Here is a 72,089-nt window from a genome sequence, read left to right as displayed (position 1 = left end):
GCTTTCATAAGGACAGTCACTTTTGATAACCTATTGAGGCAGCTTTAACGTCGCCATTATAATTGTATTTTCAATTACTGTTCTTGAGGGGTTCCATGAACTCAAAAGATTTTGACTCAGATTGAGAGTATGAAATAGAAAAATAAATCTGAAAGCTATTTTGTGACTTGTTTAATGCACTAAATTGTAGTTCAAAAAATCCCAAAAGTTTCCAACTGCTAGTAAATAACTATTTACTAATCAACTTTTTAAATTGGATTTGTAGCTAATTTGATCTTAAAGCACCTGACTAAATCCTGGGCAAAGGGTGTTGGGGAGAAATGTCAAAGACCAGTTTGTTCTAACCTTTACTTTGAGATATCCATATTTCCCCAAGAAATCCAAAGAATTGTGACAAAACAAATTCTACATTGCAGGAAGTAAAGTCTTGTGGTACTAGAGTGATGAACAGCACTTTTACCAGATGAGTAACAAAGCCAGAACCACTAACAGAGCATCTCACCTTTTGAAAATAAATTGTGCAATGCACTCAATTGCATAAGATTCTAAAGTCCTTACTTTGTTTCCATTAACTCTTATGTAAAAGTAACTCACGTATTAAAGTGTTTTCAGGCAGAAAATGCTATTTTTGTAATTTTTTCATTCCCACCGCTTTGTTCACGCATTCCCATCGCTTTCTGGATCCAACACACTCTATCATTTAACAAGGAGGTCCTTTCCCAAACTGTGGTGTTGGACAGAAAACTAACTCTCACTCTGCTTGTCTCTCTGCAGATAAGGATCTTCAGGTTCTTTTAGTTCACAATCATTTATTCAGCAATAGGGAGGAATGGGAGTAACAATCATTCAGATTCTCTCCCTATTTCTGGCCTTCCTGGGACTAGTCCTTACCTCTGTTTCTGTGACATCCGGTGAGTGGAGGATCTCCAGCACATCTACCACACTAATTACGGCCTCCTGGATCAATGATCGACTCTGGAAGACATGCACTGCCAATGCTATGGGCATAGTACAGTGTACCTACTACAATCCTATGCTTTACTTACACTGTAAGTGGCAATTTCTCCTGAATTATTGGTCATGGGTACTATTACAAAAAAAGGTCGAGGGGAGTTTATATCCATTTCTGAAACAAGCTCTTTCTGAATCTTAGCAGACCTCCAATGACATTGCTCTTGCCAAGGACACACTGGCTGGAAATTTCTTTGGAGCTGCTCACACTACACTGTCATAGCTCCACTGGACATGTGCACAAAAATACCATTCCCAGATGTAAAGGGTGTTCCTGCTGCAGTTCTGTACAAGTTATGGCAGCGGAGCAGGAGCTGTCCCCAGGAAATTCTTCCGCCATTGTTTCAATGGCGGCGGGGGGGGGGGCGGTGATTATTGATTTATATTGACTAAATAAGTCAACTTCTTAAATGATTAGATGGTTCACTGAGGATTTTCACCAGCACTTGCAGGATTGAACTCTATAGCTCTGTCCAATATTCCGTGAAAATCGTATATGTGTGGCAAGGTGCTCCAGTTAGAGGCAAACAACAAAGCCGAGATTGTAGTGATTAAGGCAACGCCATGGTTGAAATAAAGCCTTGGCTCTGATGGCTTCTGCCTCACCAGTGTACCACAGTAAATTCCAATGAAGTTGTGGAGGGTGTGGGCAGCAAGATACTTTTATCATTATATGCACTCTCTTTCGTGGTTGCCCTCTTTTACCATAACTAGTGTGCGCACTTGCTTCAATTATGGCAGGGTACTTCATTGCTAGGGTTTTGGAACAGCATCATTTTTGATAAAAGGTGGGTGGAAATTCTGCTCCCAACACACTTCTGGTAGCAAATGGCAAGAACCTCTAGCCTCTGGTATGTATTAGTCTTGTGTGTATTTTATTGACATTAGAAATGGTTCCTCATTTTGGTAGCATCTGGAAATGGTCTTGAACTTTACGCAGAGCTGAAGACTGGAGGTTGGCAGGGCAGTGGGGCTATTAGGGCCTGGTAGCATTGGAAGATGATACTTTGATCTGCAATCATGGCAGAAATGAGAACCTGAAGTTGAACGAAGCTAGAGATGGAATGCAGGGATTGGCCCGCTGAGATCCCAGTGTTTGTCTGTCATGAGGGAAAAGAGAAGACAAGAGGCAGGATTTTCCAGTCCTGCCAGTGGCAGGTGTTGTAGCAGGCAGAACCGGAAAGTTCAGAATGCTGCCAAAAGTTAGTTTTCTGCTGGCAGGAAAACAGGGTGCAATTTATACCCCCCCCCCCCCCAACACCCCCCCACACCCCACCCAACTTTTCTGGCAGGTCGTGACTGCGCCATGTTGGGAAGTACATTTGCATGTCTTTGCATCTCATAAATGCTCATTAAAAGCCCAACTCATCAGAAGAGAGCAAGGATGTTGAGGCCCCACAGGAAGAGACAATAGCATGGGTCAGACGTGGCAGACGTGTCCATAAGACCTTTAGAGCAACAAGGTTCCAGGGTGATGAAGATCACTAGCTCTTAGAAACAGATTTCACGTGCCCTTCAATGCAGAGTAGACAGTAATACCTTCTTTGCTATCCTCAATTTCTCAATGAGGCACATCCATCTCAGAATGGATAGCCACAATCTTGTGTGATAATGGCCTCATCCTTGGAAGGCTACACAGCCTCTGGAGCATGTGGCCATTGTGTGAAGGGGATAAGGACTCCACCAGAGTGCAATGTGAAGCAAGTAAACATGGTGAAGTCCTTTCAAGCATCACGCCAACATTTCACTGCCTATGGTAGCCTTCAAGAGGCAGGAGCAGCACGGCAAACCTCAGTGCACTCATGGCAGTATACCTGTTGCAAGGCGCCTCAAGGAGGATAATCATCAATCACTGGCTCTTGCTTGACCGTCTGAGAACCCTGGCGGTCTGTGATGACCTTTGCTGGCATCCTCTGGAGGGCTGAAGCCTGGAGAACCCCAGCCTGTTTTGGGTACCCTGCTGTGGGGCAAGTGCACCCTCCTCGACCTGCACATCTGGAGATGCTGGGGTCACAGGCAAAGGGGGGTTGCAGCTGCTGGACAGCCCAGGAAGGTCCTGGGTGGATTTTTCTCCACTGTGAGTGCCTGAGGGCACCACCCGCGCCTCCCACAAACCCCCCCCCCCCCGACCCCTTGAGGAGAAGGGGCTCCTGGAGGTAAATCGAGGTGCCCCATGCCCCTCTTCCATAGCCACTGATGGATCCCACTCATGGCTGGAACAATAGTGTGCAGGTCGATGTGAATATCCAACACAAACTGCTGGACCAGGGTTTCTATGGCGGTTACCACCCTTCCACTGGTGACCTCACTGCGCTGCCACGACATCAGACTGAATGTGGACGGGTTCCTCCATCCTTCGTTCTAATCTGGTGATGGCCTCTGACAACCCTGCCTGATGTTCCCCTGCCTGCTGTTCCCCTGCCTGCTGTTCCCCTGTCTGATGTTCCCCTGCCTGCTGTTCCCCTGTCTGCTGTTCCCCTGCCTGATGTTCCCCTGCCTGCTGTTCCCCTGCCTGCTGTTCCCCTGCCTGATGTTCCCCTGCCTGCTGTTCCCCTGCCTGCTGTTCCCCTGCCTGATGTTCCCCTGCCTGATGTTCCCCTGCCTGCTGTTCCCCTGCCTGATGTTCCCCTGCCTGCTGTTCCCCTGCCTGATGTTCCCCTGCCTGCTGTTCCCCTGCCTGATGTTCCCCTGCCTGCTGTTCCCCTGCCTGCTGTTCCCCTGCCTGATGTTCCCCTGCCTGCTGTTCCCCTGCCTGCTGTTCCCCTGCCTGCTGTTCCCCTGTCTGCTGTTCCCCTGCCTGCTGTTCCCCTGCCTGCTGTTCCCCTGCCTGCTGTTCCCCTGCCTGCTGTTCCCCTGTCTGCTGTTCCCCTGCCTGCTGTTCCCCTGTCTGCTGTTCCCCTGCCTGCTGTTCCCCTGCCTGCTGTTCCCCTGCCTGCTGTTCCCCTGCCTGCTGTTCCCCTGTCTGGCTTTGGAGCTCCAACATCTCTCTGAGGGCCGATTCCAGAGACTCCAGCAGTCCAGGTTGTCGGTGACCTTGGCTGTCTGCCTCCATCTGCTGTGGATCCAAATCTGTGCTGTGCTCACCAGATGGTGACCCCAAGCCTGCTCTAAAACTAGGTCCCACCCAAGGTGTGTGTCCCTGCATTGGTGGAGGGTGCAGGTGAATGCAGTGATGGGTCTTCTTCAGTTAATTCCTCTGGATCCTTGTCTGAGTTGGTCTGGGGCTTGTGTCTGATGAGCTGGCTGGCAGTATGTCTCCTCCTTTTTCTTACTGGTGGTTGTAATAGAGAGAAGAGATAATTAGTGATTGACTGGATAGTCACCTACTTTAAATAGCACCCAGTGTCAGGCAATGGGCAAAGATAACTGGATTGACCCTCACTTGCTTGTTGGGAGATGCAGAACTTGTATTTGGCACAGAAACAGTCCCTGTCCTGGCCAGCCAACCCCTTCACTTACTCCTCAAAGTGGGCGTGGCTCCAGCTCCAGCATCCCCCCTCCAGTCTGAGATCTCTCCCACTTGTTGTGGGTGATCTTGTCCTGTGTAAAGACAGGCAGACAGACTGTGAGCAGGACGGATGCCAAAGCAGATGATAAGCTTGCCTGCCTGCTGTATGTGCTGAATTTTTTTTTATTCATTCATGAGATGTGGGTTTCACTGGCCATTTACTGCCCAGCCCTGGTTTCCCTTGTGAAGGGGGTGGTGAACCACCTTCTTGAATTGCTGCAGTCCATGTGGTGTAGGTACATCCACAGTACTGTTAGGAAGGGAATTTCAGGATTTTCACCAGAGACAGTGAAGGAATGGTGATATATTCCCACGTCAGGATGGTGAGTGACTTGGAGGGGAACTTCCAGGTGGTGGTGTTCCCATCTATCTGCTGCCCTTGTCCTTCTAGATGGCAGTGGTCATGGGTTTGGAAGACGCTGTCGAAGGAACCTTGGTGAATTCCTGTAGCGCATCTGCTGCTACAATGCGTCAGTGGTGCAGGGAGTGAGTGTTTGTGGATGGGGTGCCAATCAAGCGGGCTGCTTTGCCCTGGATGGTGTCAAGCTTCTTGGGTGTTGTGGGAGTTGCACTCAACCAGGTAAGTGGAGAGTATTTCATCACGCTCCTGACTTGTGCCTTGTAGATGGTAGACAGGCTTTTGGGAGTCAGGAGGTGAGTTACTCGTCACAGGATTCCTCCCTCTGACCTGCTCTTGTAGCCCCAGTATTTATATGGCCAGTCCAGTTCAGTTCCTGGTCAATGGTAACCCTCAGGATGTTGATAGTGGGGGATTCAGCGATGGACCAATGTAAGGGCTAAAGATGCAACTTTTCAGGATGTCACAAGAGATGAGGATGTTAAAGTGTGTGAGAGAATCAGTGGTGATGTCCCTTGTTCTGGCTGTGTGTGAGATCCCTGTGGACTGTAATCCTGCGAATGCCTGATGGTCTTGCGAGAGTGTGAGTTGAGACTGAGGAGTAGGTTGACTTACCCGGCAAAGCAGATGAGATCATTCATCCTCTTCCTGCATTGGATAGTGATCCTCTTCTGTGTTCCGCAGGCGCTGACCTCCCTGACAACCTCCTTCCAAGTCATTGTCGTGTGGCTGATGGACCTCGGCCAGTCTTCGGCTGCCTAGAAAAGTCTCTCCAGCTACCTGTCGCTGAACTTTGGAGCAGATGGTTTGATCCTTCTCGGGGACTTTCTGGTGTTTGCCACGACAAGTCCTGGGCTGAAGAGAGGGATTGTTTATGTCCGTGTTCCAGTTAAATATGGCGCTCAATGAGGTAACGGCGGGGAGGATGAATCCCAGCCTGAATCATCTCAAGCTACGTCGAACTACTCATTTATGCATAAATAATGAGCTGAAGAGTGAGTGATCTGGCGCAGCAACCCACCCCGCCAGCCAGCGGGAGCTATTCGCACCCACCACTGCACTTAGTGTTCAGAGCAGAAAATACAGCCCATGTCTCAGCAGTCTGAGGAATGCCGCTGAGTTAGGATTTCTATAAAGCAGTTGTTAAAGAAATGAAACACTGGATTACCCCCGCAGAGCAATCTTTTTAAGGGAAGTATGAGGACACTCCTTCTAAACATCATTAATCCAAATGCAATTTAACCCAATGCTATTCAGTTTGGAAGCCAACTTCACCTAATTCTGCTTAATGTTGGATTGTTTATTCCTAATTTTTCCACAAATAATAAATGGATTAATTCTTACTGAATTATTTCTCAGTGTAATGGTTCATCAAAGATCTTCAAACAAAAAAAATGGACAAAAAACTTCAGCAGAGGCTGAAGGACTCCATGCATTTGCCAAAATGGTGCCAGAGCCCTAATTCTGCAAGTCCTGCCCCCGAACCCAGCACCTGCCATGTCTGTCGGGGTGTAGGGTTGGGCGGGGTCTGGTGGGGTGCAGTACTCTGCAGGGGGACGCTTGTACTTTGCACATCCGTGATTCATTGAGGCAGTTGCACATGTACAATGCAGCCGTCAGAACCAATTTTCATTACTGGGATTTCCAAAGTATGACTTGTGGGCCTTAGACATTTAAGGAAAAGTTAAACTATAAAGTTATTTGAAGAGGTAAAGTGCCTTTCAGGAGAGCTAAGATACCCTTTTAGAGAGGTATGGTACCGCTTTTAGAGAGGTATGGTCCCCCTTTTGGAGAGATAAGATACCCTTTTGGAGAGGTATCGTATGGTACCCCTTTGGCACATCCAGCCTGCAGTTGAAAATTGGGTGGGGATGGGGGAGGGTCTTGATTGGCATGAGTTGGCATTAAGCTGGCTTAGGGACCAAAAAGAGCCATGAGGCCCATAAGTGGGCAGCATGGGTTGGTATGGAGGGCATAAGGTGCCAGGGAGATGGGTGGGGGTCATGAGGTGGAATGAATTGGCATGGATGGGGAGTGTTTGGGGGGTTTCGGGGTCTGAGGGGTGAGGCCTAGATGGCTGTTGTGTTGTTGATTTTATTGTAACTGGGACAAAGTCACAAAGCACTAAGGCAAGCCTTTTAATCAGACTGCCTCAGCACCAGGCAGTCCTTCTGGCTGCCTCTGAACTCTTTCTGGGGTTGGCAGGCCCAACCCCTGTTAGCACCCAACCCTCCGGAACTAAAATCTGAAAATTCAGGGCTCTTTCTCCCGAGTCAGGTTTGCAGAGTGGGGAACTTTCCTAACTCCACGTTCCTGACTCGGGATCAAAAATTCGGCCCTAACAGAACCTAAGTTGAGTAGTGTTAGCAGCTGGAGAGGGGTGGAGTTGGGGGCAATTGAGTATGAAACTGTGACATGATTATATGGTTTAAAGGATGCTGTGTGTTGCTAAAGGAGACAATACTCCTCCAAGGAGTGGGACTTGCTTTCGAGGGAAATCAGAAGGTTCAGATGAAAGACAAATCATTGTTGGTCCTCAGTAATGAACAATTCTTTAATTGTTATTCCCCTTTCACATTAAAACATCAAAATAGCCCTTCTCTCAATTCCACTGTAATATAAATGATCTTCAAACGACTACAGGCAATTGTTGATGTTGCCCATTCACACACACCCAAGGCCTGTTAGTTAAAAACACCTCCCACCTTTGCCCTTCTGACTGGCTATTGGATGTTTGTTCTGTGCCAGGTAGTTTGCAATGCCCTATTTCACAATCTGAGGCAAAACGATGAATAACTACAATGGTAAGCAATTAACATGTTCTCTAGTCAGGTATCAAAGACACTACTTGACTGAATAAGGCCGTTGAATTCTTCAACTAGTCACATTACCAGGTTAAACTCTGTCTTGTTTGGCATAAATTGAAGCCCTAGTTTTAGCACCTGATGGGAACAATTGGCATGATTTTCCCTACGGGATTCTGAACCCTGCTGTCAGACTGAAATGAAAGTCAGAAACCCACACTGTGTGGGAAACAGTCACTCATTTTTCCCAGAACAGATGGAGTCATTCTCTGATTCTAGCTTGACACCGACAGCAGGCTGGTGACAACAGGTTAGCAAGGGAAAGGACGCTTCAAAATCCAAGCGCCCAATTTCCAACATTTCTAAAGTTTAAATTTTAAAATGCTCTGTGCAGCCAGGGCACTACTGTGGTGTTGTTGGAGGGAATTGTGGGGGTGGGACCTGGGGGAAACCTGTCCGGTCACCTCCAGGCACCTAAACTGGTCCTCGCCACATGCGGGTCCTGGAGGCTGACTGGAAAATCCAAGGCAGCCTCCCTAAATTAGCCTTAAAAGTTCCTTAATGAGTCATGACCCCTGTGCCTTCTTTGGCCCTCCACTAAAATGGTCCATGGGTTGAACAGGCTGAAACTGGGAAACAGGAATGCTGGCCAGCAAGGTTACTTATAACTCCTGACCGCCTCCAATCCTGGCCCTGACAGGGTCTAAAAATCAAACCCAGTGCACAGGCTGAGAGGAGGATAGAAAACCATCTAGTCCTTGAGGCCCTGGAGATTTTAACACCTGGGATTCAACAGCACAGGCCCTGCCAATCTACCACGCAAGCCTGGCATGCACTGTTGGGCAAGAGATTGATTTTGGGCAGCAGGAGGCCACCAGTGAGAACCAAAATGATGGTGCCCAACAGTCAGAGAGTGGTCAGGAGAGAAGTCGCAGGGCCTCAAGGTTGGGGGTTGTGGTTAGGAAGCCTGGGGTAGGGGAGGCTCGCAGGTTTCTTATAGGCTAAGGTGAGCATTTCTGTTCCTCCTGGCCCACGGAAAACAAAAAAAAAATTTTAAAATAACTTATCAGCTCTTCTGGCCCCAGAACCACTTTCTGACGGTTGGGCCTCATCCTCAAGCAGATTCTTTTGCTTTCCCAGGATTTACCCCGATTCCTGACAGCTTCCCTGCTTTAAACATGCTCAATGACTGAGCTTCCACAGCCCTCTGGGATAGAGAATTCCAAAGATTCACAACCCCCTGAGTAAAAAAAATATATCTTCATCCCTCTCCTAAGTGGCTTCCCCCAATTTTGAAATTGTGTCTCCTGGTTCTAGACCCACCCAAACTAGGAGAAACATTTTACCTGCATCTACCCTGTCTATCCCTTTAAGTATTTTATAGGTTTCAATGAGATCACCTCTCATTCTTCAAAACTCTAGAGAATATAGGCCCAGTTTCCCCAATCTCTCTTCGTAGGACAGTCCCGCCATTCCGTGAACAAGTCTGGTGAATCTTTGTTGCACTCCTTCTATGGCAATAATATCCTTCTTAAGGTAAGGGGATGAATTGTCAGTAAATTGTCAGTAAATGATGGACCCACGTATTAATCCAAGCATTGTTTCATAATTGAGACACCAAGTTCTTAACCTCAGCACACTTTTATAAATGACAGAGTATTTACACTGCCAAGAACTCCATGTTGCATGCAAAATGTAATAATGGGAAAATGTTTCCATTTTAGCTTTCATGATAGGAGTAGGCATCAGAAATTCATGGGCTGAGATCACAGCCTGTCCCATTTTCCACCTTCATTTCACATTCTATTCTCTATGCCTTTATTAGAGATTGGACTGCAATAATTTAGTGTGAGGAGCAATATATGTGACATCATCAACCACATGTTTAGCGATATGTATTGTATATGCATTATCCTGGAATTAGCGGGTTGTCTTATGAGGAAAGGTTGGACAGGCTGGGCTTGTCTCCACTGGAGTTTAAAAGAGTGAGGGGTGGCTTGACTGATGTGTTTAAGATCCTGAAAGGTATTAACAAGGTGGACTTGGGTGATTTCATTATAAGGAGCTTGTTTTAAAATTAGGGGTCGCCCTTTTAGGACAGAGGTGAGGAGAATATTTTTCTCTCACAGGTATGTGCAACTTTGGAATGCTCTGTCTCAGGAGGCGGTGGAGGCTGAGTCATTAATTATTTTTAAAGGAGAGGTAGATAGATTCTTGCTAGGAATCAAATGTTACCAGGGGTAGATAGGAATGTGGAATTTGAAACACAAAGAGATCAGCCTTGATCTTATTGAATGGCAGAGCAGCCGACTTTTATTCCTATTTCTTGTGTGTGTGTCAACAACATTGCTATGTGTTTGCTGTGGAGAGAGGAATTTGTTGCTAGCCTGTAAAGCATTTGTTTAGTAGCAGCACTTAATGTAACTTCCACTTTAGGGCATGTAAATACTATAGGATCATTGTCACATTGCATCACACTGAATAATGGAAGAAGTGAAAACTCCGTTCTCTTGCACCATTTGAAGGAAACATGCTGGAAGATAATGGTTTGTTGCTAAATTAATCCACCCGCTGATGATGTAATTTGAAGTGCACAGTTTAGTGTGATCCTGAGGCAAAGAGAGCAGAAAGATCTGACAAGTGTGAGATCTGGGGGGAAGAATTTCCACGGGGATTCACCCATTCTCTGCACTAACTTCAATGGGAGATCAGCCTCAATATCCGTTCACACCATTTCCCCAGGTTTTCCGTCAAGCTTCCATTAAATTAAGACAGGAGATCGGAAGAATCCCAGGAAAGATTCCATCCCTTGATCTGTAAAATAATAGGCCCTTTTACCAAATCTCTCTCTCTCACTCATTTTGGTTTGGTAGATAGCACACTCCACTTGCCGCAATGATGTTTCTTTCCTTTGCCTATATATGAGATTAAACATATTGCAGTTGACACATTAATATATTATTTTAAATTGAAACATTTAATCATGCATTGTTATTTGGTTAGGCAGGTTGGTTAAGAAGTGCTCGCTGGAGAAAGGTTTTGTGTAGGACTGGAAAACAGCTTGACTTTTCAGAAAGTTGAAGCCTCAATTCAGAATTTTCAACTATACCTTGTGTCCTGATGTGCATGTAATTCTGTTCTGCTGGCCTGTGGGCCCCTGCGGTCTCAAGAGCATGACAGCTATCTTGAGGCAGATTCGCAACAGTAGACTGGGAGGCCATTGCTCCAGGATGCCTATAAAGCCCTGCCGACTTGGCCATGGTTGTGGTTGTAGACTGCCCTGAATGGATAATCCATCCACAAGGGTGGCCTTGCAGCTGTGGTGATTTTTTATTTTAAATTTGTTAAAGTTGCTGAAAGAGTGCCTCAAGGTGGAGGTCCCCCTGTCTCCCTTACCTGCAATAACATGCTGCAGCCTCCTACTCGCTTCAAGAGCCTGCTCTTTACCTTTAATTGGATGGTGAGAACTGGGTCAAAATCCTGGAACTCCCTTCTTAACAGCACCACAGGTGTACCTACACCAGATGGACGCCAGTGATTCAAGAAGGCAGTTGACCATCACCTTCTTGAGGGCAATTAGGGATAAGCAACAAATGTAGGCCTTGCCAGTGATGCTGACATCCAATAAAAGAGTAAATAAGGAGAAAATGTTTCCAGGTGCAGGGATGTCGGTAACCAAAGAATAGAAAGTTAACATAATTGGCAAAAGAATCAGAAGTGAAATTAGGCAGAAAAAAGTGTGAGCAACCAATTGTTGTGAGCTGACATGCACTGCCTGAAAGGGCAGTGGAAGTAGATTCAAAATGGAATTGGATAAATTCTGGAAGAGGAAAATTTCACCAGGTAATGGGAAAGGGCAGGGAATGGGACTAATTGGAAAGTGCTTTCAAAGAGCCAGCACAGAGATGATGGGCTCTATGGCCTCTTCCATGCTGTATCATTTGATGATTCTATGATATGATTCACTGGCTCACATCCTCTGAATCTTCTGACCATAAAATTCTAGTCAGCCTCTGATCATTGTCCTTAATTTGTCTTTAAATTATCCTAACAAGCTATCCCCCTGATTGTGGTAGCCTTTCTGTCCCTGAACCAGCCTGCGGTAAAATAGCTCAAGGCCAGTGGCACCGAATTATGCGCTCACCTGCCTCCGCTTTTCCCCCCATATCGAGGCAAAAATTCTGGCCAACATTTCTGATTGTCGTCCTCCCTACAGTTTCACGTGATTCCTTCGAGGGTATTCTGCTATATCTAGCTGCATTCAGTTCTGCATTCTATTTGTTGGTTGTTGCTCTGCAGTGGTTGCCAAATTTGAAGGTTGAACCTACTATCTCAATCTCCTTCAACTTCATCCTTGGCTATTTTAACATTAGTCATCGAGTGCATCTGTCCACTCCTCCTCCTTTGTGCATTAGCTTATACTTCTTCAAACTACATTTCCTCTGCCATTGGTCTGTTCACATAGATTTAACATCTGTTGTAATTTGTGAGCTGACTGCTCATATTCAATGGTCCCCTCTTAGTTTGGTTTCACTTTCTCATTGAGCTTCTGATACCTTCCCTCTCCCAAAATCAGTTTACTTAAGTGGTTCCCTCAACTTTTCCAATGGCCCTTTTAGAATTATATATAGCTGGCTTCTAGTCTTCAGCACTTCAGATGTCCAGGGTACGTTGAATGAAATCACTTTTTGTTTGTTAAATTGAAAAGGTGGCATGAGTTCCATTTCGTATGTGCTGTCTAGCTCACTGGCTTTTACCAAGCCAGGAGAGTCACTGCTTCTGGTAGCTTCCCTAACACACTGGGCCTTGAAACAGCCGTGCATTACCCATTAGCAACTTAAATTCCTGACTAAGATCCAGATTTTTGCTACAACAGAGAGCCTCTTTGTCATAGGAAAAATAGGGCAACTACCCGAAAATCCTGAGTCCCACCCCAAACACCGCAGCCATGATTTTCCATTCATCAGGCGGGCTTGGCGGGAGTGGGCGGGGGCGGTGGTGGAGCCGACTGCTGCCCGCGATCTGCTCCCCGCTGCGATTTCAATTAAGGCCCACCCTGCGTGGACCGCAAGCAGTAGCGCTGAGCGCTGCCTGTGTGGGCGGGGGGGGGGGAGGGAGAGCAGGGCCTAGTGTGCAGTTCACACATGTGCGCAAAAGAGCGCTTCATCTCCCTGAGGAACGGAGCTGCCTCAGGGAGACTGAAGCGATTTTTAAAAAAATATATAAGGACAGTAGAAATTTAATGAGACATTCCTCTCATGTGACTGTCACATGAGATGGGACAAGTTTTTATTTTATCAGTATTAGCTTCAGGAAACCTCATCCCGCTCATGGATGAGGTTTCCTAAAAAATGTAAAGGCTGCTTGGCCTTTTCACCATAAGGTTGGACAGGCAGCGTAAATTTGAAGTTAATTAGTTCGTTAATGGCCTTAATAGGCCTTTCAATTCGGCACACTCCGGCGTGTGCCTGCCAAACACAATACCGCGAGACAGTGCGATGATGTAGGGATGTACACCCGATATCATCGCGCATCATTTTACGTTCTGCTGTGTTAGGCACACACCGCATGCCAAATGTCAAATTCTGCCCCGCATTTCCCATTTTCGCAGGGGTGCGAATGCGGGCAAGGCATGTTTCGCACATACACATTTTACGGAGGCAGCTACCCATTTAAATCATCAGCTGCCTCCATTTTAGTCTGATTTTGGTAACCTAAGCTTGTGGACCCCAAAGTGTGCAAAGTAGACCTGGTAAGAGCAGTTCTGAACTTGACATATTTCTTTGGCTAGCCAGGGAACAGTACTGTACTGTACAGACAATATTGGTCTCCTTACTAAAGGAAAGATGTAAACGCATTGGAAACAGTTCAGAGAAGGTTTAATAAACTAATGCCTGGATTAAGCGGATTGTCTGATGAGGAAAGGTTACAGGCTAAGCTTGTATCTGCCAAAGTTTAGAAGAGTAAGAGGCAACTTGATTGAAACATATAAGATCCTGAGGGGTCTTGACAGGGTCGATGTGGAGAGTGCATTGTTTCTCCTTATATTGGTAATCATGCAAAGTGTCCTGATGAGTGCAAGACGAAAAGTTTTGACATGTCTCTTCTTTCAGCAACACTCAAGCTCTGAACTACCAAACGACTAAATGTATTAATTGCAATATGTTTAATCGCACATGTAGATAGTCAAAGGAAAGAAACATTATTGCTGCATGTGAAAAGTGCTATCTACCAAACCAAAATACATACAAACATAGGAATTAGGAACAGGAATAGGCCACCTGGCCACCGAGCCTGCTCCGCCATTCAATAAAATCATGGCTGATCTGAATGTAACCTCAACTCCACATTGCCACTCTCTGCATCAACCATTCTAAAGCCTTTTGTGAGAGAGATGCCTAATTTGTGAAATTTTCACTCTGTTGGGACTGAATTAAGTCTATCTGAACTCTTCAGCCAGATGAGATTGGTGGCCAGTTTCGGAAAGAAAATTTTTACTCTCCCTGTTAGGAACTGGATTCAAACTCAGATCCTATCTGTAATAAAATCTTATGCTTGAATTATTGCTCCACCTAGTCTCCATAGCAATAGGGTTCTCAGTAGCTAAACCTTGTCTTTCTCAACATTACTCTGCTATTTTTGAAATGCATTTATCATATTTATCATTCATTGCAACATAGGTTCAAATTTGGTTCAGCCTTCCTGCATTTTGGTAATAGATCCTTTCCCAAAATGAATCATCTCCTCACCCTGTAGTATCAATTTCGATGTTGAGTTTCACTGAAAGTCCTGTGTGGTATTGATACTGCAGATCAATATCTTGTCAAACATTAACTGAACTTAACTGTCTGACTCAAGAGTTCCAACATAGTGAAATGAAGAAAAGCAGATTTTTGAGAGGATTTCTTTGAAGGTTCAATCAATGCTCAACATTCAGTGCAAAACATTTATGAAGAATAGCAAAGCTCTCACTTAAAAGTCAAGGCATTGTTTCAACCAGAATAATTAAACTGTGCTAGTCCATAACTCACCACTTTACCTGAAAGACAATTCAATATTTTCTTTCTGCAGACAGTTAACTGCACTACAATGCAGTCAATAACTGTCTGTGTAACATTAATAAGTATGTATAAAAATGTCATTGCATCATTCTTTTCTGGAAATTTTTTAAAAATGGTAGAATTGATACCATTCTGACCAGGAAATATCATCCCTTAGTAATTAACACATTTACCCAAGGTCACACCCAGTTATGGCCGTTTATGTGCCACCTTATCATTTTATGGTCTTTGAGCAAGAGATCGAAGGTTGGATCGCCTTTATGAAGGACACAGAGTGACAGAGAGGGAAAGAGTGTCTGTACTTGAAGTGAGAGGCTCCCCAGTGCTCAAGCTCGTAACACGAGGAGAACTTTTTCTTGTGAATTTCACTTTGGGACAAGACTGTGTTACAAAGACTGACTATGGCAGCAGCTCTTGAGATTGTTGGTTTCCTGATGGGGCTGGCTGGGTGGATGCTTACTGGATCCACATTGGCGAACAATTACTGGAAGATTTCAACTGTTTACGGGAGTGTGATCACAAGCTCCAGGCTGTATGAGAATTTGTGGAAAAGCTGTGCTCAGGATAGTACTGGCGTCTTCAACTGCCGAGCGTTTCAGACCATGCTCGGCCTATCTTGTAGGTGCTTTATTCTCAATAATAACAATGGAATTGTTTTTCTTTAACCCTTGGATATTTAATGGTTGAATATAGAAGGGCAATTAGATATATAAATAAATGGCTGACACTCAAAGTGATCACATTTACAATTTTTTTTTAAAAATTGTTTTATCTTTGGCTGTAACTTGGTCTCAACGAGTAAGTCCATGTTGGTTAGCAATTTTATCTAACCAGTTATAGCCAAAAAGCCAGCCAAGGACAGAGAAGTGTTTTAAAAAGTAATAGATTAATAATTGGACAAGAATGTTCTTTAATCCAATTGACTTTATTTCAAGTTAAGATTGTAGCCTTGGAGAATCGTCGTTTAAAATTCCATTCTTTTAAGACTCTTTTAGAAAATGATCTGCCCATTTTAACACTGACTAGTGACATTGATGAAAGTTTATTCAAAGAAATTATGCTGCTCTTTGTTTAACAATGAAATAATGCCTATTACCTAAACTTAAAGCTAAAAGAATAGTGTTAAGAAAGTTTTTAATTTATACCATCACTCAAAAACTGTTCCAAAAAATGAAAATGCTGACTTTCGTATTGTCCCCAAGGAAATATTTTCCAGTGTTTTTCATTAAAACTACCTATCTAAGCTAGGTTTGAATATCTTTAGATTTATATTGTTATATAGTGTTGCTGTTTTAGTTGAAAATAGTATGCAAATCAACAAGCTACGGGAAATGCTAATATATGTAAGTACAACACACTCTGTGATCTGCTACGATTATTGTAGTGGAGTGGGGGTCAATTGGTTATATCTTATGCTGGATTTAACAACCTCAGTCAAACACTTTGCCAATAGCAGGAATATGTTCTGAAAGTTGTAGCTTGATGTTAGAGAAACAGCTATCGACAATTGAGACAAAGTTTAGTTTTATTGGATTAAATTCTCATGCAGATCAACAATGATGGCAACATTTTGCTCCTGCAAAACTTGGTCTGTAGAACAAAGTTATCTCATGAAAAAAATGCTAAAATGCAGATAGATGTTCACCGAGGACCGCCAGGGGTGTGTGTAGGCCACCACAGCCTCAACAATTATAACCAACTGTTGACAGAAACCAGTTGTAATCTTTGAAGCAACGAAGGTATCAACGAAAATATCATTCTTGTTTCAGAATGAATTATTTAAATCTTTACTGAAGCTTCAGTTGGTTTATAAGATGGTCAAATTATTACTAGGTATTTCTTAGCCTCCATTTTGGTTATGAGAAATGCCGCGCAGGAGTTCTGAAAGTGTATTATCAAAATGGAGGAATCCCAGACCAGCATTGTAGATGTGAATTGCAAACCTTGTGGAAGAAACTAAACATATCATGCACATTCTCATGAGTGAGAAATGTGAGGGTTTTCATGGGATCGAGTGCATTTCAGCACAATTCCTTTAAATTAGGTCCACCTATATACATTAACCAAGATTAATTAACTCAGATTTCTATTACACAGATTTAATCTTTATTAAATTAACCTTTAAGAATCACTCTACTCAGTTGATTTATATATCTGGGATGAGACCTGTTTAGAAAGACAATTTTAGTAGTTATTTCCAAGCAGCTTTCTGTCTTACTACAATCTAGCAAATTGTTGAGTTTTAAAGAAACAACTTCCAATCCACCAAATTGACACACCTTTAAACATCGCTGCGCATACGATTTTTACACAGGGATTCATGATTGAATCATACAGCTCAGTGAGAACCCATTGTTCCTGTGCTGCTTCTCTGAAAAATAGTCCCAATCCCCCTGCTCTTTCCCAGTTGCCCTGCAATTTGTTGTTTTCTAACTAAAAACCCAACTTACTTTTGAAAGCTACTATTGAATGTGCTTTAATTCACCAGTCTTTTAGGTAGTACATTTCCGATCACAACAGCTCTTGCATAAGAAGATTTCTTCTCATCTTCCCTCGAGGGTCTTTTGACAATTAACTTAAATTTCTGCCTCTGGTGATCAACCTTGACACCAGTGGAAACAGTTTCTATTTTTTTATTCTATCAAAACTCTACAAAATATTGAAGACCTCTATGAATTCTCTTTTTAAACCTTTTCTGCTCTAATCCACTTGAAATAAAAATAACTTGCACATTAAATGTTCATCTGTGATCGGCACTGATCAAAAGTCCAAGGGTCTGATTTAGCCAGGACTGCCCACCTTTGCCTTACTTTTGACTAATTTTATCTGTTAAATTGAGATGGTGAATTCATTAAAATAGCAAGTTGAATGTGAGAATATGTTGAGGAAGGTGGGGTAAAAATCCAATGAATTTATAACCATGGTCTTCCAATGCAGTGGTCAGATCGCACTTGAAGTGTACAATTGTGCTGCATAAAGGATGTAGATGCATTGGGCAGGGTGCAGAGAGGAGCAGCAAGAATCATCCTCAGTTTAAGTGAGATGAAGGAAGTTGAGAGATCAGACATTGAGAGAGAAGGTCACGAAGAGACTTTATCAAAGTATCTAATTGGTGCAGAAAAGATAAATCCAGAATGTTACTTTAAAATCAATTAGGTTTGTGGGACTAGAGGGAATAAATTTAAATGACGGGCAATTTTAGTAGGTTTGGGAAAGAATCTTCTTCACAGAGTAATAAATATTTGTAATAATCTCCCTGGTGAAGTTGTGAGTGCAAAACATTGCAGCATTCAAAATGCAGTTGGATAGATGGCCAATGGTCCATTGGGGCTTTTCTCTGACCTTCTTTGACTGTTCTTATGTTCCTTTGTGGATTGTTTGGCATCTGCCAGATAAGCTACTTTGTACTTTGCAGTTGCAACAATATGGCAGAACTTTAAGGTTACAAATTGCAGCCCAGAGACTCATGGAGCAGCAAAACAACCAAGTGCCATGGGTGTTTCCCTCAAATGAGCTTTTAGACCTTGACACATCCTTTCTGTGAGCAGGAATCCAGCAGTGAGTTTTCATGACAAACAAGGAGGGAGACTTTCTTCTAGTTGGCTTCTTTCCTTTATCAACCCCACATTCTACCTGGATTAGATGTCCATTGCCCACAAATAGAAGAAACAGAGTCAAGCATTATTATCATTAGTTTATCATGATTAGACAATATTAATGTTCATGCAGTTGCCTTGACTCTGGTGGTAATTAAAGGGAAAATTTAGCAATCCCATTCTTCCAGCGTTGAACCTCATTCAAAGGTAACATGAGTCAGGGGAGTAGGGCTACAGCAGCCTGTCACTGACCACAGCTTCCTTCGAGGATCATTGAATTTACCTACACATTTCACCCTATAAACCATCCACTATTGACAGAAAACTTCTTCTCCGATAAAATATTTACAGATTTGATGTGCATTTACCAGTAAGCCAAATTGCAGGAGGAATCATGTATATGGTTGAAATGGAAAAATTGGAGGGCACCAGAAAGGAGTTGAGTGAGATATGGAATTAATTGGATATCTTTTCCAAGGAGTTGGCACAAGCATAATGAGCCAACCTTCTTTGGTGTAAGTCTATGATTTTATGACTTCTTTAATCACAAACATGTGCAAAGCTCCAATGTATTACAAATAAAGTGTTAAAACTCACTGGAACACCCAAGCTGTACATCCAGCTGTATTGTTGGTTTATCTATTTTTTTTTTGGAATATTACTAATGAGAACTTTTTCCAGTTGGCCCTGAAGTTGCCCAACCAGGAGCTTCCCACTAATGAATCTTAGCTTTTAAGGGAAAGTCAGTTGTAGACTCAAATGTCTTTTGGAGACCACTATTTGGTCAGAATTTGTGGGCAGAATTATGAGATTTTATTCTTTTATATCCTTATTTTTGTCCATATTAGTTGAAATATTGGACAAAAGCTTGTAGAATAGCTCAACGATTAGCAAAAAATGACTAGCATGTAGGTGACATTCTATGTCCTCACCATATATTTGCTGTTGTGTGCTCAAAATCTGTCAAGGAGGCTCAAATCTGAGTTTGCGAGACATTGAAGAATACAGATTGAAGACTTTGGTGCAGATTTTAAACTTGTTACAAAATTGACATTACCGATCAGCTGCCCATTGTCATTGACTTCTTTGGAAATTAAAATTGGAAGCGAGTGGGGTGGGGTTGGGGCTATCTTTTTGTAGCAGACAGTTGATCCTGTATTATACTAGATGAAAATCCATGCCACAAAGTCAAAACTTGGGAAAATTGAGGCTTGATGACGGAGAAGGGTGAAAGGCCCGGTGTCATTATTTATATGACCTAAGATATCAGGAAAATGACCAAAAAAGGAAAAAGAGAGCTCACTAAGTTAAAGGTTGCTGATAAAAGTTAGTCATGCTTTAGGTGCAGTCTTGATTGGATCTAATGCCCTCCCACAAGACTAGATGAAAGGCCATTGCTTTAGTCAGAAGGATGTGGTTTAATGCCATTTATGACTGAAAAGTAGGAACAAAATTCCCTTCCTTGTTAATTCTGATCAAATGAATTATTTACTTTTCATGAATTATGGTTTATGGTTCTGGATAAAGAAACATAATTCTTTAAGTCAACTCCTGTTTCAGTGTCTTCCATAATGATCTAGTTGAAAACATTATTGGCTACAAAAACATTTTGCATAATTGATGAGAATATTTGTAAAATAGTTTGTATGTATAGCACGCTTTCATATATATGTGTGTATTTCATGTGTTTACATATGCATATGTGGAAGTTTTGTGGCATAGTGGGTAGCGTCCCTCCTCTGAGCCAGAAGCTCTGGGTTTGAGTCCCACTCCAGGACTTGATGGTCAAGGAAGGTGTGTTCATAATGCGGTCAAACAGGCTGAGTATCAATCTGCAAATCCTTCCAACACATGCCAATGGCAGGCAATAAGAGCAGGAGAGATTTTTGGTCAGCCAAGTGTTGGAAAGAAATTGGAGCCTCTACCATCACTTTCCATAGCCCCAGACTACAACATGCATGTAAAAGTGTATGTTGCCACAGCAACTCAAGCTATAACACACCACCAGCATCATGCATGTGTGTGTGTTCATGTGTGTATGCACTTGTTGAGATGAGACTTAAGCAAAAAGCCATTGCTATTGTAATTATAAATACAAAAATATACTGAGGACAACAAGGACAGTGAGTGAAATCGAGCAGAGTGTAAAACAGGTTGCAGATTCACTATCACCATTTTTACAATACTGTCCAAGGCGAATTTCACCTCCAATCATTTTGGAGTTTGTTTTACACTTGTTTTGTAACTATTGAAACTTCTGTTTTTCAGTCTTACACAGGAATGGGAGGCTGTGGAATGCAGTGCCATAGTTAGTGGTTGAGGCAGAGATTATTTCAATTTTTAAGAACAGGTCAGATAGATCGTTGAAGGAAATGGGATAAATGAATATGGGAAGAGGGCAAGTGCATGGAATTAGGACTGCTGCTCATGTGGAGGAAAAGCACCAATGCATATTGGCTGAGCTGCATTGCGGATGTCTATGGCCTGGTTTACCATTCAGTAATATTCTGGTTTTATCTTATTTATGCCATTATGTATTTTATACATTTTGGCAAGTTCAGCTCATTGGATTCACAGTGAGGATAGAGGAGAAGGAGAAAGAGACAGACAGAAACAGACAAAGAAGGAGAGACATACACATAAAAACAAAAACATAATACTATACAAAGTATATAGCTTAGAAACAGGCCATTCAATCCAACTAGTTCATGCTGGTATTTATGTTTCACTTGAGCCTACCCCCATCCTTATTCACCTAACGACCTCAGCATAACTTCTAATCCTTCTTCCTCATGGGCTTATCTAGCCTCCCCTTAAATCCATCAATACTATTCACCTCAAACACTTGCTGTGATAGTGAGTTCCCCATTCACCATTCCTAATAAAGAGGTTAATACTGTTTTCCCTATTTGGAGACTAGGAGGAACAAAATTTAAAGGAACAAAGCCCATTTCAACATTGATTAAAAAAAGATTACAGGGGACCATTCCACCATGGAGCACTCCCAGTTGGAAGGTGGTTACATTCAGTATGAGCAGGAGTGGTGAATGTGAGCTACACCATGGTCTGGCCTCCAGATGATGTTTCCATTGTGTGTAGTTTCCCTCATTAGATCATCGAGTGACCCGTTAGGTGAGCAGCTCAGCTTTGAGACATTGAAGTGAAGTGTAAGGACCTGAATGAGATTGTTCCCAATCACTGCTGGATCCCGTGTCCAGATTAGTTTGAGGTTTCGTAAAATGTAAGCCTTCGAACACCCTGCTTTCCTAATTTCCACCCTACATTCAACAGCTTTCATTCTTGTACTCTGACGTTTTGAAAATGTTACTGCCTCATAGCCAGTAAATGGGTAAATAATTTTATTTTGATCTTTTAGGGGATTATTTTGGTGTCCCTCAAGAGTTGGGGCAAAATCAGCTGCGGACCTGCTGACCTGTCAATAGCCAATCGAAGCCATTGACAGGATCATTTAAACAATTAAAGGACCTGCCTGTCCAACCTTAAGGTTGGCAAGCAGGCCAGGAGCCCCAGCGGCAACTAGAAGAAACATGAAACCTCATCCACCAGCGGGATGGGGTTTCATACAGAGTTTTAAAAATTTTACTAAAGTTATTCAGTAAATTATGAACATGTCCCAACTCATGTGGCGTTGTCACATGAGGGGTACATGTAAGGATTTTTTTTCTCTATTTTTAATATTTTTCAAAGTCCAGGCGATCTCCCTGAGGTAGCGCTTAGCTTCAGCGAGATGTGCGCTCTTTTGTGGGCATGCACGAAAGAGCGCACTCTCACTTTTGGGGAATCCCCCCCACCTGCACAGGGAGCGCATAGCGCTTCCTGCCGGACGTCACGCTGGGCCGGCCATGTAAAATGGCAGCGCAGCCCCCTTCTCTGGCGGGGATCGGCTCCCCACCCACCGGAGATTGGGTCAGGCCCACACGCCTGGCAGGCAGACAGAAAATTCTGCCCTTGAAGATTGGAACATTTGCCCATCTTTGACATTTGCGTCAGGTTCCATGAATCGATTGAGATGGATGTGGCGATTCTTTTACCACCAGTTTTATAGTGGCTGATCAGGAGACTCGCCCTCATCCCCTCCCAGGGGAAATTCTGGTTATCGTTTTGGTGAGAAGCAAGCCAGGACAAGCAGAACAGGATCAGAATCAAAGTAGAAAGCTCTGTATATAAAGCCCGACAAGGTGTTTCTCTACCAGCCTCAGAGTAGTAGCCCCATCACAGCAATGTGGCAATTCCACCTCACACATCTATCATCCTTGTGGTGTCTCTGAGACAGGTTTCCCTGTCAAGTGCCAAACTAGTGCTGTGGCCTCTTGAAAATGGGTTGAGATCATCGAAACATTTTTCACATAGGATTCCTGCAGTCAGCAGGGATTAATATGTCTGAATTAGCTAGCTGGGAAGGGAAGAAGGAAGCTCTCTTCACGCACTGTTAAAAAATTGTTGTTTGTACTAAAGAAATGCATGCACACTAAGGCGGCTCATACTGAGGAACTCTCCTGGTGGCTGTTTCTGCACCAGTCCTGCTTCAGTCTTACACCTACACTAAAATGTTTCCTTTCTCTGCAGCATATATCCAAGCATGTCGTGCTCTGATGATCATCGCCATCATTCTGGGAGTTATTGCTTCACTGATATCTCTATTTGGCCTGAAATGCACCAATATTGGAAGCATGGATGAGAAAGCAAAAGGAAAGATTTCCCTTTCTGGTGGACTTCTCTTCATTCTATCAGGTCAGTACATTTACAAAAACTTTCAAAGTAATGGTTTAACCAGGTGAATGGTGAGTTGCGTACTGAACAAATGGAACAACTAGCCCAAGGCACATTTTGAATGGAGCTAAAGGTTGATTTGGTATAGATCCTGAGAACACAAGGAAATTATAGATAAGATTTCCTATACTCCTCAGGTACTGAAGCAATCTGTGTCAGTATGCAGCAAGACCTGGACAATGTTCAGGCTTGGGCTGATAAGTAACGAGTAACAATCATGCCACACAAGTGCCAGGCAATGGCCATCTCCAACAAGAGAGAATCTCACCATCACCCTTTGACATTCAATGGTATTATCATCGCTGAATCCCCCACTATCAACATCCTGGGGGTTATCATTGAACAGAAACTGAACTAGACCAGCCATATAAATACTGTGGCTATAAGAACATATCAGAGACTGGGAATTCTGCAGAAAGTAACTCACCTCCTGACTCCCCAAAATCTGTTCACCTTCTACAAGGCACAAGTCAGGAGTGTGATGGAATGCTCTCCACTTGCCTGGATGAGTGACTTTTCAACAACATTCAAGAAGCTTGACACTATCCAGGACAAGGCAGGCCACTTGATTAGCATCCCATCCACCACCTTAAACATTCACTCACTCCACCAGTGTGTACCAACCACAAGATGCAGTGCAGCAACTAACCAAGGCTCCTTCAACAGCACCTTCCAAACCCAAAACCTTTACCACCTTGAAGGACAAAGGCAGCAGATGCATGGGAATACCACCAACTGCAAGTTCTCCTCCAAGCTGCAAACCATCCTGGCTTGGAATTATATCGCCAGTCCTTCACTGTCGTTGGGTGAAAATCCCTTCCTAACAGCTCTGTGGGTGTACCCGAATGGCCTGCAACGGTTCAAGAAGGTGGCTCACCACCACCTTCTCAAAGACAATTAAGGATGGGCAATACATTCTGGTCTCACCAGCGATGCCCAGACGCCATGAAAGAATTTTTAAAAGTGGAGGTTGTTGACCCGAGGTTTCCCCTGTTTTCTGCAGGCTGTTGATACAAGTACACACTTTTGTAAAATAATTTATGTAGTGCCTTTTATGTTGGTTGAGTGTTAAATATTGGCCGGGAACTCGCCTGCCTTTCTTTGAATTAATACCACGGAATACGGTGTGGCCCCCTGAGAAGGCAAGCTTGCTTTAATGTGATGTTCAAAAGATGCTGCGCACCCTCAGCACTGCAAAGGAGTAACAGGAAGACTATTTCTTTGGGTCTGTAGAGTGAGATTGTCCCTCAATTTCAAAATATATAACTTGAGCGCTTTTCTGACAGCTGACTGTAGGGGCAGTCAACAAATTGCATGAAAAGATACACGAGTCACATTAGGTACTGGAGATAACTACTAGTTATAATTGAAATAACAGCTTGGTAATAAAATACTGATAACATGAGTAAGCTTTACTGAATGTTTCAACTTGAAAACTAGTTAGTAATCTTAGAATCATAAAATCATTTGGCACAATAGGTGGGAATTCAGCCCATCACATCTGTGCCGACTTTTTGAAACAGGTATGCCATTAATCCCTTTCCTCCCTCTTTCCCTATAGCCCTTCCAACTTATCCTTTTCAAGTAGTTGTCCAACTCCCTTTTGAAAGTTCCTATTGAATCTGCTTCCACCACCATTTCAGGCAACACATTCCAGATTGTAAAAGCAGCCACAAATAACAGTATCCCAAATGCTAATCAATCATGGAATACAAATGTTGGCTCTTTGCAATGTGAGCTCAGTTTGAACTGTTCGCCACTCCATGTGAGAGACAAATGATACAGGGGTTCTAATGAAAGAGGGTCTCAGAAAGAAGCTTCTCAGGGCATACATTGATATCTGCATTGGATGTTTCACTTAAAATTAAAATCAACTCCTGTACAAAGGTAACTCGAACTGATTATTCTTTGCCAGGAGTAAATTTAACTATTCAACATATGCTTCATGGTGCATATTTATTATTAGTGATGTATTGCTTTGGGTACAAAGTTGACTCAGTGACAGGGAATAAAGCATGGAGGTGAACGGTTGTTTTTTTGAACTGAAGTGAGTTATACAGTGGGATTCTCCAGCAGTCAGTACTGGAACCCTTGCTTTCCTTGAAATGTATTCATGAATTAGACATGGATACACAGGGCACAATTCCAAAATTTTCAGATGGCACCAAACTTGAAAGTGAGGAGGATAGTAATAGACTTCAAGAGGACACAGACAGGTTGGTGGAATGGGCAGACACATGGCAGATGAAATTTAATGCAGAGAAGTGTGAAGTGATTCATTCTGGTAGGAAGAATGCAATTAGGCAATATAAAATAAAGGGTACACTCTTAAAAGGGTTGCAGGAATAGTTATATGGGCATATGAGCATATACCTTTGAAGGTGGCAGGGCAGGTTGAGAACATGATTTAAAAAGCCTCAGTTAGAGTTCTGTGCCCAGTTCTGGGCTCCAATATAGGAAAATGCGAAGGCATTAGAGAATGTGCAGAAAAGGTTTGCAAGAGTGGTTCCAGGGTTGAAGAACTTGGGCAGGTTGGATAATCTGGGGTTGTTCTCAGAGAAGGAAAGGTTGAGAGGAGATTTGAAAGAAGTGTTCAAAATCATGAGGAACCTAGACAGAGTAGATAGAGAGTAACTTCCCATGGGCAGAAGGGTCAAGAACCAGAGAACATCACTTAATGTGATTGGCAAAAGAAGCAAAGGCAACATGAAGAAAAACCTTATTACACAGCGAGTGGATAGGATCTGGAGTGTACTATCTGACAGTGTGGTGGAGGCAGATACAATAATGGCTTTCAAAAGAGAATTTGACAGGCACCTACAAAGAAAAGAATTTGCAGGATTATGGGGAAAGGGTGATAGAGTGGGACTAACTGAATTGCTTTTGCGAAGAGCTGATTCAGAGACAATGGACTGAATGGCCTCTTTCTGTGCTGTAACCATTCTAGGATTCTATGATTCACTTTTTAAGTAGAACTCAGGTAAATTAGTAGATACGTTTCTATCCATTATTTGCTTTTTCTGAAGCTTGATGTATTTTTTTCATTTGATTGGCAGGTATATGTGGGATAGTTCCTGTTTCTTGGTATGCCTACAACATCACAATGGATTTCTACAATCCTGTCTATGGTGGAACAAAGTATGTATAATTGCATTTCATTAAAGAGTAGGATTGTCAGTTGTATCTCTTTCAGAATCCAAACAAGTTAAAGGAGAACTAAGGGCAGATTTTTTGAGTGCTCCTTCTCAGACCTATCATGAGTGTCAACTTGGCAAAATGTATTTACAATTATGTACCTCACAATCAATTAAAACAAAAAAATGCTTGAAACACTCAGCAGGTCACATAGCAAGTATGGAGAGAGAAATGGAGTTAGCATTTCAGGTCAATGACCTTTCTTCAGAACTGGAAATAGTGAGAGGTGTAACAGTTTATAAGCCAATGCAGAGCAAGGGAAAAGGTCAGGGAAAGAACATAAGGGAGAGAGTCTGTATCAGGGTGGAAAGCCGAAGTGATTAAATGAAAGAAAGGGATGAAAGTGCAAGGCAAAAGCAGATGGTAATGGAATGAGCAAGGAAATAAAAGATGGCCCTGGTGGAGATGCAAATTGCAGCAGCAGTGTCATTACCTACAGCTTGGTTATGATCTGAAGTTGTTGACCACAATGTCGAGATTGGAAGATAAATATCCTGGGGTAGTAAAGGGCTCTATATAAAAGCACATTGTTGCTGGTTGACCCCCTTACGCTGCTAAAAGATGTGGCTTCCAAAGCAGATGTGAGAATGGTAAACACACTATCAACAAGTCTATCAGCTTTACATCCGCAGGTGCTGACTGTCCAAATAGGCTTTGTTATTACATCCATTTACTGCCTGGTAATTTAGTCTTATCTTGTAAAAATCCAGACAGAAACAAGGAGCAGATTGTGCCCTTGTGAGTTTAAGCCTACTAAAGATATTCTGACAGTAAAGACCAATGATAATATATATAAAACCCACTCACTATTCAACACAAGTCACTTTAATTGCTCTCCTCACCTAAAGGGCACTGCCCCATTGGTGGAAAATGCCTCCACCATCACTGACACCTTGTCCAAGCAACCATTCACCATTTATGAGCTGAGGCAGCGCATGTTGGTGGGAGTCACAGCCATACTTACTAACACACTGGCTCCCAGTCCAGCAATGCCTCGAATTAAAATTCTCATCCTCATATTCATATTCTCCATGGTCTCATCCCCTTCTCTAACTCTGTAACCTTGGCCAGCCCTACAATCCTCCTGGAATTCTGAGTTCCTCCAATACTGACCTCTTGAGCATCCCTGATTCTCATTGCCTCACCATTACGATTGTGTCTTCAGCAGTCTAGGTCCGGCCTGAGCTCTGGAATTCCAACCTTAAACCTTTCTAACTCTTTATCTTTCTCCCTTCCTTTAAGATGCTCCTAAAAACCTACATCTTTGGCCAAGATTTTGTTAGTATAATATATTGTTAATTTGTTAATATATTAGTTGGTGCTAATTTTTGTCTGATTACTTTCCTGGGATGCAACTTTTACTTAAGTAAATGGGAGTTGCTATGTTTGATGATCCTGTATTCACCCAACATTCCTACATTGGATAACGATTAGAAATAACTGTTCTTTCTATCCCCCTTGCCTATCACCAACTGTAGCACCCCAAATCATAACATCCAGAAGCTGGCAATCAAACCTGAGACCCACCTGGTCTATGCAATTTGGTAACATACACCAAATGGTGCCCTCACTATTTGGGGCATCACCGACTTATGGGCAGTTGGTTGTAATTGGTTAGTGAATGGTTACCTTTAAAAGTGCATGAGCCTAACGATTTCTTTGTTTGCAGATATGAGCTGGGGTCTGCCCTGTACATTGGATGGGCTGGGTCAGCTCTCCTCATCTTGGGAGGTGCGTTCTTGTGTTGTTCCTGTAAAAGAAATGCACAACAAAGGTAAGTGTTTTTCTGTTGCCCATTTTATCTTGTACCTAAACACTGCCCTCATGCAAATGGCTCCCCCATAGGTACCTGACTCAAAGTTCTTGAGCAGACATTGGTTGATTGAGATTTCCATTTCTCCGCAGCAAGTCTCCAACTAAGTGATAAAAGTAAAAATGCAAAATTTAAAGAAATAAAAACACTCAGTAGAGTACTGGGAAGGGGGAGGTGGATGGTGGAAGCAGTGGCATAGTGGTATTTTCACTGGACTAGCAATCCAGAGACCCAGGGTAATGCTCTGGGGACCCAGGTTTCAATCCCACCATGGAAGATGGTGCAATTTGAATTCAATAAATATCTGGAATTATGAGTCTAATGATGACCATGAAACCACTGTCAATTGTGGTAAAAAATAAAACCATCTGGTTCACAAATGCCCTTTAGGGAAAGAAATCTGCCGTCCTTACCTGGTCTGGCTTAGATGTGACTCCAGGTCCACAACAGTGTGGTTGACTCTTAACTGCCCTCTGAAATGGTCTAGCAAGCCATTCAGTTCTCCAGGGCAATTAGGAGTGGGCCAGTAACACCCCCACCCCATGAACGAATAATAAAAAATAAAGTCAACATACAGTCTCTAGATTGGGTAAGACTTTCAAATCTCTGAACTCCAAACATCTTTTCGGATACTCTTATGATTCTTACAGCACTACTGCCAAACCAAATTCAAAAAAGGGATTGCCATGATCGGGTGACCTTAGCAAAATAGAATGCCCAGACAGGACATCATCAACATAGCAATAATGATGATGATATTGCAAAATATTGCCCCATTATGAGTAGGCCCTTAGTATAAGTAAGGATAATATCAGCCTCTATATTTTAGGAACTATATTTTAAGTAGGTTCCATATAGGCCTTGTTATACATGTACTGCCTACATTCTCCTCACTAAAAGTAAAGTGCAAAGAAACCTCACCATCTCAGTGTAGGCCTCAAGATGAATTGGCTCCACATAGGCCTTGCACTAAAGTTGCTTTATATATGATCCACTATAATAGATTCTATAAAGGCCACATTATGAGTAGACTCTATATAGGCCTATTGATGAGTTGGCCCTGTACAGTCCTACTATGTGTTGGATCCACATAGGCCTAAAGATGAGTAGGCTCTATATAGGCTCCAATATGAGCAGATTCCATAGAGACCTCTTACCTTTCCATTAGCAAGGAAGACAACATAATTGTACATTGTTGTCCAAGATAGTATCTGGCAGATGAAGTAACTCCCAAAGCTTTTCTGGCTCCAGCTGTTTCATCCATTACAAGACAGGGAAGGTTTGCCATGATATGTCAAAAGATATGTTTGGATCGATTTTTTTTCTTTCTGCTTTGATTTTGTTGTTACTTAGGGAGCCATTTGCCCGTTGTGTTCTCATAGAAAATTGAGGGAGAGCAATAAAAAAAAAATCAATATATGTGAAAAGAAAGGAGTGAAATAGACATGGGCAAAGCTTTAATACTGAACTAGTGATAACTGAAAGGAAGACTGGATGTGTCCCTGTGCAAGAAATGGTGACTCTATGTTCTCTTTTGCAGTGGCTACAAGTATTCTTCTGCCCAAAGTGGGCAACGAATCTACACAAAGGCAGAATCAAGTCAGTCAAAAGCTTACGTCTAAATCAAAGACTGACAAAAAAAATGCTTCTTTTGTTACTCAGGTCTGCAAAGTCTTGAAGAAAAAATCATGTGTATTTAATAAAATCATTGTGCTACTCTGTGGAGCATTTAAATAAGTATAGTAGGTATTTACACTGCAGTACTAAATGTCATGAATGTTCTATCATCATAATGCCAGAGTTATTTTTTTAATCTACACAAAAGATGTAACAACTCATGACTCCAGTTGTAGGGGTTCAAGTCCATGCTCAGGCTTCAATCTCATTTACTTTTTAGATCATTTTTGTCAGGGGTTGCTGGACTAAGTCTGAGCACTGTCCCTGGAAGTGGGGAAGAGAAGGAAAAGATTATCAAGGCCTGCCATCATCCAGCAGAAATGGATTGCTTTGCAAACTTGGCTATCTCGTGCTTTGCAGAGAAGAGGATGTTTGACAGGATTTAGCAATGGGGCGAGCCATGTGGAAGCCAAAATACCATGAGGGTGTAGTAAAAGTCATCCAGACAGCAAAATATTAAATGCAGCATCAGTCACTCATGGTCCTGAGCTATCACATGGGTCCATAGTAATAGGCTTCACTGGGGCTGGTTACCCACTTGAGCATTTCTAGTGAGGACAGATGATCACATGAAACACTGGCTAAGAAATCAAGGCCTCCCAGCTCCTGCTTTGCTATCCATTAATTTAAACAAGTGAAAAATGAAGGTTAGAGGACTCATGGTCTCTTTGCAAATTTCACTCACACCTCCACTGGAAAAGCTCCATCAGTTAAATACTCCTTGCATTTCTTTACTAAAACCAGTTGAGACAAATAGATTGACAACATTACAATGTAAGGACTTTGTGGGACCTCTCACTATTTTTGCCCTACCCAGGGTCTCTCTGTGGTTAGGTATTACATGACATGAGTCTTTCTGTGATTGGGATTCGCTGTAATCTTTCTGTGATTAGAATTCACACAGGTGTCAGGGATTAAGAGCTACACAAGCTTCACCATGGGCAGAATTCTCCCCCCGTCAGGGTGGAAGTTTAAGAGCTGGTACTCGCAGGCACGCCTCCAATTGGTGCCTGCCATTTTATGTGGGCAGGCCAATTAAGGCTCGCCCAGCGTGACATCCACAAGGAAGCGCTATGCGCTTCCTGTGCGGGCAGGGGGAGGGGGAATTCCCTGAGCCAAGAGCGCGCTCTTTCATGCATGATACGAAGGAGCACACTCATCTCCCTGAGGCTAAGTGCAGCCTCAGGGAGATCGGCTCTACAGTAAAAAATCTGAAAAATAGAAAAAAATATTTCCTTGACATGTTTCCTCATGTGACACTTAACATGAGTTGGGACATTTCCATCACTTTTAAATATACTATAATTACATTTTTTAAAACCTACATGAAAACTCATCCCGCCCGTGGATGAGGTTTCATGCTTTTTCTAATGCTCCCAGCCTACCCACCAACCTTAAGGTTGGACGGGCAGGTCCACTAATTAGTTTAACGACTTTGTCAATGGCCTCAATTGCTGCCCCACCCCCCCCCCCCCACACCCCACCGACTGAGAAATCCTGGCCCATGGTTATATCCTGCACTGGCCTCAGCATGACAAGGCTCTGTACAAACCTCACTGTGGTTAAATTCTCCACAGACTAGCGGTAATTAGATTTGCTACAGGACTCATTGTGAATAAGCTTAGAACAAAATATCACCAAAGTTCAGAATAGTGTCACTGGAATTATAATGGAGGTGACATCCTTTGGATGAATCAGTAACCTCTTGCATGGTATGATGGCTGTGGGGGGACTGGGTGTTGGAGGGGTGGTGGATTTTTGTTTTTGGATGGGCAAGCTTAGAGAGAATAAATGGCCTTTCTCAACTGTATATTACTGTACAATTTCAAGACAGCTCTGTAATGCGCCCCCAGACCTCTGTTATTGTATCTTATAAAGAGACCATGAGTGAATTCTTGCAGGGAGTTCCCCTGTTTTCCCTCCATGACTTTGGCTGAAAAATGGCGCAAATGCATTTTTTTCAGTTTGCTCCTGCCATCACGTCCATGAAGGCAGGGGTTACCTGCATTACAGCCTCAGGCATGCATTATATAAGGAAAGTGTTTCGCTGAGGACTAGTTCATAGCCAGAGTAATTTTATGCAATCACAGTCCCATTGGTAAAACGCCCCCACTCTGTTCCTCAAGTGGTACTCTTCACATGGTGCAACACTATCACAGGTCACTGCAATGGAAAGTCAGGATTCAATTCTGTCAATGTGTTTTGTGTTAGCACCACTCCACGAACATGAAAAACATTTCTCTGGTTAACTTTTGGAAACCAAAATCCTCTCATGTCCCGATGAGGCACTTTTAATAGAGGCTGCAAGCTGAATTGTTATTTTCTCATCTTCTGCACTATAAATGTTTGTGCTCAAGGATGTAGCAACTCTAGTACAATAAACAGAATCCTGAAACAGTGCATTTTTATGGCACACAGCCCTCAAAGAATTCACAGTAAAAAAAAACTCTGGCTTTATGATGACTCACCTCTCAACCACCAAACTTTAAAATTGGGACACAGGCCTCAAGAAATTAGTATACAGGAGCAAAGATCAGGGATAAAATCAGGCCCAAAAACATTGAAGAGGAATAGACAAAATCAAGGACACAATCTTAAAAATTGAGAATGAATAATAAAATCAGGACATTGGATCTAAAAACCAGAGCCAAGTGACCAGGATAGGGAGACTTCATTTTATAAAGTGAATTTCCATGAATAATTAAATAGCCTGATATTTTCACTGTTTTATGGCTACTTATGTGCCTCTAATCAATTAATGTGTTGTTATAGTTTGTGAAAATTCAAGTACAAAAAGAAAACTAATCCATAAAGATCAGAGGGCAGAGTTATCCCTGTTAATATTTTTCATATTTTTTGTAGTGCAATCACTTTTGTAATGTAGGTAACCCAGCAACCAATATGCAAATAGTAAGCTACCACAAACCAGCAATGTGATAGTGACTGGATAATCTGTGTGTTGTGATGTTGACTGAGGGATAAATTTTATCCAGGACATCAGGGATAAATACCCTGATGTCCTGGACAAACGTGAGATTCTGCGATTGGACAATATTTACTAAATAATCCTCAGGGTGCTCAGAATTATGCTGACAATGCATTTAAGATTGTCATTTGGGCTCGCAGTGTCGTGCATTTGTGTGTACTGGAAGCAATGTATATTAATAAACAGGGCCCTGTTCTTTGCAGACAGAAAGAGCATATACACACATTGTGCATGTTTCAGCTAAACAAAATAAGTGACAGCCATTCATTGACTCATTCCTCTGGTCAATGCCATGACCAATCAGGGTCAAGCTGCCTGGTTTAAATTTCAAACAATGCTTGGCAGTTAACTGTCAGTCACCATCACTGGTGCATTCTCCATGGCAAAATCTCTACCAATTAGAGTCCACTTGCCAACCAATCAGGAGTCTCTTCTCATGCAGTGTAAGTTGCTGTTGTTCCCCTTATATTGGTACTCTTGCGAAGTGTCCTGAAGAGTACAAGATGAAAAGCTTTGAGATGTCTCTTTCTTCAGCAATACCCTGCTGTTCTTCAAAGTAGTGCCATAGAATCTTTTATATCCACCCAAAAGAATGGAGTCTTAGTTTAATGTCTCATCTGAAAAATAGCTCTCCAACACCACTGAACTCCCTCAAAACTGCACTTGCATGTTAGCCTAGATTTTTGTGCTCAAGTCTCTGGAATGGGATTTGAACCTACAACCTTCCAACTCAGAGGTGATAGTATCACCCACTGGGACATGGCTGACATGCAAAGTTAAATTGAACCGCATTTTGAAAGCAGGGAGGGAGCATAGGTAAAGAAAAACTTGAGTCCCCTAGAAGAGATTGTCCCAAAAAACAAACATATAACTCCCCAAATAAAATAAAATAACACAGATTGGAGGACAGAATTACAACATTTTAAAACCCTTCCAAAATTGAGGGGGAAAGTAACAGTGGGATAGGATTGAAATTGATGTGTCTAATCAGGATGTTCCAATGAAATGGAGATGGCTGAGAGGAAAGTGTGTACTACTCCAGTGCTTTGAATCTATTTAATTTGATTAGCTTTCATTTTTATATGCATGTATAACAGAATTTGTGTGGTTCACAGTGCTGAACTTTTATAGTTGCTCTTTGTTTTGTATTAGGGTAATTGTATTTTTTCTGGCTTTTTGGTAGTTTTTAAGAATAAAATTGACCAAAAAAATGTTTTGAATTGTTTGTGTAAATGCTTCAGCAGAGTGTAAAGTTTGTTCTTGTTCAAATTGTAACATACCCGTGAAATAAAAATTGAAAATGTGGGCCCGTGTTCCTGTGTGTGTGGGCAGAATTTTAACTGGCGAGGGGGTTGGGTTCAGGTGCAGATGGGAGGTTAAATCCCCCAAAAATGATGGCAGTGTTGGAACCCAGCCTGATCCCACTCGTTTCTGGTCTTTAACGGGATGCACCATAGATGTGCAGGAAACCTCCATGGAACTGCCAGGTTGGTAATTTAATTATGTTAAAGAGCCAATTAATGCAGACTTTAATGCATCATTTTGGCTTTAACAGTCAACATATGACTTTCTCGAGCTGCATGTGAAACTTGAAAGGGTCAACAAGGTGAGTGCACAGTGAGGATTCATTGTTCAGTGAAACTGACAGGCTAGAAAGCCTTTAAAGAATGAAACTATAGAGCTGCTTTCCTGCCTAGGAGAAAGGCTTTAGCTCCCAGGACTTCTTCCTGAGAATATGTTTTTCCTATTTTACAGGTAATTTCCAACTTTTTGGAAGTCATTTCACCTGCCTTTGCCTTTACTCACCTTGATTTGTGCTTCCCTACTGTCAACATTCACTGCAGCATGGGAACAGCTTATGTAGCTCTAACTTGAACTTCCAATAAGGAACAAGAAAAGCAGCAATGCCAACACAAGGAGCACCCAGAGCAACACCAGCAGAGGCACCAATTGCCTTCTCCTCAGCCACATGTTGCTCCAAAGGACAGAGGGGATGGACATGGAGTTCCAGCTGGCAGGAGGTTATCCCTTCAACACAGGGTATAAAGGGAGAGGCTCAGGATTTCATGGCAAGTCATTGCTTATATTTACAGCCTCCTGAAACAACACCACCTTTAAAATGGGCCAGTGGGGCATGCACTACCAGTGGCATCTTAGTGACTACAGCCCTGAATTTCTTCATTCTTGGCTCCTTCCAGGGATCTACTAGTGATATCTGCAGGATTTCATAATCTGCTGCCCACATGGGTATCCATGTTTGCCAGGGCAGCAACATATGTCCACTTTGCTGCTGTTGGAGGCAGTCAGAAGCAGAGGACCCTGGCATTTGCTGCAGTACTGGCTTCCCACAGATTCAGGGAATCATAGACTGTATACAGGTGACAATCAAGGTACCCTCAGGTCAACCAGCAACCTTTGAAATCAGAAAGGATTCCACTGGAACATTGTTCCGTTAGTATGTGCACACATACAAACAAACAAACAAACAAATTGGGTGCAGGAGTAGGCCCTTTGAGCCTGCTCTGCCATTTGATAAGATCATGGCTGATCTGATTATAGCCCCTACTCTACTTTCCTATCTACCCCCTATGCCCTTTGGCTTCCTTGTCAATCAGGAATCTATCTAACTCAGATTTTAAAATATTCAATGACACTGCCTCCACTGATCTCTGGGGAAGAGAATTTCACAGACTCATGACTCCCTGAGAGAAAAAAAAAAACTAATCTCTGTCTTAAATAGGAGTCCCTTACTTTTAAACTGTATTCCCTAGGTCTAGTCTCTCTCATAAGGGGAAACATCCTTTCAACATCCACCCTGTCAAGTCCCCTCAGGATCTCATATGTTTTCAAAAAGATCACTCTCATTCTTCTGAACTCTAATGGATACAGGCCCAGCATGTCCAACCTTTCCTCATAAGATAACCCCTTCATCCCAGAAATCAGTCGAGTGAACCCTCTCTGCAGTGTTTCTAATTCAAAATTATACACGGTATTCCAGATGTGATTTCACCAACTGTACAACTAACTGTACAACTGTAACAAAACTTCCTTACTTTTATATTCCATTTCCCTTGCAATAAACTACAACATTGTATTTGCTTTCCTAATCACTTGCTGTACCTGCATACCAGCTTTTTGTGATTCACGTACCAGGACACCCAGATCCCCCTGTACCGCAGATCTCTGCAATCTCTCTCCATATAAATAATATACTGCCTTTCTATTCTTCCTACCAAAATGGGCAACTTCTCAATTTCCCCACATTATACTCCATCTGCCAAATTTTTTCCCATTCAGTTAAACTATCTATATCCCTTTGCAGACTCCTTATGTCCTTTTCAGAATTTACTGTCCTACCTACCTTTGTGTCATCAGCAAATTTAGCAAACATACATACCATCTCTTCATCCAAGTCATTTATATAGATTGTAAATAGTTGGGGCCACTGCACTGATCCCTGTGGCACTCCAATAATAACTTGCCAACCCCAAAATGATCCATTTATCCCTACTCTCTGCTTCCTGTCAGCTAACCAATCCTCTATCCATGCTAATATGTTAACCCCTATACTGTGAGCTCTTAATTTGTGCAGCAACCTGTGATGTAACCTCAAGAAGATTTTCATGCATGTTAGCCATATGTTCTGGAACCATAAAGGGCCTCATAGTGCCCAAGAAGCTACTGAACTCAATTTTTCCCTTACTGTGTCTCCAGCTGCTTTAAAAGCACCTTTTAACATGGTGGTCTATGCCACCAGATGCCAAAATAGCAATCTGAGGGTTTCTCAGTTCCCAAAGGTATATAGAGATTTCAAAATGGTCACTCAAGTCATGTGACCTTCTTCTCCACAATGATGTCAAAAGGAATGTTGATCTATTGTCTGGAACTGGCTTTTTGTTTCAGGACTGATAATGTCCCAGCTATTGACTTTTGAAAGAGTTACCATCCATACTGAGGGTCTTATGCTGAGAAGCCATTGTCTTGGCAGACCCTCTGACTCTGTTACAGGGGTAAGCTTATCAAAATGCAAATGATATCCATTGTCCCCTCAATGTTCTCCTTTTGAAATGGATCTGGACAATCCCTGATGGAAATGGGTCTGTTAATAGCTCTGCAGACACAACAAGTTTTGATCTACAAGTCCCCTGGTTTTGTGATTATAATGTCCTTACAATTGGGTGTGAGGTTCCATGATGATGAGAGGAGGATTCTTTTGTTCTTGTAATTCCTACTGGTAGCTTCCAGAACAAGGGGCCAATCCTGTGGTCATGTGACTTGTAGCAGCCATCTTTTTGGTTCAGCTGAAAGTCCATTTTTAAATTAGCAAAAAATAATAAAGTTTTGATATATACTGCTTTGGGTTTCTTTTCAATCCTAACAATCCCCATTTCCCTTAATTCCTTTAGTACCCAAGAATCTTTTGACATCTGTTTTGAATATACTTAATGACTGAGCATTTACCTCCCTTTGCAGTAGAGAGTTCCAAAAATTCACAACCTTCTGCATGAAGAAATTTCTCCTCATCTCAGTCCTAAATGGCCGACCCCTTATTCTGAAACTGTGACCAAGTGTTCCAGATTCCCTAGTCAGGGGAAATATTTTCTCAGCAGTTAGCTGTATGGCCCTTTAAGAATTTATATGCATCAATTTGGTCAACTCATATTCTTCTAAATTCCAAGGAATTTAGTTTAGCCTATTTAATCTCTCCTCATAAGACAGTGGAGAGATGGTGGTGGAGTGGTAATGTCACGAGGCTAGTAATCCAGCAGGCTCACACTAATGTTCTAAAGGCATGGGTTCAAATTCCACTATTGCAATTAATAAATCTGAAATTATAAAGTTAGTCTCAGTAATGGTAACCATGAAACTATCATTGATTTCCATAAAAACCTATCTGGCTCAATAATGCCCTTTAAGGAAAGGAATCTGCCATCATTAATTGGTCTGACTGATAAGTGATTCCAAACCCATAGCAATGTGGTTAGCTCTTAAATGGTCTTGCAAGCCATGCAGTTCAAAGGCAGGTAGGGATGGGCAACAGATACTAGCCATGCCTATGATGTCCACATCCCATGTGAGAATAAATTAATTCCATCCCAGGCAGCAATCTAGTGAATCTCCATTTTGCTCCTTTTCGGATCCATATGTGGGAAGAGTGGAGAATTCTTTCTCCTTGAGCAGATCAAGCAGAACTCTGTGTTCCATGAAAACACTGCACTTGATGCAGGGCCTCGTCCCAGTTTGTCTCACAGTATAGGCTACCAACTTGAATCCCCAGCCTGTAACTCACCAGACTTTAAATTACTCAGCAGTATAGCTGGTGAGTTCCAGCACAGAGCTGGTGCTCTTTAGTCACACATACATTTCACTTTCTCCATTTATACTAGTCTGGCCATCTGCTTACTGTATTAGGAGCTGCCCCAGTAATGGGAGATTTTAAGCTGGAGATCAACTGAGCACCAAGTGCATCTGTAGCGCCTGCTAAATGGCCACAACTGCAGTGCCTATGGCAGAAAACCCTCAAACTACAGCAAGCAGTCAGCCGGGAGGTAAGACCCATTGAAGGGGCGAGGGTGGGGGAAAGAGAATGGCATAGCGGTGGAACTGGGAGATTTTTGCATGGTCTGATTAGGCCTTCTTGTCCCTCCTGGCTCCATCTTTATATAAACAGAAACTTTACCTTGAGATAAAAACAAAAAAACTGCGGATGCTGGAAATCCAAAACAAAAACAGAATTACCTGGAAAAACTCAGCAGGTCTGGCAGCATCGGCGGAGAAGAAAAGAGTTGACGTTTCGAGTCCTCATGACCCTTCGACAGAACTGTTCTGTTGAAGGGTCATGAGGACTCGAAACGTCAACTCTTTTCTTCTCCGCCGATGCTGCCAGACCTGCTGAGTTTTTCCAGGTAATTCTGTTTTTGTTTTAGAAACTTTACCTTTATTGGAAGGGCCTCCCTCAGTCCCTTTACACATCACCAGTTAAGCTTTCTGAGCAAGCCATCATTTGACTCATAGACGTCAACAGCACAGACGGAGGCCGTTTGGCCCATTGTGTCCAGGCTGGTCAATGAAGATCTGATTACACTAATCCCATTTTCCAGCGCTTGGGCCATAGCCCTGGAGGCTATAGCAATGCAAGTGAATATCTAAATATTTTTTAAATGTTATGAGAGTTTCTGACTCAACCGCCCTTTCAGGCAGAGTTCCAGACTCCCACCGGCCTCTGGGTGAAAAAATTCTCTTCAACTCCCCTCTTAGTCTTCTGTCTCTTATCTTGAATCTATGCCCCCTAGTTATTGACCCTTCTACTAATGGAAAAAGTGCCTTCCTAACTACACTATCTATGCCTCTCATAATCTTATACATCTCTATCAGGTGCCCTCTCAACCTTTGCTGCTCCAAGGAAAACAACCCCAAACTATCCAACCTTTCCTCATAGCTCAGACTCTCCAACCCAGGCAGCATCCTGGTAAATCTCCTCTGCACCCTCTCCAGTGCAATCACATCCTTCCTATAATGTAGTGACCAGAACTGCATGCAATACCCCAGTTGTGGCTTTACCAATGTTTTATACAGTTCCAGCATAATCTCCCTGCTCTTTTATTCTATGGCTCAGCTAATAAAAGCAAGTATCTCATATGCCTTCTTAACCACCTTACCTACCTGCTCTGCTACCCTCAGGGATCTGTGAATATGCATACCAAGGTCCCTCATATCTTCAGTATTTTCCAGGGTCCTACCACTTATAGTGTAATCCCTTGTCTTGTTAGCTTCCCCAAGTGCATTACCTCACACTTTTTGTGGTTGAATTCCATTTGTTATTGTTCTGCCCACCTGACCAGTCCTTTGATATCATCCTGCAGTTTACGGCTATCCTCCTCACTATTTTCATGTCATCCGCAAACTTCTTGATCATACCCCCTACATTTAAGTCCAAATCATTTATGTACATCCCAAACAGCAAGGGCCGCAGCACCGAGCCCTGCGGAACCCCACTGGAAACAGACTTCCAGTCACAGAAACATCCCTGTACCATCACCCTCTGCTTCCTGCGTCTCAGTCAATTTTGGATCCAACGTGTCACTTTGCCTTGGATCCCATGGGCTCTTACTTTCTTGACCAGTCTGCCATGAGGTACATTGTCAAAAGCCTTGCTAAAGTCCATGGAGACCACATCAAATGCATTACCCTCATAAACATTTCTGGTTACCTCCTCAAAAATTTGATCAAATTTGTCAAAGACGACCTTCCTTTAACAAATCCATGCTGACTATCCCTGATTAATCCGTGTCTCTCCAAGTGCAGATATATTCTGTCCCTCAGGATTCTTTCTAGTAACTTCTCAACAACCGAAGTTAGACTGCTTGGCCTGTAACTTCCTGGTCTATCCCTTCCTCCATTATTTACTAATGGGACAATGTTAGTAGTCCTCTAGCACCTCACCTGTGGCCAGAGAGGATTTGAAAATTACTGCCAGAGCCCCTGATATCTCTTCCCTTGCCTCCCTCAACAGCCTGGGATACATATCATCCAGGCCTGCGGATTTATCCACTTTTAAGGCCGCTAAACCCACTAGTACCTCCTCCCTCTGTTAATTTCCTCTAATATTTCACAGTCCTCCACCCTGATGTCTATACCTGCATCGTCTTTTTCCATTGTGAAGACTGACGCAAAGTATTCATTGAGGACTGTACCCATGTCTTCCGGGTCCACACACTAATTACCTCTTTGGTCCCTAATTGGCCCTACTCTTTCCCTAATTATTCTCTTACTCTTTATATATTTAAAAAATCCTCTAGGTTTTCCTGTATTCTACCCACAAATGTTTTCTCATGCGCTCTCTTAGCTTTCCTAATTTCCTTTTTAAGTTCTCTCCTGCAAGTTTTATACTCCTCTAAGGACTCTGCCATATTGGGCTCTCAGTATCTGCCTTAAGCTTCTCTTTTTTTCTTAATCCTAACATTTATGTCCCTTGACATCCAGGGTTCTCTGGACTTGGTCCCCCTCCCCTGTCTTTACAGGAACATATTTGCCCTGCACTCTCGCTATTTCCTTCTTGAATGTCTCCCAATGCTCTGACACAGTTTTATCTGCAAATAGCTGCTCCCAGTCCACTTGGGCCAAATTATATCACATCTTAATAAAATTAGCCTTTCCCCAGTTTATAACTTTTATTCCCAACCTAACCTTATCCTTTTCCATAAGCATCCTAAATTTAAGGTCACTATCTCCAAAATGCTCCCCTCCTGATATGCCTTCCATCTGCCTGGGGTCATTTCCCAATATTAGGTCCGGAACTGCACCCTCCCTTGTTGAGCTTTTTACAGACTGGCTAAAAAGGTTCTCCTGGGTGTAATTTAAGGATTTTGCTCCCTCCCTACCTTGCACACTAGAACTATACTAGTTAATGTTTGCATAGTTAAAATTCCCTACTATTACTGCCTTACTGTTCTTATGCTTCACTGAAATTTGATTATATATTTGATCCTCTATCTCTCCCTGTTTAGGAGTCTATAGTACACAACTAACAGTGTGTTTGCCCCTTTTGTGTTTTTTACTTCTACCCATATGGCCTCGTTTGATGATCCTTCCAATATATCATCCTCCTCACTGCTATAACTGATTCCTTGATCAATATTGCAACCGCCCCATCCTCCTCTTCTGTCCCCTTCTCTATCTCATCTGAATACCCTATAACCAGGAATGTTGAGCTGCCAATCCTGCCCTTTTTTTAGCCAAGTCTCGGTGATAACTATGAAAAGTCTATCTTGTCTATCTGTGCCCTCTGCTCATCTGTCTTATTCCTCAGGCTCTTTGCATTAAAATATATTCCATTTAGCCTTACTAAACTCACTTCTTTCTTATCCGGCCTATGTTTCCTCTGACTTCCAGACTCACTTACTAGTGTTTTAACTTCTAATTTCTTCTCAGCTTCTTTCCCCTCTGAATTACTTTTCAGGATCCCATCCCCCTGCCAATTTAGTTTAAGTCCACCCCAACAGCATTGGCAAACCACCCCGCGAGGATGTTGGTCCCGTTCCTGTTCAGATGTAACCTGTCCGACTTGTACAGGTCCCACCTCCCCCAGAAATGGCCCCATTGCCCCAGGAATCTAAAGCTCTCTCTCCAGCCACATATTCATCTGCTCTATCCTTCTGTTCATATACTCATTACTGTATGGCACCGGGAGTAATCCAGAGATTACTACCTTTGAAGTCCTGCTTTTCAATTTCCTACCTAACTTACTAAAGTCTGCTTGCAGGACCTCACTTCTCTTTCTCCCTGTGGCATTGGTCCCAACATGGACCATGACCTCTGGCTGTTCACTCTCCCCCTTCAGAATGCCCTGCAGCCATTCCGTAACACCCTTGACCCTGGCACTGGGAGGCAACATACCATCCTGGAGTCACATCGATGGCTGCAGAAGCACCTGTCTACTCCCCTCACTAATGAATTCCCTTACCACTATTGCCTTTCCACACTTCTTCCTCCCACCTGAGCAGCTGGACCATCCACAGTGCCATGATCTTGCCTCTGGTTGGCCTCCACAGAGGAACCGTCACTGTCACCATTTTCCAAAGCCAAAAAACAGTTTGCGAGCGAGATGCATTAAAAGGATTCCCTCACTACTTGCCTGGTCCCCTTCTTCTGTCTGGAGGTCACCCATTCCCTCTCTGCTTGCGCTTCCTTAAGCTGTGGGGTGACCACATCCTGAAACGTGCTGTCTATGAATCTCTCAGCCTCGTGCATGCACCATAGTGCCCCCAGCTGCTGCTCAAGCTCCAAAACCCAGAGCTCGAGTTGTTCACTCATTCTCTCTCTGTTTGCACTTTATTAAGCTGCGGGGTGACCAGATCCTGAAACGTGCTGTCTATGAATCTCTCAGCATCGTGAATGCACCATAGTGCCCCCAGCTGCTGCTCAAGCTCCAAAACCCAGAGCTCGAGTTGCTCTCAGCGGAGGCACCTCCTACACACATAGTCATCCAGACCACCAGGAGCATCTAGGATTTCCCACATAGCGCAGGATATGCAAATCACAGGACTGAGCTCCCCAGGCATATCTTAACTAAATAGAATATGGACCCTTGCTTCTATTTTACCCATACTCTTACTTGAGTCTTGCTGTTTTAACCTCTCTCTCCCAAAGTCTCACTGTTTTAAACTCTCTCTCCCGAAGTCCCCATTTTAACCTCTCTCTCCCAGAGTCTTGCTGTTTTAGCCTCTCTCTCCCGAAGTCTTGCTGTTTTAACCTCTCTCTTGCAAAGTCTCCATGTTTTAAGCTCTCTTTCCCGAAGTTTTGCTGTTTTAATCTCTCTCCTGAAGTCTCGCTGTTTTAACCTCTCTCTCCCAAAGTCTCATTGTTATTAACCCCTCTCTCCCGAAGTCTCTCTGTTTTAACCTCTCTTCTGAAGTCTCTCTGTTTTAACCTCTCTCTCCCAAAGTCTCATTGTTATTAACCCCTCTCTCCCGAAGTCTCGCTGTTTTAACCTCTCTCTTCTGAAGTCTCTCTGTTTTAACCTCTCTCTCTTGAAGTCTCGTTGTCATAACCTCTCTCTCCCAAAGTCTCACTGTTTAAACCTCTCTATCCCAAAGTCTATCTGTTTTAATCTCTCTCCCGCAAAGTCTCCCTGTTTTGACCTCTCTCTCCCAAAATTTCACTATTTTAATCTCTCTCTCCCGAAGTCTCACTGTTTTAACCTCTCTCTCCTGAAACCTCTCTGTTTTAACCTCTTTCTCCTGAGGTCTCATTGTTTTAACCTCTCTCTTCTGAAGTCTCACTGTTTTAACCTCTCTCTCCTGAAGTTTCGTTGTTTTTACCTCTCTCTCGAAGTCTCACTGTGATTTACCCACTCTGTCCCAAAGTGTTGCTGTTTTAACCTCTCTCTCATGAAGTTAAACTGAAGTCCCCGCCACTCTCCACACCCTTTTCAAACTGAAGTCTCCCCGGCTCTCCACACCCTTTTCAAACTGAAGTCTCTCCCGCTCTCCACACCCTTATCAGACTGAAGTCTCTCCCACTCTCCACGCCCTTTTCAAACTGAAGTCTCCCCGGCTCTCCACACCCTTTTCAAACTGAAGTCTCTCCCACTCTCCACACCCTTTTCAAACTGAAGTCTCTCCTGCTCTCCACACCCTTATCAGACTGAAGTCTCTGCCACTCTCCACGCCCTTTTCAAACTGAAGTCTCTCCCACTCTCCACACCCTTTTCAAACTGAAGTCTCTCCCACTCTCCACACCCTTTTCAAACTGAAGTCTCTGCCACTCTCCACGCCCTTTTCAAACTGAAGTCTCTCCCACTCTCTATGCTCTTTTCAAACTGCAGGCTCAGCTGCTCTCCACACCCCTTTCAAACTGAAGGCTCAGCTGCTCGCCGCACCATTTTCAAACTGAAGTCTCCGCTGCTCTACATGCTCTTTTCAAACGGATCATTCAGATGTCTCATTAACATCGAGATCACCCTGCAACACGAAAACGCTGAAAATGTTTAACTACATTGGACGACATGATGGACTGTATCATGCACGTCTGGAAACAGCATGCCAAGCAGAAAAAGATTAAGAGGTTTTTGAGGACCTAACTCTGACATTTTTCAATGCAAATCTCCGGCCAGCCTTTTCCAAGGGCAGGCCATTGTAAGATGTGAACAAATTGAATAAAGACTTTTTCACACATTCACTACTTTACTATGTTTTCATTTGGCATTTGAAGCTGTTGTTTTTGACATAGATTGCATTTATAGGCATATCACATTACTTAGAATAGCATTAATGTGGAATGGGGCCTCCTCATCTATCAGGAAGCTCCACTTAAAAATTTGTGGGCGGATCCCTGGGATTTTATCATTGGGATTTTACTTGTAGTGGAAGAGGTAAGAAGTTTAAATTGTTTTTGAGTCCCACAAAAAAAAATGTTTCAGGAAGGGAAAAGAGCATGATTCTTGATTCAACACAGGGATGAGGAAATGTGTGTAATACTGTGTATTTGGAACATCGGAGAGGAGAGTTCAGTGCATTACCACCATTATATGAAGAATCAAATAGAAAGAGATGAGAAAGGCAGAAAGAGAAAAGACAGATAGGAACTGGAAGATAGGACTGGCATGTGGTTGTCACCTGAGTTTTACTTAGTGATTAATAGGACATGACAACTAGTTGCTAAGATAATCTTTGTTTTAGAAAGGGGAAAATGAATGGCACACTAGTGACAAAAAAATACATTGCATCACTTCTCCAACAACATCAACAACAACTTGTATTTGTAGATCACCTTTAAAGTCATAAAATATCCCAAGGCTCTTTGCAGGGTCATTATAAAACAAAATTTCACATCGAGCCACATAGAGAGATATTAGGTCAGATGATCAAAAGCTTGGTCAAAGAGGCCTTGAAGAAGAAAAATGAGGTGGAGATGGAAAGGTGCAGGGAGGGAATTCCAGAGCTTAGGGCCTAGGTAGCTGAAGGCATACTCACCAATGGTAGAGCAATTAAAATTAGGGATGCATAAGAAGACAGAATTGGAGGTGTGTAGATACCTCAGAGGGTTGGGGAGCTGGAGGAGATTACAGAGATAGGGAGGGGCAAGACCATGTAGGAATTTGAAAGCAAGGATGAGGATTTTTAAATTGAGGCATGGCTTAACTGGGAGCCAATGTAAGTCAGTGAGCACAGAGGTGATGGGTGAAACAGACTTGGTGTGAGTTAGGACACAGGCAGCGGAGTTTGGAATGACCGCAAGTTTATGGCGAGTAGAATGTGGGAGGCTGAACAAGATTGTATTGGAATCGTCAAGTTTAGAGGTAATAAAGACATGGGTGAGGATTTCAGAAAAAGATGAGCTGAGGCAGAGGCAGAGTCCAGGGATGTTAGGGAGGTGGAAAGAGTCAATCTGAGTGACGGTGTTGTCAGCATACATGTGGAAGCTGGTGTGTTTTCAGGTGATGTCGCCAAAGGGCAACATGTAGATGGGGAAGTAGGAGGGTGGCCAAGGATAGATCCTTGGGGGATGCCAAAGGTAACAGTGCAGGAGCAGGAAGAGAAGCCATTGCTATGAATAAATAGATAAGAATGGAACCAGGTGAGAGCAGTCCCACCCACCTGGAGAGGCACTAGGGGAGAATGTCTCTACCTGGTTGAGACAGGTCGAGAAGGATGAGGAGGGATAGTTTACCTTTTTCACAGTCATGTAGGATGTTACATGGGACCTTGATAGGAGCTGTTTCCATATTGTGGTTTTGTGGCAAGACTGAAACCATAATTGAAAGGATTCTAAATGATGTTCTGGGAAAGATCTGTATGGATTTGGGAGGTGACAACACATTCAAGGGCTTTGGAGAGGAAAGGGAGATCGAAGGTGAGCAGTAGTTTGTAATGTTGGAGGGGCCATAGGTCAATATTCTTGAGAACTGTACATATGCAAGCTTTCCACCCTGAAAGTATTGTGTTACTATAGCTCTGTAATGGCACAGGATCTGCAGAAACTCACCACAAAGGATTATAGAACTGCAGTGTCATAATATTCTGTGGCCAGATGAAATTGCTATGAAATCCTCCTTGAAACAGCGAACTCGTGACAAAATAAGGCAAAATAGCTGGCCAACCTACAGTAGCAGTGACATTCAATATAGATTCTCTATAATATCAGTAAAGCAAGTCTCAAGGGAACAGCTCAGTGCAAGTCTGGTGTGCTTCATGATACATTCATCCACTGCTCGAAGAATTAGCTCCAATCTGCCTGGATTGAAGTTCGCCTTCATATCTTTGAAGTTGGACCCAGAAACCCTCATTGGGCTCCACCACTGGCCTGGCTGACTTCACATGCTGCAAAAATAAAACACAGTGGCAGATTTAAAATAAGTCAGTCAGGCTCTCCTTATCCAAAAGGAAACATTGGCTGATGTGATTCTCCTCACTGGCTAAGCTGTTCAGGGGCCAATTGTAATAGTCTCACTTCCACCCCAGAATCAACTAACTCAGGACAGCCCAATGGTCAACTTTTGCTCTTCTAGATAGGTATGGCTCAGCACCATAGAGGGCATTCTGGTTACCCACCAAAAGGCCTGCCAATTCCTAATGGTTCAGGTTCATACTGGAAAATCCAAGCCCTGGGAAAGCAGCAAAAGCCTGAAAGGACAGCCAGAATATAAGGAGTAGCAGTAACCAGAGAGCATGCACATGAAAAATATCAAAGGCCTGAGAGCAGAGTGAGAGTAGCAGAGACCTGAGAACACAGCAAAATAGAGGCCTGAAGGCACAGGGACCTGGGAGAACAGTGAGAGTAGCAGAGGCCTGAGAGCATAGAGAGTGTAGTGGAGGCCTGAGAGAAGAATGAGAATAGTGGAGGCCCAACAGCAGAGCAAGAGTAATAGAGGCCTGAGAGCACAGCAAGAGTAGCAGAGGTCTGAGAGCACAGGGAGTGTAGTGAAGGTCTGAGAGCAGAGAGAGCGTAGTAGAGGCCTGAGACCACAGTGAGAGCGGCAGTGGCCTGAGAGCACAGTGAGAGATAGCAAAGACCTGAGGGCACAAAGAGAGTAAAAGATTCCCAAAAGCACAGTGAGAGGAGTGAGGACAGAGAGCACAACGAGAGCAGTGGTGGCCTGAGAGCACTGCAATATTAGCAGATTCCTGAGAACATAATGGGGATAAATGGAGTAGCAGAGGCAACAAATTGAAAAACAACAAAAAAATCAAGGACTGACACAGAGGGCAGCAGGTAGGTGGTTGGTTTGTCTTTTGTCTGTCTTTTATTTTCTCTCTAAGTTAGAGCAGTTGGTTAAACTATGAAAATTTAGTAAGCTTTAAGAAATTTTTAGTGAGTCTGATGTTTTCATTTTTGATATGTTTAGTGTAAAGAACATATCTTTTTATTTCTATTAGGCTGTGGATTAAAATTACAATGGCTGCAATTTGAAGGATATGTCTACTGCAACAGCGTGAGGGATATATACAATGTTGCTGTCCTGGAACAGAGTGTGCCATGAAAGACAGGATGGTGCCAAGGAGGAGTCTGGTCTAATGGGGAACTGCCTGGCAACAACATTTTAATTGCCCCCTGATTAGGTGACCAGGGTTTGTGTGAGAGCAGTGAAGCAGAATAGCTCCTAGCCTGAAAGGAAAAAGACCTAAAACTCCTCTCTCCTGTGTGTGTAAGGTTCCAGTAATTCTACAATAATAGCTAGCTGGCTTTTTTCCCTCATATCTCTATAACCTGCTCTCTCTCTCTGAAACCCCCTGTCAAGAGCCAAAGGGAAAAATCACTGTTAGAGGCATTGAAAGGCAAGTGCTCAGCCAGTGAACTAAAGACTGAACATGCTAGAAGACCACCTCATGTCATCAACAAAGAACTGAAAGGAGTTTGGAAGCCATTGATCAAATCAACCCATCGAATCCTGTACTCCGGAATTGGTGCAATTGAACTGTTTTATCCCATCGTTAAAATCCATGTTTTTGTGTGTCTTATGTGTCTTGTATGTGTGTGTATTGGGATTTAAGGAGGGCTAGAGTTTAGGTTATAGAGTTAGAAATTAGCAGTTCATATTTCTTTCTTTTGCCACTGGTTAAAGATAATTTGTTCAATAAATAGTTAGTTACTTATTAAATTTACAAACCTGGTGCTTGTATTCTGTTAACCTAAATTAAATGGGTGGTTAATCAAACTTTTCACATTAATTGAGGCTCAGGGAGAAGTGGGGCTGGATATTGCAGTGACTATCCCCAGTGAGTCGTGACATTAGATAGTAGTTCAATAAATAGAGGCATGGCAGGCGATCACAGTTAAATGCACATTCTGTTCCATGTGAGAACTCAAGTGGGCTCATCATATCCCAGAGAAAGAAGTGTCTTTAGCTTGCTGGAGGAGCTCGAGCTCCAGGTTTCAGAGCTTAAGCAGCAGCTGGCATCATTGTGGCACATCCACAAAGCTGAGAACTACCTCAATAGCACATTGTGGAGGTAGCCATCCTGCAGGTTAACAGTGTGCAGGCAGAGAGGAAATGGGTAACCACCAGACAATGAAGGAGAACCAGGCAGTTAGTGCAGGAGCCCCTGAGTTCATCTTACTCCACAGCAGGTTCAGCTGTGCAAGGGGAGGAGGCAGGCCAGGAAAGCAATAGGGACTTCAATAGCTGGTAGAACAGGCAGGCATTTCTGTAGCCACAGGGAACATTCAAGGATGGCGTATTGCCTCCTTGGTGCCAGGATCAAAGATGTCACTGAGCAGCTGCAGAATACCCTGAGCGGGAGGGGTAAACAGCCAAATGTCATGGTCTACATCAGTGTTAATGACTTAGGTAGAAGGAGGGATGAGATTCTGCAGGCAAATTTTACAGAGCTAGGAAAGAAATTAAAAAGTAGGAGCTCGAAGATAGGAAACTCAGTGGACATGTTAGTGAGTAAAGAAATAGGAGGAGACAGCAGATGAGAGATGGTGCAGGATGTAGATTCCTGGGCATTGGAATGTTACTGAGGGTTGAGATCTGTACAAGCCAGAGTGAAGCCATCATCCATGTTATCCAATGTGATCAATTTAACTTGACTTGACCAATGGGAAGCTGACTGGATCTGATCGGCTTGTTATTTTACAGCTCTGGTAGCTATCTCGATTGCTGGTGAAAGCTGTAAGACCCCATTTAGTGGAACATCCATTCCATTGTTCCTGGGCTAGACTGTCTCCATGGTGTGTTCAAGAAGAGGGTGACACTCAATCAATTCAGGGTGAACTCTCACAGTGCCGCTCAGTAAGAGATTTTGCCATCTGCTGTCTACCTCATGAGGATACAAGTCCACTGTAATAAGATGCTGTCAGTTGTTGTATGGATGTGGTGCTAGTTGGGAGGGGTGGGAGGGGGGGGGGTTGCGGAGCTGGCAAGGCCACATTTATTGCCCTGGTAAAGGAAGGATGGACTTATACTTCAACCACTGCAGTTCCCTGTGGTGCTTCCACAACAGTGTCACATAGAAATAATCACCCTTTTGAGAAAAGAAGTTGACCTCTTTGGGGTCAAGTTGATACCTTCAGCAAAGGAAAGACTGAAACTACGGTGATGGATAATCTATTACCCAACCGATGCAGTCCACAGTACTCCAGGACAGTAAGACTGGTTCACTGGTGTGATCTGGAGGAATGTACATATCAGCAGCGATTGAGATTCTTCCCATCCACCACCCAGTCCTGGGTAAGCTGTGTCAGTTTAGTAAACTAAACCCCAGCTGTGCCCAGGCACAGCTTTAGTTTTTGCCAACCTGACCCTAGTTGCTTTGAGCTTAGCTAAGTGTCACATCTTCTTCCAGAGAGAGAAAAAGAGGCCACAAAATTCAATTGGGCCTCAAAACGGGCCTGCTGTGTGATTAAACCAGGCTCGTTGTTTCCGATGCAGACAGCATGTAGACTTTGTGCTACCCATAATCCAGACAATGATAAGTATGCTGTTGAGTGGCTGCATGCCTGAGCAGAGGCACATAATCATGAGAGACTAGCACCAGCTAAAACTCCTTTTAAAGGGAAGGTCATTGTGGCTGAAGCAGGTGCCAGAAGTCATTCTACAATCGACTCTGAACTGAAAGACACTAAAGGCTGAATTTTATGGCACCCCAGGGGGTGGGATGGCAGGCTGGGGGTGGTGATGTAAAATTGCAGTGGCACTGTGCCAATGACCTGCCCACTCCCACCAGCCCCATGGATATTTTGCCAGCAGCGTGGGAGGTGTCTGGAAACCCTCCTACCCAAGGACCAATTGAGGCTCTAAAGTGGTCAATTAATGGTCACTCCCCACCACTGTGATTTTACCTGTAGCTGGAGAGGCCAGTGCCTAGTGTTTAGGTTTCATCTGGTGATGTTGTGACTGTGCTGGGGCCTGGTGGGTGCCTCCTGTTCGGGCACCCTGTACTCATCAGAGACCCCCTCCAGGTTTCCCCACCACCCATGTTTCCCCTCCCTTGTCTTGTAGATCCCAGCCCCCTTACCCCCATCAGCCGGGCCTGCCCCAAGCTGGCCCAGCCAGACCCTGGACTTACCTAAAAGCCTGGCTCCATAGTGTCTCCTCTTTGGATTGCCTGTCATCCCAGCACTGGCCACCGCTCCCAGTGGTGTTGCTGGGACAAGAGAGCTGCTGCGTATATAATTGGACTGCAGCTCCTGGGTGCGGGACTTTCTGTCCAATGGGGGCTGAAGTACCGCCTCAAGCCAATTAACAGCCATTAAAGGCCCTAAAATGGCTGTGGAGTGAACCAGCCAAGTGCAGACAGTCTTGCCACCACTTTTATGCTTGTGGCTGGTGATCTCGTCCCCAATAAAAAATTCAGCCCAAGACTGGACAACAAGGCAGAGATCAGGACCTAAGATTTTCTGTTGTTACACTGGTGGTTTTAGTACAAGTGGTGGAGTAGAAGCAAGAAGTCAACCATCCACAGGGGGAGGGGCAGACAAGCTTTGAGGAAGGCAGTGAGACCAGATGGTGGTGGCGATCAATAGCAGGTGTTTATCCCCATGGTCCTGGATGCAGTGCCACAAGAAGTTCAATGACCTCACACAACTTGTCAAGGTCAGTGAATGTGTCTTCAAATGCCAAATCCCACCAGCTGCCTCACTAGCTTCACATTGTTCAATGTATCACACCCTATCACTCACCTTAGTCATCACAACTCATACCTCACATAGTTGCACCTCATCTTCCGTGTGATTAAACCGTGCCTTAGCACTGCTCCAAGCCTCACACCTGTACCTCACTGCATGCAACACACTGCCAGCTATTCAACCGTGGCAGGCACATCATCCAAACAAATTGCACGGCACTCACTGACCCAATTCTCTCCCTTTTGCAAAACATGATGGCACAAAACCAGAGGCAGCTGGAGTTAACAGGCAGGGCACAGGCACAGATGCATGTTTTATACTGTTGGCCAAAACAATGGTTGCCATCATTGGAGTGGCTATTGTTGAAGCCATAGCCAGAGGCAGTGTTGAAACAATTGAAGATGATGGTACCTGATATCTAATCCTCCTCCTCGTATCCCACCTCCCCCTCATCCCACAATCGCTTCTGATTAATGAGCTGCTGATAGTCAAAACTTGCACCTCTTATTTTCCACTTCTCCCCTCACCACAACTCTACCTTCATGCATTTCTCCTTTCAGTTTCCTAAGAACCGTAACCTGGTCAGGCAGTGGTGGAAGAGAAAGAGGTGGGAGAGCAAAGAGGAAACATCATCACTCACTCTCACACTCACAGCCACAGCTCAGATTCTGACAGCATGTGTTCTTTAGAGGATAGCTTAGATCCAGGGTCTGCACATGGTGAGACAGCAGGCATGGTGGCTAACAGCCAGAGCCGTGGGCAAGAGTAGCACAAGTGCCAGTTTGCATAAGGGCAAAGTTGCACATGAGCTTGCTGCAGAGGACTCAAATGAGAACTTTGTTGGGATGGCCTAGGGAAAACAGCCAATAGGAGTGCACCATGAAATGCTTGGCCCATCGGGAAGCCTGCTAGAAAGCTCAAAGTCAAAGAACATGGGAGGAGTCTAACCTGACACAGGGCTTTGTGCAGAGCTTGGAGCCTATCCTTTCTAGAGTGTAAATGGTGTCAAGCTTCATTTTCAGATTTGTGCACCCAACCATGATGCAGCATCTGAGACTGATGTCTCAGCTTCCATTGCAGCAGAAGCAGAAGCCACCCATAGCCTACATTGGCAGCTCAGACTAAAGTCAGGCAAGGTTAGCTTGCTGTTATGCAGCCTCGAGCTGATTATCACAAATTGTCTACTTTGCACACTATCCCTTCATGTACACTAATGGCCTCACCAAGATTCTGCCCAGCACAGTTCACACCAGCAGTGCGTGTGTGCCACAGATGCCATTTTGGAGGCAAAGTGGCACTTGCAGCACTAAAAAGCCAGGCACTATAGAGCCAAAATTCACAGTCAGAGAATGCACTTTGGATCAGTCAGGTAGAAGCCTTGTCTTTGTTGATATCTTAGCATTTTTTATTACAGACGCTAAACATGGTGATAGATTTCTTCAAGTGTCAGACAAGAGACCAACAAAAAACTGCCTTGTGCTAACCATTTTGGAAATGTTACTCATAATTATAGTTTAAAACAGCATATTAAAGTAACTCAGCAGTAAGAAAGGAAAAGGTTGAACCTAACCTCTGGAGCAATTTAATTTATTTAATGGGTCTAATTGAAGACCCCGTGTCTTTCAGTCCTATTGCTCACAACCCTTCCTCATTGATCTCTGTAAAAGCAATTTGGTCAATAGCATTACATCTGTTGAGAATATCAAGTACAAAAACATTAAACTCTGAAGGAACAAAGTGCAGCTGTCCATTACCCATATTGCTGGAGTGAAACTAAGGCTGCCTGCTGCCCTCTGTTGCTGTAGAAACCATCCCATTAATGTGGGCCAGGTTCCAGGGCAGGAACAGCTGTTTATTATTCCTCTCTAATTTCCTCCCAATCTCTCCTGAAGGTGTTGGCTCATAGCTGGCGTTGGTTTATGCTTGGCATTTCACTTGAATAGCCATTCCCCATGAGCAAGCTTAGACAGTAGGTATTGCTAGGCTGTGCAATCAGAATAACAGAAGAAAGCCATTCAGCCCCTCGAGCCTCCTCTGCCATTCAATTGAACCATTGCTGGCCTGCATGCCATTTCCACGTACCTTCCATTGAGCCACCTGACACCCTTACCTACCAAAAATATCAAACTCAGTCTCAAGAGCTCCAGAACCAGAACTTTCTGAGAGAGTCAGATTTTTGCTTCCTCCTTTCCATCTAAGTAGACTGGTCTCATCCTTAAGATTATGACCTCTCGTTCTTGACACTCCCGTCCCCCACATCAGAGGAAATAGTTTCTCTGAAGCTACCGTATCAAATCCTTTTAACACTTTAAACACCTCGATCAAATCATCCTTTGATCATCTAAACTCAAAGGTGTCATGGAAACCTGGACCTGTCTTCACCCGATGTGTACACATCCATACCATTGAGCAAGGACCATTGGATAGCAATCAGGGTTGCAAAACCCAAGCCAAATGCCAGAAGGTGCCAGGTTCAATCGCCCATGCATACCGAGGTATCTGATCTCAGCCAAGGCTTCTGCAATTGGCCTCAGTGCCCCCAGGCTGGGGTGGGAGAGTTCAGCTCCCACTTCTGATTACCATCCAGTCATTGTTGCTGGAGTCTGAAAGTTTGCGTACAGCAAGCAAAGTCTAAATTGGGCTACATCTGTGTTTTATTACGTGCTTGAATAGCCTTTGATCGCTCACTTGGAGAGCTGCTGCCAGCCATAGGACCGTGTCCCAGAAGCATAGAAACATAGGCATTAAAATTTGGAGTAGTAATAAGCCATTCGGCCCTTCGAGCCTGCTCCACCATTCATTATGATCATGGTTGATCATCCAACTCAGTAGCCTGCTCCCGCTTTCTCCCCATATCCTTTGATCCCTTTCACCCCAAGAGCTATATCTAACTCCTTCTTGAAAACATACAATGTTTTGACCTCAACAACTTTCTGTAGTAGTGAATTCCACAGGCTCACCACTCTCTGGGTGAAGAAATTTCTCCTCATCTCAGTCCTAAATGGTCTATCCCGTATCCTCAGACTGTGACCCCTGGTTCTGGACTCACCCACCATCGGGAACATTCTTCCTCCATCTACCCTGTCTAGTCCTGTTAGAATTTTATAGGTTTCTATTAGATCCCCCCTCATTCTTCTGAACTCCAGCGAATATAATCCTAACTGACTCAATTTCTCCTCATAAATCAACCATGCCATCCCAGGAATCAGTCTGGTAAACATTCACTGAACTCCCTCCAAAGCAAGAACATCCTTCCTCAGATAAGGAGACCAAAACCGCACACAATATTCCAAGTGTGGTCTCGCCAAGGCTCTGTATAATTGCAGCAAGACATCCCTGCTCCTGTACTCGAATTCTCTCACTACGAAGGCCATCATACCATTTACCTTCTTTACCACCTGCATGCTTACCTTCAGTGACTGGTTTACGAGGACACCCAGGTCTCGTTACACATTCCCCTCTCTCAATTTATAGCCATTCAGATAATAATCTGCCTTCCTGTTTTTGCTACCAAAGCGGATAACCTCACATTTATCCACATTGTACTGCATCTGCCATGCATTTGCCCACTCACTCAGCTTGTCCAAATCACACTGAAGCATCTCTGTATCCTCCTCACACACAGCTCACCCTCCCACCCGACTTTGTGTCTTCTGCAAATTTGGAGATATTACATTTAATTCCCTCATCTAAATCATTAATATATATTGTGTATGGCTGGGGTCCCAGCACCGATCCCTGCGGTACCGCACTAGTCACTGCCTGCCATTCTGAAAAAGACCCATTTATTCCTACTCTTTGCAGATCAGAGTGAAATTCATTGGACAGGAATTGGCCTTTTCAGCAAGAAGTAAAGGTAGACCTTTATAAATCGCCGACTATAGACCTCAGCTGAAATATTGTCCGATTCTCAAATCCACACTTCAGGCCAAGGCCTTGGGAAGGGTACAGAGTAGATTTACTTGAATGGTACCTGAGGTGAGGTCTTTCAGTTGTCTGGGGAGAGTAGAGAAGTTCTCCTTAGAGCAGAGAAGCTTAAGGGAAGATTTAATGGAGATGTTCAAAACCACGGGGGTGCAGGGGAGGGGGGTGCTTTGTTAAAGTAGATAGGGATAAACTGTTTCCAGTGGCAGGAGGGTCGGCAACCGGAGGACAGAGATTTAAAGGTTATTTGCAAAAGAACCAGAGGCAAGATGAGGAGAAATCATTTTACTATGATCTGGAATGTGTTTCCTGAAAGGACTGTGGATGCAAATTTGACAGCAAATTTCTAAAGGGAATTGGATAAATACTTGAAAGGGAGCAATTACACTATGGGGTGTGTAGGAGAGCAATCAGCTGGATTCAAAGAGCCAGCACAGGCACATGGGCCGATTGGCCTCCCGCTGTATGATTCTAGGTTGCCCTCGCATTGCAGAATGAGAAAGAGAGGTGAGCCGGCAGTGTAAGCGACGGATGGCGATGGCATTGTCCAATGGAAGTTCCCAGCAGGTTTCACCCTATGGTGAAATCTGTTTACAGCTCACTCACCTCGAACGCTTCCTGGAGGGAGAGGTGCCTGTGCTTCATGAGGTAGGCAGTGCAGATGGCCGCTGACCTGCTGCGGCCGTTCTTGCAGTACACCAGGGTCCTGCCGCCTGCGCTCCCGGTATCCTCGATAGCGTCGGCGCACCTGTCAAAGTACTTGTAGAGATTCTCAGCCGGGTCGTCGAAGACCGGGACCCGCATGATGCTTATCTTCAGCCCTGGGAAGGGCTGCTGCTTTGACACATTGATGCAAAAAGTCACCCCCTCTCTCGAGAGCAGTTCGTCATCGCAGGCCGATCGGGAGTTACTCATCAGCAATGAGTCAGTGAGCTTGCACAGCTGAAGCATTTAACAAGAGAACAAACGGGCGCTGCCAATAAAAAGTGAAGCTGAGTTTTGATGGGAAACTCCGTGGAACGACCTGGCTACTGGAGGTATCAGAACTCAGCCCCTTCGACACTTCACCTTAGTCAAGTAACATTCAATAGCTGCAGAGGGGCGAGCAAATAATGGGGACATTCTTTGCACTTAGAGTGCTTCCCTCTAGAAGCTGCCTTGTACTCCCAGTGAAGTGTGTGTGTGTGTATGTGTGTACTGAATCTGCTATATTTACAGCCTTCATTGCTTGGGAGGCTTCCACCAGGTCCTAATGCCACCTGGTTACGCAACAAGCAGCACAGCATTTTCTATTAAAAGCATACTTCTGTAAGGGAAACATCAAATAAGTAAACATTCTCTGATTCTTTTCTTTGTACCTTTTTTTCTCCTTTTCAATTTTCTAATGCTTTTCAGTATCTCACCCACATAATTATTCATCATGTGCAAACCGGGGTGGTTAGTCTGCTATTTAACAGTGCTTTTTTTCTTTATTCTTTCATGGGATGTGGGTGTCACTGGCAAGGCCAGCATTTGTTGGCCATCCCTAATTGCCCTTGAACCGAGTGGCTTGCTCGGCCATTCCAGGGAGCAGTTAAGAGTCAACCACGTTGCTGTGGGTCTGGGGTCACATGTAGGGAAGACCAGGTAAGGAAGGCAGATTTCTTTCCCCAAAGGACATTAGTGAATATGGGCTTTTATGGTAATCATTGATAGTTTCATGGTCACCATTACTGAACCTAGTTTTCAAATCCAGATTTTTTTAATTGAATTTAAATTCCACCAGATGCCATGTCCTTCAAACTTTAGCCTGGACCTCTGGATTATTAGTCCAGTGACATTATCACTATACCATCATCCCCCTTATAAGGCCAATCTTACCTTCACCTACAGGCACTTTCCATTGGCTAAGTTTCTCCCCCTGTAATACTGTAAGGCCAATTGCAGCCTATTGGCCATGCAGGATGAGATCATCCAGTCTCAGAGGAAAGCCCTACGGGTGAGTAAATCCATCTGCTGTGCACATGAATATTCATGAAGAAAAATTACTGGGAAAGGAGAAGATCTGCAGCCATCTTTGTTGCAGGGACATCACACGCGAGTGGCAAGGCTCTCAATGGAATCTAATCTACCTTCTCACAATTGTGTTCGCAGAAGAAAGGTTGACCAAATGCTTTTTGGGTGAGACAGCAAGGCAATCTTAAATCACAAAGAAAAGGAATAAATTAATTAACGTTATGCTCCCATGATCTCATTGCTGTCCTTTTCGGTTAATGGATTGAAATTTTGACCTCCTCATGTGGGCCAATGGTTGGAGAGAGTGAAAATCAGCTCAGGCACCCATTTCCCCATCGCCAACCGGTGGCTCAGGATTAGGCATGTCTGTGGTGCACTTCATAGTCAAATAATTTGTGTACACTTCCTCTTTAGGCTCTCCCGTGTAAAATGCCAGGTGCTTGAAGTACCAGGGAGCTGCCCAGTTCATCACCCAGGATGAATGAGGAGAGGAGGATATGGCAAAGAAGCAAAAATCACAAATATTATCTCCATGTGAAACAACTGTGAAGGAGATTGTTGGTTATTAGGGCACTCATTAGAATGAGATGGTCAAATACTCCGTAGGATACAATAGTCCCTGTGTTCTTGGGGCCTGTGAAACAGGTGTGAGGGAGTGTTGGCTGGAATACAGCAGTTCAGGCTTGGAATGTGAGGTTTGATTAATACAATGGGGATCTTGCCAGATAGTTTTGGGGCATCAGGGAATATTTCCATTGAACTGCCCCTGAGGAGATTAGAGTAGAATTCATGAAAGAGCAGACTGATCAAAGACTGTGGAAGGAGTAGTCTGAATGGCACATCTTAATCCCTGCCTTCTCATGTTTCTTACGTATATTTGAAACACTGTGAATAAGCACTGATTTTTTCAAGAATGACTACAGCAATGGAACTCTAACACCAAGGAGTTTCTCCATCTGTCATCCCTACTTTCTCTACTGATTCAAAATGATGTGTGGTTTGCCTAACATTCTGACTATGCTGCACCAAACTCGTTAGAGGCCTAATTTAGTGGCATGCATGGCAAAAAATGGAGCACTACTTGGCATGATCAGGACAGGGCTTGTGCATGCCAACACAGTAAGCATTGGGAGGCTATTTTAACGTGAATGGCCCAGTCCTATTTATACCCAGCACTCACATGCACATGTTCCAGTAGGAGGCTTTGGACGGCAATCAAAAGGCTCTATTTTTTTCTCTCCTGCTACCTTAAGTCTGTTGTAGTAATTCTTATTATTGCCCTGGCTACCTCAGCACAGACGGGGGATTGAACCTGTAAAGTTCTGGTGGTTTATTGCTCAAAATCACACAAGGCAGCGCACTGAGCTTTGAAGGGGCATCATAAGTTATTTTCTCAAATCCAATTTTGATCATTCCCTCAAACAGCTGAGCTGCAATTCAGTTGGTAGCACTCCCACCTTTCAGCTAGGAGGTTGTGGGTTCAAGCCCCAGTCCAGAGATTTGAGAACATAATTTAGCGCAGTGCTGAGGGTGAGATGCAGCTTTTCTTAGATATGACGTTAACCCAGGCATCGTCTGCCCTTTCAGGTAAATTAATAGATGCCAAGGTGCCGTTTCGTAGAGGGCAGAGGGGTTTTCCGCAGTGTCCTGGTCAATATTTGCCCCTCATTCAACACCACTAAGACAGATTATCTAGTCATCATCACATTCCTTTTTTGTGGGAGCTTGCTGTGCACAAATTGGGTGCCAAATTTCCTGCATTGCAACAGTAACTACACTTCAGATAAGTATTTCATTGGCTGTAAAGCACTTTGGAGCATTCTGAAGTCATGAAAGGTGCTATACAAATGCAAGTCTTTCTATATCATTTTTCAATCACGCCATTTTACCCCACTCCACAACCTTGCTGTAATTTGTACCATTGTCTTCCTGAAAAATAAAAATTACAACCATTATTAATCGATACATGAATTCACAAGACACAGATCTAACTGTTATTCCATTGCTAGCATAGTCTCTGATGGCAATGATTGTGGCAGATTATAAACATTGAGTAAGCACAGAGATTAGGTTACAGGCATTAAATCACATGTGCTAATAAAATTAAAACAGAAATGCTGGAAATACCTTGCAACCTGGAGGCCTTGTAGAGAGAGAAAAACAGAGTTAATGGAAAACATTAACTGTTTCTCTTTCCATAGATGCTGCCCAACCTGCTGACTGTTTCCAGTATTTTCTATTTTTATTACAGATTATCAACGTCTGCAGTATTTTGCATTTGCTTCAATAGTTACTCCTTGTTTTGGAAATTTTGTGTACATAAAGACAGATGCTAATGCTAAGAAATGGAGTGTGATTCTTTCCCTTTTAGGTATCCAGTGCATTCCAAGATCTCTGCATGCCTCCCATTCTGTGCTTTTGTACATCACTCTCTCCCTTTCCAAGACTCTGGAATTCCCTCCTTAAACCTCTCTATGTCCCTACCTCCCTCTCATTCTTTAAAGCAAACCTCTTTGACCACGTTTTGGTCACCTATCTTAGTATTTCTTTCTTTGGCTCAGGATCAATTTTTTGGTCTGATTACACACCTGTGAAGGGTCTCAGGACATTTCATGATGCTAAGGGAACTAGGTATAAACATGAAATGATCCCAGGTCAGGTAGAAGAAAGGACAATGGAGCTTTCCCCAACACTGTCCCATCAAACATGAACCCCAGTGCAAAACTCTGCCCCCAGAATCAACCCCAACCTCAGAAGTCCCCTCACTAATTCCCCAGTATGAAATTTGGGTTTTGGCACTCTGTGACTCTCTGGGTTTTGTCTATTTTGTGACAGTTAGTGTGCAGGTAAACTGACTCACAAATACTTACAGACCCCTTTAAAATGTGTTCAGCACTCCTGTTGGACTCTGGAGCTTGGATTTAGAGTGTGACACTTGGATGTTTCCAAGATAGAACTGTAAAGATAAAGGAAATCTCTCTCATTTGGACCCAAATAGCGACCCCAGCCAAAAATTGGAAAAAAGGATAAAGTTATGATTGCCAACTGGTCTTCTTGACCTTGTCTCATCACTTCACCCACCCCATTTTAATTTTGACCGAAACAAGACTCCTCTCTGAATTGTTTTACTATTGCTGTTTATAGCCCAAAAGGCTTCTGTCTAATGAATCAATTTTCCAGGTATTTTTATTTTTATTTTTGTTTTGGATTTCCAGCATCTGCAGTTCTTTGCTTTTATCTTTATTTTTAAAGAGTTGCCTGTTATAAGTGTTTGACATAAGCCTGACTATTTGCCACCACATAATGCGACAAGAACATTCAAATCTAATTAGCCAGTAGCTACAATTTGAAAAGGGATATGTCACAAAGTTTGGCTGAAAGCAGTTTGAAAAACAAATGTATTTATGGCCATATCAGACAGTTGGCAGCTGAGGTTAAGTAGAAGAAGGTTACAGAAGTTCAGAGTAGAACTCCATTAGCTAACATCCTGTATATACAAACAGTATGTTCCTGATAAATGCGGAGCAAGAGCTACCAAGAGTGAACCAACACAGGAAGGAGGAAAGAAAGGTACAATGGTGGAATGTAATGGAAATTAAATCAAACATCCGAGAGGGAGATGAGGCCATCTGCACTGCACTGATTCAAGAGGGCGAGAAATAATTCCCTGCAACCTTTGCCAAAGGTACAAGTGTACTGGCAATAGCTAAATGAATTAGACTCATAATGCTATCCAATGGACTCCTCTTCAAAGTCATTAGCTTGTCAGGAAGGACACATTGGTCTTGGAGGAAGTGCGACACAGATTCACCAGAATGACATTGGAGCAAAAAGGGCTAAGTTATGAGATCAAGTTGCAGAAACTTGTCTTGTGTTCCCTTGAATATAGAATATTGATCAAAGTGCTTAAAATTTTTAAAGGGTTCAAGAGGGTCGATGCAGAGAAACTATTTTCTCTCATGGCTGAATCAAGAATTAAGGGACATAATCCTAAAATCAGAGCTCATCACTGGGGAGAGAAATCAGGAAGTTGCTTTTCACAGAAAGTCTGGAATGCTCTGCCACTAAAAGGCTCTGGATGCTAGGACAGCTGAAATTGAAACTAAAATCAATAGAATTTTGTTAGGAAAAGGGGTCAGGAAACATGGAACCAACACAGGAAAATGTATTTGAGGTGCAGATCCAGTGGATATGGGTCAGATAGAAAATAAAATGTTACAAATTTCCAGCCTATTCTCAACACAACTCAACCCACCCACTTCTGGTTCAAATGGAGATGGGACAAGAAGCCGGTGACCAAATCACTCTCAGGAGGCAGACTAGTCATTGGAATCTTTTAGTAGGCTGTCTGCCTCCATTTTAACACAGTTTCAATTTTAAGCACAGCTGTTTATGTTTTCCTGACCTCAGGAATCGCAACAGGTTAAAGGATGTGAGCAAGGCTGGATCCATATGAAAGTGTATTTACAGCACTGCTTGTAGGCCAGGAGGAGCAGTAATCCTTCTTCACGGCCCAAAAGCTTACGTGATTCATACCCCATGATCACTGACCTTTCTGCAATCATTGAAAACTCCAACCTCACTCTACCTATGTCCCCCAAGAGTGATTGAACCCCCAACTACCATGAAACGTTCCTGCTCCCAGGCTTGCAGCACCGCCTTCCTCACCTGATAGGCTACCATGCCTGTCAATCAGACTGACTTAAGATAAAAGCTAAACACTGCATATGCTGGAAATCTGAAACAAAAACAGAAATTGCTGGAAAAACTCAGCAGGTCTAACATTATCTGTGCAGAGAAAAACAGAGTTAATGAAGAGTCATACAGACTCAAAATGTTAATTGTTTTACTCTCCACAGATGCTGCTAGACCTGCTGAGTTTTTCCAGCATTTTCTGTTTTCAATCAGACTGATTGTCAGGTAAGAAACCTGGGGAAAAGATTCTCACTCACCCTGTATTAAATAACCCACACCATGCAGGGAAACCCCTATTTCTGGGACCTTTAGCTCCTCCACTCTAAAACCCCATCCTGGTAAGTTTTGGGACAATGTCCCTAACTTCCAATGCTAGCTGCACATGAACTATAACCTAAATTTACTTGCTAACTTTATGTCAATCTTGCGCATTGAGCATAATAATTTGCAGTAAGTGGATCCCAGCTAAACTGACACATTGGCACTGCCTTTTTAACCTCACATATTAATTGTGCTACTTAATTAAACTGAGTACAATATCACCCTTACTTTGAGTGGAGCCCAGTGAGTTACTGTGATATACTTGAACTGCCTTTGAAACTCAGCTGTTTATTCCATCAATTAATTATATGGATGGATACTTACTCTCCGTACTTGGCAGGAATGGAGCGGGCAAGCATCTAAAATGGAATGGCTCCATTTCCCGCTCCATTCCCACTAGTCTCTGATTTAAACACCATTGGTTTTATGTGCAGTGAGGTGTCCGCTGGATCCAAATGAAGCCTTCATGCATGGATGACCACCAGGGCCTGACCTATGACTTCATTTGAACTTGGATTGCATTTTAAGTTGGGACCGGAAAAGCTCAGGGTGCAGCATTTTGTGCTCCTCAGGGCCCTGAACTAGGGTCTGGGCCTCCTCTACCCCAAGCTCACCCTTCCCCTCCGGCTAGACTGTGCTGAACAACCCTGCTTGTAGGCAAGCCTTCCCTGGGTGCAGCTGGTGCCCTCCAGACACACGAGTTTCCAGCCCCATTGGTCATCCAGCTGCCACTTAACCCAACCCCACCAACGCACAGCCTGCTCAGGGGTTAAAACCTGTTCAGGGTCTTGTATTGTCTAAGTGTTTGACATTAGCTCACTCACAACTGTGTTGTCCCAAGTATGTTAAGAAATAACTTGCCCTTATATAATGCCTTCCATGACCTCATGATGTTCCAAAGTGCTTTGCAACCAATGAAGTGCTTTTTATCGTGTAGTCACTGTTGTAATGTAGGAAATGCAACAACAAAATTGTGCACAGTAGGGTCCCACAAAGACCAATATTGACTGGATAATCTGTTTTAGTGATGTAGATTGCAGGATAGATGCTGGTCAGGATACTGTGGAAACTCTCCTGCTCATCTTTAAAATGGTTGCCACAGGATCTTTTATGTCCCTAAGGAAGGAAATAAAGATGGCGGTTTGGATAGTGCAGCACTCCCTCAGTACCACACTGAGGCATTAACCTGGACTATGTGCACATGCCTCTGCTATCCAACTTGGACCCACCCCTTCTGACTCAGGGGCATGAGTGCCGATTTCCTCCTGATGCAATATAAAAGCACAAAGTTAATCAATCAAGTTTATTATTTTATGGTCTGACTCCCTCTGTGATAACTTCGGAAGAGAGGTTAGCTCATTCACCTAGTTGCTTATATGTGTCCTAATAAGGGTTGGTTGCAATGTAATCTGAACCAGCTGAGGCAAAACAGTTTGGCAAGCTAAAATTCAGGTGTATAGTGCTTCATTAAACATTTTCAGACTGCTCCTTGAAGGGGAATAAAGACGAAGGCTTTCAGGATATGCCTGGTGTTTATTGAAAAATATTTCCTACATGGACAACTGAATCCACTGAATACAAGACGCAAATTATAGGCCTTTGTGTGCTGTGGCCCCCATGTCCACTAACAACTGCACTGAAGCTGTCTACACTCAGTCCACACTGAACCCTTTAGAAACAGCAGATCAAGGAGAAATTCATCCTGTTAGTCAGATATGGATTTGAACAGTGCTGCCAGAGAACATGACTAATATTTGGCTAATTTTGTGACCAACCGCCACTGATTCTGTCTGCTCTTTTTTATATGCTCTTTTAAATTAAACCAATAACATAGGGGGACAGATTAACAAATTGACAAAGGATTAAATGAATAAGTAAATGGGTCAGCCCCTGGAACAAAAAGACAAAACACAAAGGAGCACAAGCCAATCCTTCATTGACACCCACCACCCGAATACATTTAAGCGCTCAATGCATAATTAACATGTGACTCTGTTACTCCTATGCAATCCACTCATCATGACAGTAGAGATGACCACAATGTTCAACATTTATACCAAAAAGAATCAAGAAATATTAAAGAAATATTTACATTTCTACAGTACATTTCACAACCTCTAAGAAAGATTGTGAGAGACATCCATAGCAAATGAGTTAATTCTAATGTTATTAAGGTGCTGACTGTTGTCTCCATCCTGTGTCAGGTTATAAGGCATTTCTATGTTAGAGGTTAAGTTTTAGCAAAGTCAGGTACGGTAGATTTAAACTGATCTCAGTGAGATATTTTTAACTAAGTTTTTCTGTGAGGTACACAAAGAGGGCGCAAATACACAATGCTGTCTGAGTTAAATTCAGGAATAAGACCACCAGTCCTCAAGAGGTTTTTACATCAAACTAAATGAGGCATTTATTAATTTACAACAAGGTATTAAACACATACACATGGCTACAAGTTACTACTATCATAGCTTGTAACTAATTTCCAAGAAGGCAACACTAACCAATAGACTTAACCAGAAAGCAGGCAAAGCATCTTCACTTTACAAATTCAAAATGAGGTTCCTTTCAATTTGGTTCCTTTGAAGACAGTTGTAGATTTACAGACTTTGATCTTACATGCCTCTGCACTATACACACAAAACTCTCTTCTGTTATACCCAGCATTTCTCTTTGAATGTAAGTTCTCATTGCATCACCCGTCCATGGCTCCATTCAGCACACACACACACGCATACGCCTGACATCTTTCTCATTTGGCCTGGCATGCGCCTTGCTCCCACTCTCTCCATCTGACTTTATGCAGGACAAGAGCATGCACAATCAACAGGAGAGCTCCCAGACCAGGGGTGGAGAGCTGGACATCAAGGTCCTCACTCCATTCGAGAATTGAGCATGGGAGCTGGCCAGAGAGGACATCAACCATTCCTGCAGTGATGGCGATGTCATCGGCAAACACTCACGTGAGGATCCTGCACCGCATCATCCCTCTCTCAATGCTAATCTGAGACCACTGTTCTGTGCTCAATGCGGCTGCCAAGCCCTAATAACCTCCACTTTCTCTCCTAGGCACATCTTACACCTTAGTCCAGGACACCGGTCCTGCACTGCCGCACGGGCTGAACTCCATTGCTTGCACCACAGTTGGCCCCCAACAGTGTGTACGCAAGAGGGGTGAGAGGCAGCTTGATCTCACTTCAGCTTCCCCTTCTCCTCAAGGGGTCAGCCAAGGGCCATCGGGCGCCCATAGGGAGTTGTACCAGCAGCTTGAGACCCCGGGACCATTCATCCAGGTGACTCCGGGAATGTCTGGCCAATCCAAATCCCTTCTTCCTGGGACACCCACAACTCTAGCTCCACAGGTCAAGGAGGGTGCATCTGGCCCACAGCAGGACACCCAAAGAAGGCTGGGGCACCCCAGGTCTCAGCCTTCCAGAGGACGCCTGCCAAGGTCATCACAGACAGGGTGGAGCAGTCGGCAGGCTGCCTCCACCTCCGCTGTGGATGTCGGGAGAACACCAAGACAGGGTTAGGAAGGTTAAGAAGATGTGGTTGCACAGCCTGGGTACGTGTGTTAATCAATTGTACAGAATGTTCACTATTGTAAATAAATTCTCAAGAATACCTCATTATCTATGGCTCACTTGCGAGTAGAGCAGTTGGAGAGCGAACCTGTCATCTGCTCAGAACCACCCGCACTGAGTGGAAAAAAAACTAATTGTGGCATCACAGGAAAGAAGCAATTTGATTAATTGAAGAAGAAGCAAGCTGTTTGGTGAGTACCTGGTGAGTATCCAGTAAGTGTTTAAGGTTTATTCTATTCCTAATGTTTAGAAAAAGTAGGAACTGTACTTTTTGGTGAGATCTGTTAAGTGTGATTTAAAAGTTTAAGTGATAAAAATTTAAGGCTAAGGCATGGCATGACAGGTCAGCCAAGCAGAATGCCCGTCCTGTGGCACATGGGGAGTTGTGGACACTTCTCGTGACCCAGACGAGCCCATGTGCAGGAAGTGTCACCGGCTGCACAAGCTTGAGCTCCATGTTTCAGAGCTTGAGCAGCAGCTGGAGTCACTGAGGTTCATCCATGAGGCAGAGAACTAGGTGGATAGCACATTCAGAGAGACGGTCACACCACAGGTTAGGGGTAAGCAAGCAGGTGACCGCCAGGCAGTCCAAGAAAAACAGGCAGGTAATGCAGGAGTCCCTAGAGGTCATGCTCAGTAATGGATTTTCCACTCTGGATATCAGTGAGGGCAATGGATCCTTGGAGGAGTGCAGCAAGAACCAAGCCTTGGCACCACGGGTGGCCCAACTGTACAGGAGGAGAGGAAGAGGAGCGGAAGGGCAGTACTGATAGGGGATTCTTTAGTTAGGGGAGCAGACAGCCATTTCTGCAGCCATCAACATGGCTCCAGGATGGTTTGTTGCCTCCCTGGTGCTAGGGTCGAGGATGTCACAGAACGGCTGCAGGACATTCTTGTAGGGGAGGGTGATCAGCCAGAGGGTATTGTCCACATTGGTACTAATGACATAGGTAGGAAGGGGGATGTGGTCCTGCAATCGGAATTTATGGAGCTAGGTAGAAAATTAGCAAGCAGGACCTCTAAAGTAGTAATCTCCGGATTATTCCCAGTGCCACGTGCAAAGGATGAGAAATAGGAAGATACGACAGATGAGTGCATGGCTGGGAAGATGGTGCATGAGGGAAAGCTTTAGATCCTGGGGACACTGGGACTGGCTCTGGTGGAGATGGCACCTGTACAAGCCAGACAGGTTGCATCTGAACAGAGCTGGGACTGAGTTCCTTGTGGGTCATTTTGTTAGTGCTGCTGGGGAGGGTTTAAACAAACTCAGCAGGGATGTGGGAACCAGGAGAGAATATTAGAAAGTAATACCAGGATACTCACAATGTTGGGAGAGACAGATAGCACTAAAATAGAGAATAGTAAGGTAGTAGATGGAGTCAGAGTAAGGGAGCAAGTAATAAAGTCTAATTCAGGGTTACACTGCATGTATGTGAATGCACAGAGTATAATTAATAAAATTGGGGAGTTACAGGCACAGATTGCCCTGTGGGATTATGATGTTGTGGCAATTACGGAGACCTGGCTTAAGGAAGGGCAGATCTGGCTGCTAAATATTTCTGGTTACAAAGTGTTCAGAAAAGATAGGAAAGGGAAAAAAGGAGGAGGGGTGGCATTTTTGGTAAAGGACAGTATTGCAGTACTGGAGAGAGAGGATGTATCAAAGGATTCAAGGGCAGAATCGATTTGGCTAGAGCTAAGGAATAAGAAGGGTGCTTGGTGTACATTGCTCGGTGTAATGTATAGACCACCAGCTAGTGGGAAGAATATAGAGGGACAAATCTGCAAGGCAATTACAGAAAGGCATAAACATCATAGAGTAGTTATAATGGGGGACTTTAATTACCCGGATATAGACTGGAAGTGGTATGTAAGGGTCAGTGAGGGACAAGCGTTCCTAGATTGTGTTCAGGAGAATTTCCTACTGCGGTATTCGCCCAGTCCAACAAGAAAGGAGACACTGCTAGACCTGGTTCTTGGGAATGAGGTGGGCCAAGTAGATCAAGTGACAGGAGGGGAACAGTTAGGGGACAGTGATCATTGTACCATAAGGTTAGGATTACGGTGGAAAAGGCTATTTGTCAATCCAGAGTAAGAACAATAAACAGACACAGAGTGGACTTCAATGGGGCAAGAACGGACCTGGGCCAGATAGACTGGAACCAAAAGTTGGTGGGAAAAACAGTCACTGAACAATGGGCTACCTTCAAAGAGGAAATGGTTTGGGCACAGTCAAGGTATGTTCTCTCAAAAGGGAAGGGTAGGCCAAACAAACCCAGAGCTCCCGGATGACAAAGGAGATAGAAATTATGTAAAAGAAGAAAAAGTCAGCTTATGACAGGTGTCAGGTAGCAAATACAGTTGAGAACCATGCTGAATACAGAAGGCTCAGAAGGGATGTGAAAAAGCAAATATGAGAAGCAAATAGGGATTATGAAAAAAATTTGGCAGCTAATGTAAAAAAGAATTCCAAAGTATTCTATATGCACATCAATAGTAAAGGGGTGGTAAAAGGAGGAGTAGGACCGATTAGGGACCGAAAAAGGGATTTACACACAGAGGCAAGAGACATGGCTGAGGTGTTAAATTAATACTTTGCATTATCTTTACCTACAAGGTAGATACTGCCCAGGCCATGGTGACAGTGGAGGAAACTCAGTCACTAGAAGGGTTTTAAATTGATAAGGAGGAGATATTGGATAAGCTGTCGGTACTTAAAGTTGATAAGGCACCGGGACCAGATGAGATGCATCCAAGAATCTTGAAGGAAACGAGGGTGGAAATTGCAGAGGCACTGGCAATAATCTTTCAAATGTTCCCTGGATTCAGGGGAGGTGCCGGAGGACTGGAGAATTGCAAACATTACACCCTTGTTAAAAAAAAGATTGTAAAGATCTGCCCTGCAATTACAGACCAGTCAGTTTAACTTCCGTGGTGGGGAAACTTCTAGAAACAATTATTCAGGATAGAATTAACAGTCACATGGAAAAATTTGGATTGATTGGAAAGAGTCAGCATGGATTTGTTAAAGGAAAATTGTGTCTAATTTGCTAGATTTGTTTTGAAGAGGTAACAGAGATGGTTGATGAGAGCAATGTGGTGTATATGGACTTCCAAAAGGCGTTTGATACAGTGCTACACAACAGACTTGTGAGGAAAGTTATAGGTCATGGAATAAAAGGGACAGTAGCAATGTGGATGCAAAATTGGCTGAGGAATAGGAAGCAGAGAGTAATGGTTAATGGGTATTTTTCGGGCTGGAAGAAGGTTTGTAGTGGAGTACCCCGGGTCCATATTGGGACCCTTGCTTTTCCTGATATATATAAATAATCTAGATCTTGGTGTGCAGGGGACAATCTCAAATTTTGCAGATGACACAAAACTTGGGAGAATTGTAATCTGTGAGGAGGACAGTGTAGAACTTCAAAAGGACATTGACACATTGGTGGAGTGGGCAGATAGGTGGCAGATAAAGTTCAATATGGAGAAATGTGAGATGATATACTTTGGTACAAAGAAGATGGAGAGACAGTATAAAATTAAGGATACTATACTAAAGGGTGTGCAGGAGCAGAGTGACCTGGGTGTATATCTACATAAGTCAGTAAAGGTGGCAGGACAGGTAAGAGAGAGCTTTTTCTAAGCATACAGTATTCTAGGCTTCATTAATAGGGGCATAAAGTATAAGAGCAGGGAGGTTATGATGAACTTAAATAAGACACTGGTTAGACCTCAGCTGGGGTATTGTGTACAATTCTGGCATCACACTATAGGAAAGATATGAATGCATTAGAGAGAGAGTGCAGAAGAGGTTTACGAGAATGGTTCCAGGGATGAGACACTTCAGTTATGAGGAAAGATTGGAGAAGTTGGGATTGTTTTCCTTGGAGAGGAGAAGGCTAAGAGGAGACTTGATAGAAGTTTTCAAAATCATGAGGGATCAGGACAGAGTAGATAGGGAGAAACTTTTCCCAGTATAAACGGATCGAGAACCAGAGGGCACAGTTTTAAAGTACTTTGCTAAAGAAGCAAATGCGAGGTGAGAAAAAACTTTTTGACGTTGAGTAGTTAGGGTGTGGACTGCATTGCCTGGAAGTGTGGTGAAGACAGGTACAATTAAAGCATTCAAGAGGGCATTGGATGATTATTTAAATAGAAATAATGTGCAGTGTTACAGGGAAAAAGCAGGAGATTGGTACTAAGTTAAAGTGCTCAGAGAGCCAGTGCAGACACGATGGACCAAATGGCCTCCTTCTGAACTCTAACAATGCTGTGATTCTGTGGTGACTCCTCGTTCTGATGAGCAGTGTTTGTGTCACTCAGATGTGAAACCTTGGTTCCTGCACAAGATAAAGGCAGGTGTCTCAGTCCGGGGCCCTTTCCCTGTGCAGTGTGTAACCTGCATCCGGTGACGCTGTGATCCTGAAGGGCTCAGGTGCTGAAGGCTGATAAAGGACCAGGTGCTTTTAAAGTTTCATGGCTGTGTCTCTATGATATGACACTGATCACAGGGCGCAAGCGAGCTGCCCTCAGCCAGACAGAGGCAGGCATTAACAGAGGTGATGTGAAGATCTATGGAGTATCCTTACTGCATGTTGTCATCATCCTCCTGGAGTCCAGCTGCTATTAATGCCTCCACTGCGTCTCCATGACATGAGTCTGAACACTGAGGGTATGTGCACTGCCATAAGTCACAGAGGAGTCAAACGTCTACAGATGCAAGGTAAGGATGTGAGGATTATCCTCATAGCATCCCATCATCATTCTCCATGAATCTTGTGGCTATGAGGGCCTCCCAAGTGCCCCTGCCTCGTCTGGCCAGTACGATGATTGCATCATCAGCTTTATCACCTTCAAAGACCTCATCGCCATCATCGCCATCAGAGGAGACGTGCAGCTCTTCCATCTCCTCCTCAGCCAGGTGCTCCCTCTGTTGCAGTGGAAGGTTTGTGGAGTACATAGCAAGTTACAATAACACGTGATACTCTAGGTGGATTGTATTGCAGTGCTCTACTGGACCTTTTGATGTACCAGAACCTCATTTTCAAAATGCTTATCATTTGCTCCACCAAAGTCTGGGTTGCAGCATGAGCTTCATTAAACGGTCACTCTGCTGCAATCTAAGGCTACCGTACAGGGGTCATCAGCCAGGTCCTCTGTGGTAGCCCTTATCCCCGAGGAGCCAACCCTGCAGCCTCTCTGTATCCTGGAAAATGTCAAGGATCTGAGACCTGATAAGGGTGTAGAAGTCGTGGACACCCCTGGGAATTGTGCACAAACCTGTATGATGTGTTTGTGGTGGTCACAGATCAGCTGAACATTGAGTGAGTGGAAGCCCTTGTGGCTGATATAGTTGACTGCTTGTTGCCACAAAGATCTAAGCTCCACGTGAGTGCAGTCAATGGCACCGTACACCTGAGGAAAACCAGAGATCTACGCAAATCCCAGCGTTCTTGCTTTCTGGCTTTCCTGATCACGTTCGAAATGCACAAAGTTCTGTGCCTTCGCGAAGATGACATCCATGACCTCCTGGATACACTTGTGCATGGAGCCTTGCGAGATCTCGCACAGGTCACCTGTGGAGTCCTGAAAGGAGCCATTGGCATAGAAATTGAGCGCCGCGGTCACTTTCACGGCTACTGGCTGTGGATGCCCTCCATGTCCCCATGGCGCCAAATTCTGCAGCAGATGGCATATGTGACCAAACAGTTTCCGCAGTTTTCGGTGACACTAGTTCTCAGTCATCTATAGGAATGACAGGTGCCTGTAGACCCTACATTTCTCTCTGTGGATCTTCAGCTGCACGCACAGCAGGCCCTGCTGCCCCTTCATCTTGAGGGAAGTGCTCCTCCCTTTGCCGAGCCAGATGCCTCCACAGCTCTCTTCTTCTTCTCTGCTCCTGTAAGCCATGAGACATACCGTTAAATCACCAAGCTCCATGATCCTGATGTTCTCCTCCTGCAGGATCAAAGAGAGAGTCATGTGGGTTAGCATGGGAGCACTAAGAACCTCTCTTGGTTAAGTCTGAAGACCCCTTCACGCATGCAGGAGAGTGCTGGCCACCATTTGGCCAGAATTTAGTGCGCTTCATGGGTGCCTGAAACCCCACCCACTTCTGCCCCACTCCACCTGACCGACTCGCAGCAGCTTTGCCCATTGGACTGCATGCTGTGCTCTCAGCTCAGGTGCAGGAATTCTCCTAA

General features: G+C 43.7%; 2 protein-coding genes across 2 annotated transcripts; one reads left to right on the top strand and one right to left on the bottom strand.

The window, feature by feature from the left end:
- Window positions 1-829: 829 nt before the first annotated feature.
- LOC121273196 (claudin-15-like) lies at window positions 830-29,759 on the top strand. The gene is made up of 5 exons (XM_041180190.1): window positions 830-1,049; window positions 22,926-23,090; window positions 26,186-26,267; window positions 27,994-28,098; window positions 29,678-29,759. Exons 1-5 carry the CDS (start codon window positions 830-832, stop codon window positions 29,757-29,759), a joined length of 654 nt encoding a protein of 217 aa, XP_041036124.1.
- Window positions 29,760-44,464: 14,705 nt separating this feature from the next.
- dusp28 (dual specificity phosphatase 28) lies at window positions 44,465-56,438 on the bottom strand. The gene is made up of 2 exons (XM_041179292.1): window positions 55,901-56,438; window positions 44,465-46,620 (listed from the first exon to the last, which is right to left on the bottom strand). The coding sequence occupies exons 1-2, from the start codon at window positions 56,243-56,245 to the stop codon at window positions 46,501-46,503; spliced, it is 465 nt and encodes a 154-aa protein (XP_041035226.1). The 5' UTR covers window positions 56,246-56,438; the 3' UTR covers window positions 44,465-46,500.
- Window positions 56,439-72,089: the final 15,651 nt, after the last annotated feature.

This window comes from Carcharodon carcharias, chromosome 2, assembly GCF_017639515.1.
Source record: "Carcharodon carcharias isolate sCarCar2 chromosome 2, sCarCar2.pri, whole genome shotgun sequence".
NCBI lineage: Eukaryota > Metazoa > Chordata > Chondrichthyes > Lamniformes > Lamnidae > Carcharodon > Carcharodon carcharias.
Note: the sequence above shows the minus strand (reverse complement) of the source record. Positions and strands in the feature narration are given on the sequence as shown.

Coding starts and splice junctions, on each gene's coding strand:
- LOC121273196 (XM_041180190.1), top strand. CDS start 830: ATGGGAGTAACAATCATTCAGATTCTCTCCCTATTTCTGGCCTTCCTG. Junction 1,050..22,925: donor TCCTATGCTTTACTTACACT/GTAAGTGGCAAT, acceptor CTTTCTCTGCAG/CATATATCCAAGCATGTCGT. Junction 23,091..26,185: donor ACTTCTCTTCATTCTATCAG/GTCAGTACATTT, acceptor TTTGATTGGCAG/GTATATGTGGGATAGTTCCT.
- dusp28 (XM_041179292.1), bottom strand. CDS start 56,245: ATGCTTCAGCTGTGCAAGCTCACTGACTCATTGCTGATGAGTAACTCC. Junction 46,621..55,900: donor CCCTCCAGGAAGCGTTCGAG/GTGAGTGAGCTG, acceptor TTATTTTTGCAG/CATGTGAAGTCAGCCAGGCC.